Here is a 70,269-nt window from a genome sequence, read left to right on the forward strand (position 1 = left end):
GGTCTCTGGTGTCCCCGGTGTCTTTGCAGCTGCTGCCCCCAGTGTCGGCTCCTGGGCCTGATCTCTTGAGCGTGCGTGGTGTCGTTTTGTGCTGCTACTCAGCAAAAGTCACGCAGGTCTTTCTTCATTCGGTGGAATATTCCGCTTTCCCAGCTTGCCAACCAAGGACATCCCGCTGTGCCTCACGTCCAGTCTCTACAGAGCTGGTGTTTCTCCATTCAGTTCCTGTTATGTCAGTGTGCTGGTTCGGGGCCCACACGCCCCTGGGGGTTCTCTTTGATTGGTTGCCTAAGGTGTCACTCTGCCAGGCACAGTGTCCACCCTTCCCTGAGGTGATGTTTCCTCTGATTGGCTGCCTGGGATTGCCCCCTTGCTCCTCCCATCAAATGATTGGTCAGAAATCCTGTCAATCACTCATGTCCCAATATCTTTCCAGGCATGACTGGTGGAGCCAGCATGGCCCGCCCTTCACGGTGCCCACCTGTTCAACCCTTGCCACCATCCCTGCAGCCCAAAAGCTTTATTGGTTGGATACATATCCATCACGGACCTTCTCCTGCCTCCTCAAATGTGATTGGCCGTCCTGACTCCTCTACCAGCTTCTGGGCGGTTGTTGCCAGGCAACGAGCTCCATTGAAAAATGAAACTGGAGGCTCTAAACAAAGGCCACCGGTAATGAAAGACATGTCGGGACCCTAAACATGAGGATTTGGCCCCAAGAAGGAGGCTCTGGGCACTCAAAAGGATGGGCAGATGCTACAGATGGCGCTTTGGGCCCTGAACACGAGGGGACCCTCTTGGTTCCCACCCGAGCTGGGTTTGGTGCCCATGACCCCACGGAACAGACACCTGTGCTGCCCGGAGTGGCCACGGAACAGGCGGAGCCCAAAGCCACGGACTCCGTGAGCTCAACGGGCTGTTGTGACATTTCACAGACTTAGGAGGAACATGATGGGTGTTAGGCCAAAGCAAGGTCAGGCCTTGCTGATCCCAAACTGCTGTCGGTGTGTAGAAGGAGTTGGGGAGGCTCGGGATGTTTCTGTGGGCAGGACGCAGCAGTGCTGCATGGAGGAACTCCTGGGTCCCTTCCTGTGGCTTTTGTTCCCCTGCTTTCCTCTGGGATTAAAATCCCTGCCTGAAAGGGCGAGTATGTGGGAAGGGGCTAGCAGAAATGCTGGAGGGGAAGGAGTGATTGAGGAGCAGAAGGTGTGCTAAGGAGGAGAGAAACAGTGGGGTGTTTGAATGCAGACACCTCAAGAGCAGAGATGACCATTGCATCCAGTTCTGGTCCTGGGCTGAGCTCTGCTGAGCATGGGACTGTCCTTAAAGCAGGTTTGGGTGAGGGTGCAAGGGACTGTCCCTGATGCAGACTCTCACATGCTGCCTTTTCCTTTGTCCTGGTGCAGTTCTGGAGCAATGGTCGAAAGGTATCACTATCTACTTGTGCCAGCGGGAGCAAGGGCCCTTCCCTCACAAGGGGCCAGCACAGTTCTGTGAAGCCATTTACCCCATCTTCTGCTATGCACTGACAAATTGGCTGGACTGCAAGGAGGAAGAGGTGAGAAGTGCTGCTTTCCACCCTGGGGCTGCAGCGGGAATGTTCACATTGGTGTGTTTGTCTGTTCCCAGGGGGTGCGAGCAGAGGGATGAGGGGAACGGGCTCCCTGGCGAGAAGCAGCTGAGTCCTGTGGCCCTTCTGCAGGGAGGGCTGGGGTGCCAGCGTGGGGAAATGCTCTCTGTTCTGCGGAGTGAAGGCCTCTCCTGTAGGGAAGAAGGGAAAGGGAACCCCCTCCCAGTGGGAAGGCCAGACTGGTGTCCAGGGGATGCTGAGTGCTAGGCAGACCTTCGGCCATCCAAGCAGAGCCTCTCCCTTCCCTCTCCAGGACAACCAGGCTGTGCTCAGGGCAGTGGCTGCCATGATGGGTGTCCTTCTGCATGAGGAGCAGCACCGAGAGCATGTCCAGGAGCAGCTCCTCCGGCCCCTGCACCAAGATCAGGAGGTCCCAGACACGTCCCGGGTCACCAAGGTGAGGTTTTGTGCAGAGCCTGGTGTGGTTTCTGCGCTGGGTCTGTGCCAGTGCCATGAGGTGCTGGGGAGCTGCGGGGTGCCAGGAGGAGCTGGGAAGCCCTTAGAGAAGGAAGAGGAGACCTGAGGAGACCTGAGGTGACCTGGGTTCTTTGGGCAAGAAAAGAGCAACCCAGAGGAGGCCAGGGGGAGGCAACAGCTCCTGTGCATCATCTTCTCAGGAAGGGAGGCGCTGCCACCTCCCCGGCGCTCCGTGTGTGGGAAGAGCTTTGCACTAATGCCCAGGCCCATGTCCAGTGCCGTCCAGTGAGGGACTATGTCTGATGAGTGAGAAGTGCTGGGAAATGGAGTTGTCAACAGCGTGCCCTGTTCAAAGGAAAGAGCCCCTGATGCTGCTCTGAGGAGGAGCAAATGAGGACCCCCATGCAGGAGGGTTTGGGGATTTTCCTGGCAGCCAGTGCTAGGGACTCCCCTTCTCCCAGATTGCTGGGTTTCTCCTTTCCCTCATGCCTTTCAGTGGCTTTAGCCTCCTCTTCCTGCCCCATTCTCTTGCAGATCCTCAACCATGTCCTGGAGATGCTGGAGGGAGTTCAGACACAATTACCACAGGGCATGGACCTGTTTCCTCCGCACAAGATTTGCATGGTCTGGCAGCAAACACGCAGTGTTGGAGGAGGCCTCTACAACCTGGGCAATACCTGCTTCCACAATTCCGTCCTGCAGTGTTTGATGTGCACCCCACTGCTGGCCAACTACTTGCTCTCTTGCCAGCACAGCCAGTCCTGTGAGTCCTTTCTACGCATTCTTTTATACCTCTTGGGCAGCTCTAAATGATGAAAAAAACACTGTGACTCTGGGAAGACAGCTCTGACTTTTCCTCTAGAAGCTGCCTTCAAACATCACCCTCAGAGCGGGCTCGGCACCAAGTAGGGAGCCCGTCGGTTTGATGCCAAACACCGTGCTTGTACTCCCAGGGAAGATCATTGCTCACTTCCTGTGGTTAACAAAGTGCATTCAAAAGGCGTGCCTGTAGAAAGCCTTTGGCATTTGGCGTTCCTGCTGCTGCCCAAAGATACCAAAATGGAGCATGTGGGCACCTGGGATTCTCAGAGTTGCATCACAGCTTGTTTGTGCAGTGCCCTCCTGCTGTGGTAAATGGTACGGTCACTGGTGAAGCATGAGGAGGGAACAACCCCTAGCAAGGCGAATGAGGTGGCGTTGTATGAACATGATCAGAAATGTGTGTGGGATTGTATTAGAAGTGGGAATTTTATGGGGGAGAAAAATCATTCCTTGTTTGTCAAACCCTTTGAGTCTTCTTTCTTTTCCTCCCCGCTTAGGTGTGGAGAAAGGCTTCTGCATGATGTGTACCATGGAGGAGCACAATGAGGAGGTCCTGTCTTGCTCGGGCAGTGCCATCGCACCTGTGGCTGTTGTCAGTGAGCTGCCACGTGAGTCATTTCAGATGGTTTCATTTGGAGGTATTTTACATTTCTGAAGACCCCTGTGTGTAACTGCTTTCTGTGGGTTCATGTTAAGGAGGAGAGCTTTTAGAAGGGTCCGTTTTCTGTCTTTTTTCACTGAGATGAACATAAAAACCTTCTTCTTGCTCAGGAATAGGAGAACAGTTCCAGCTTGGCGCCCAGGAAGACACACATGAAGTCTTTGGCTGTGCCGTGGGTGCCATGCAGAGAGCTTGTTTGAGCAGCAGCAGCAGCGAGTAAGCATGAGCACATGACCATGGAAATGTTCTCTAGCCCTTTTGACTCCTTCCTTTAAATCATCAGTGAAACTCTCTCTCTGGGGGTCTCCTAACAAGGAAATTCTTGGAAGACCAAACTCTCTGCCTTCCACCTTCTGAGCCGTGATTACCATTTCTTTCCAGCCAGGTCACATCTTCTCAATCCAGCACAGTCATTGATCAGGTCTTTGGAGGGTTTCTAAGATCCAGAGGTAATTTTTTTAAAATATCACTGTCCTTAGAACGGTCTGTGGCTCTTTTGCTGTTTGTGTTAAACTGCTTTTGGCACACGGCAGCATCTCCAGAGTGTATTGGTCATTGAAATGGGCAGAGTCTCCTTCCCAACCTGAGAAGCTTTTCTCTTTGCCTTCCAGTAACGTCCTTGAGCTGCAAAGCCGTTTCAGACACCTACGAGGCATTCCTTGATATTCCTTTGGATATCAAGGTAAGATATTTGGAAATGGTGGTGCAAAAGGTTTCAAGGTCCTTGCAGGGGCCTCGTTTATCTCCAGCAAACTCTTTTGAATTCAAACTGTGGGCTGTTACCAGGCAAGAGCGTGGTGGTGGATGGGAAGGGAACTGGACTTGTGTGCTCCTTCCATAAAGGCCCTGTAAATGGGACTGTGTGCTGGGTGCCAGCTGGGCAAAGAGCAAGGACGGTATCGACAGCCATGATGACGCTGTCCTACCACCCCGCTTTGGACTCCTCAGGACGCATGTGATCACTGGACAGGTGGCTTTTGCTATTTTTGACCAGGCAGAGCATGGGACACTCTGGTGCTGCCCAGGGGTAGCTGTTTATTGGGATAACACTGGCACCACACGGGAAGCTGTTTCTTGAGATTTTGGGTTTCCAGGAGCTCAGTGCTCTCCCTTCTTTCTCGTCCAGGCAGCCTCATCTGTCACCAGAGCTCTGGAAGACTTTGTCAGATCTGAGCAGCTGGATGGCCAAAACAACTATCAATATAGCAAGTGAGATCTTTACTAATGGCAACTTCACAGTAGATACCGGCTTATGGTTTTGCATGTCTGGGAGCACTAGTTAGGTTTTGACTTCACTGAGAAACCCAATTGTGACACAGCTTGGGCTTTTGTGTTTTTGTTTTTCTTCCCCGTACAACTAAACCACCTGAATCATCCACAACTTGGAAAATAATTGGGCAAAACAAGCCTTAACACAACCCTACCTGGATGGCGGGTGGAGCGTGGAGATGACAGGTCGCAAGTGTTGGGTCTGTGTTTGTTTTCAAGGTGTGAACATCTGGTCAGTGCATCCAAGAGGCTTACAGTCCATCAGTCCTCCAATGTCCTGACAGTTTGCTTGAAGAGATTTAATCCTTTCTCTGGCAGAAAGATTGGCAAAGTATGTAAACAAGTGCGCGGCCACCTTGTCTGCTTGGAAGAAGTCCTTTCCCGAAGCAGAATGCTTGTTTTGGAAGTTGTTCGTGTCTGCACACGATGGCTCTGGAGTGCAGCTGCCTGAGAAAAAGCAATGCCATAGCTCTGCCTTGCACTTTCCCTTGTGGCAAGGGGAAAGTTCCAGGGTGAAGATAAGCATCTGGGTGCTTATAAAGAGTTGGTTTGGCCAAGAAGAGTTTTCTGACACTTTGGTGATGAAATGGCAACACCTGTTTCTGATGAACTGAGAAGATCTCTTTCTATTCCTCTGGCCATTGTTTGGTGACAAGATTTTCTCAGGCTGCTTCGTAAAGACTCTCAGGATTATTTTGGAATCCTCTTGATTTCTCCTTAAGTTGTGCAGTACCCGGAATATTTGGATCTTGGCACGCACACATCTCAAGCGGCTGGAGGAGCACTCCTCTATTCCTTGTATGCCGTCCTGGTCCATGGTGGTTACAGCAGGTCAGGTCAGGTCAGGCAGGACACTATTACTGCTTCATAAAGGTAAAGGCCAACTGTGTGATTTGTGTTGGTCTATTGTGTCCTTCAGTGACATCCTGCCTGTGTTTTTGTTTTTAAAACCCTGTTGTGCATCTGAAGATAGAATTGCCAAACTTGAAAAGCAAATGCTAGAAAGGGAAGAAGATAAAGAAATCCAAAGAGAACACTGGAGAGGAGGACTACAAAGGAAGCAGCACTTGCAGCCTCCCCTGGAAATGTTGCCGACCTCTCTGCCAGGTGTTCCAGGTGCACGGCTTATGGACAGAAGCCTTGTGACTGAAATTACCATCGCAACCAGCAAGGGGCCAACAAAGGCCACAGACAAACATGCTCAAGAGAATGCTGACCACTGAACTTGACATTTATGACAGAAATAATAAAAATACTGTCATAACCAAACCCAGTCCTCAGTGGTGCATCTAATTTCTGTAGAGACTGACCATGCAGCAAAAAACAGAGCAGCTTTGGGTTTGGCTTGTGTTTGGGGTTGGTTTGTTTGTTTCTTTCTTTAATTTATTTTTAACTTCAGACTTCCTCTATGAAAGCACCCTTGTGATCCATAAGGTGGAAGCTTTCTACAGGTGCTGAGCATCTTAAATTAGCATGTAGAGATCTCAAAGCAAAAATGCCCAGGAACAGAGCATCTCCAGAGTTGCTTGATTAGAGGCTCGGGTTGCATATGTGGGATTCATCGTGTCTTCTCCCATGTGCGACATTTGATACTAGAGAGACACAGCAACTTCAGTTCAACCCATGCTGATACTTTTTCTAATTCCTTAAATCAAACATCAGGTATCTGTGGCCTCAAGGTAAGAAATGCTAAACATCTTCCAGTTTCCAGACTTGAAACATTGCAGCTGCCTTACCTGTAGAAAATTTTACTGTTAGTGTACCAGGGATCTCAGTGCTACTGTCACATGGCATTTTCACTAAGAAATACACTGATTGTCAATTCACAAAACATTGAACAACTCCCTCTCCTAAAGATCCAATTCTAAGTAATTTGCAAAATATTTTAGTTATCGTATTTTTCAATTCCTTATCTGGACACAAAATTACAGCCACAAACTATTCAGTTTTATTTTTTTAACAGCCTTAGGATTTCTCTCGACAGCTGTCAGTGACATGAGAAATCACATTATTGTCAACTTCCATTCAAGCTGTACTGGAACTATTCCTACGGATGTGCTTTGGCCTATGAGAAAGACCTACAGATGTAAACATAATGGAATAAACTAAACAATCCTGCAAAACAAATATTTAATTTCTGAATGTTAATCGTCTGATACTTATGAGCACAAGCTGTTCAAGGCTTCTGTCTTCCCTTCACCATCAGGTGCTCCCTGTGTCAACAGACCAAAGGTTTTGATTGGCACTGACCAACTGAAAGAGCTAGTACAAGGCATGTTTTATCTACCTTGCAAGTGATTGTCACACTTCCACAATTTATTGTTTCTCCTACAATTCTCTCCTATATTTGGCCAGTTTGCAAATTTCACTTTGGAAGGTAAAGTCTTGCTGGATTTTACACCCTTGTTCATCTCCCAGAGCAATATGAATTTGGCAGGCTACAATGTGTACTGCAATGAAAGCCTTCGAAGTCTCTCTGCTGTGATCGGTGAAAACACACTTGAATTTAAGAATATAAAGAATTGCGTTGAAGTCAATAGAATTGTCATGGGTCATGTCAGAGTATGTTGTGCTTGGTGCACACTCCTTTAAGGCAGTATAATATTCAAAATCTGCTCTGCAGATTCTCCTGGAGGGCAGAAGGAGTTGTGAGGATGTAAGAAGCACATTCTGTCCTTACAGTGGAAAGTCATGAATAAGCCTTCATCATGTATGAACAGCAACAACCTTTGAAGACATTGTTTTTGTCCAGAGGAAACAAACTGTGTCGTAAAAAACCCGAAGGTGCTTTTCGTGTATGTGTTCTTAAACTGAGTAAAGAGTCTTGGATGTTCACCTTACCTTCCCAAATGTCCTGTAAATTTTAATATTTAGTTCTGCCTAAGTGCCTTTTTCTTAGGAAATAAAAAGAGGAAAGAAGCAGCAGGACTTTCCTTGTATTTTAAGCATAATAGTTACACTCTCAGGTGCCTCAAATATTACATACCACAGTGGCATTTTTCTGTTCTTCTCACCTCTAAAAATAAAAAATAAAATGTGAAAAGCAAAGGCATTTAAAATTATCTGAAAGGTTTCCAGACTGGAAAGGTTAAAGGAGACTCTCAGTCTGGTAACAACTCTTTTCAAAGACTGTTCCCTGAGAAGAAGCTGTGGTGAGGTCTGCCCAGCTCAGGAGATAACGGAAATGCCTTTTGGAAAACGTAGGATGAGGGAGAATAGGGTTACCTCGTCACTGTGTTTGAAAAGACAAAGAATAGCTATTTAGCGATTTTGAATGTAGGCTGTTGTACCTCTTCCTTGAGTTGGCCATAAGGCAGCATAACAAGCCTACTGGGCTCCTTTCTCTTAATTTAAAGCTGCTACAGAACACTGCAGAGAGGCTTCGGCTCTGGAGAGCTGGAATGGAGTGCACTGTAATGAAGGTTCATTCCAGGGCGTTGTTCATGCCCTTTTCTGCGACTGCACTGACCCCTCGTGACTGCAGAGCCAGATAAATACTTTACAGACTCATTCGAAAACAAAGCAAATATATATATATTTACATAACATGTCAATGCTGGTTTTATCAGCAACTGTCGTAATGAGGAGGAAATTGTAAAAATCCTTTTTTAAGCAATTTCTACAATGCCTAGGGAAGTTACATTCAGTTTTTATTTAGCAACCACCATTTTTTTTTTTTTTAATTTTTTTTTTTTTTTTTTCCAGTGTTGACTACAGATGAACTTTTCTACCATACTTATTAAACAGCTTATTTAAAATATCAGTGCTTCTAAGATTCTGGGAATTAGAGGTTTTAATTTAGCCATATAAGTTTGTTCAGGAATGCAGAATCTCAGGATGGAAGCTTTTCAAACTTATAATAAAACACAGGTGGTATCACTGTTAATCTGTTTACTATCTAATATGATTCACCTACACTAGATGTCTGATGTGCTTTTAGAAGTATTATCTGGAAAAATATTAGCATATTTTAATAGGTATGAGATGAAAGCAAAAAATCATTTCTATCCTCTGGGCCTTTCAATTCAGCTGGAAATTATGTATATGCAGATATAATACCAGGTCAAGTGCAACTCTCTTTCAGTAGTCCTCTGTCTCTGATGTTTGGCTCATTATTTCAGGGTTTATTTTCAAGCACTGTTGACTTAAAGTAGTGTGGGAGCTGTGTGCTGCAGCGAGCATGTGAAAACACAGAAATGTGATCTTCAGAGCCACGCTGCCTGAAATGCTGAATATCTGCAATTTCCTTTGACTCCTCTTTGACTGCCTAAGGACAGAGACAACCAGGCGTAAGGGGGTGAAATAATACAATAGGGGGTGCATCTGTGATCCAGAAGACATGCACACGGTTTTATTCTTTTCATGGATCTTAACGCCCTTGAAGCTGTGAAAGGGAAATCTGAAATAAGGATTTGATCACACAAAGCAGTGATCACTTTCCATTCCTCTTGTTTCAGTCAAAAGTAGATAACACCTCACAGGAACTATTCATAGCTCATTGAGCCATGTATCTGTCGTACCATGATGTGGTATTTGTCAGTATCTGTGGCTTGCTGGGTTGAGCAAGTGATGAGTAAGAGAACAGTAGTTGTCATTTTTCTAGAGGAAGCTCCAGTGAAAAGAGACAATATACCGAGGCCACAGTTCCACAACAATCCAGGATCAGCCAGGCATTGCCCTCATGGCTGTGGCCTTCTCCTCCTCCATTTCTTCTTCTTTCCCTTTAGCTGGGCCCAACACTTAGCCCGATCATCTGCTGGGAATATTGGCACGTTAAGATGCTAGACGACAATTTTGTTTCAGCTTTGGCTTGTTGGGTTGGCTTGTCAGGGTGGGGAGGTGGGAGGTGCTAGTTCTTTATGATTCCAGTCAGAAAAGTGTTCAGATTCTATAAAGCATCTCTTAAGATGCAGTTTTTTTGAGATCACGCTAAAAAGAAAAGGATAATGTAGATAATCATGTGACCCTTCAAATGCTGCGAGTGAGAAGGCCCCCTGGAAGGTATCTGATCCCTTCGAATATTTAAACAGTCACAATGAAGAAAAGGCTCCAAGGCAGCAAAACACTTTTATATTCACAGTTACAGGTGCCTTTGAGATAATTCCTGGATCTGCACATTCAGAAAGAAGTCTGAAGGGCTCCTCCAAACTGCTTAGGTAAGCGACATCTCAGTAAGAGGTTTGTTTCTTCAGATATTAATAGTCAAGTATCCTTCCCATCAGTCTTCCTCTCTGTCTTTACCCAACCTTTTATGCTTTAAAGTGTGTGTAAAGCATATTTCAGTTAATTCTGAAAGTTTTGTTGCACAGTTCATTTTGTTCATCAAATAGTTCTGCTGCCCTGCTAAAGTGGCAAAACTCAGACGGAGCCCTCAAACATCCAGCAAACAGCTGAACCATCGTAGAATCTGGCTTTCACACTGAAACAATGACTTTCTAGAATGCATTAGTGTTGCTGTTGACATTAAAAGTCCTCTGAAAGTCCAAAGTAAAACTGATAGTATCTATTCCTTTTAGTAATTATACATTAAAAAATAGTCTGTAAAAATAATTTCAATTATCAAATTTTCATAACAGATAAAACTTAATGAATATATTGAAGACCTTTATATGTGACCATACAGAGCATACTTTTTAAATTTCCATTTCTATCAGTTTTGAAATGTTACAGTGTACTTCCCGCATCTTGTTTTTTGAATTTGCCACTTTTTCATCTTTAGATTTTCCAGTTGATTTTTCCTGTAAACTAACACACTCATTTCATCTCTTTCTCATGTCTACCTATCATTCTCCTTTGTTATTTGCTTCCAAGTCTTCTTGGCTCCGCTGTCAAAATAGATACACATGACATTTTGTGCATAATTTATTAGAGCAAAACTATATTCTTTTTCAGAAACATTTTAAAAATTAAACTTTCAGCAGTTCTAGAAGCAATAGGGAAAAAAAAAAAAAAAATCATCCTACTATGATTCACCCATGCTTGAAAATGTCCTGCTCAAGTTTTTTTTCTCTAAAACCTTCCCAAGCAGATATGGTACTTGCACAAAGAACCCAAATACAGCAGCAAACCTGGTGGAGGGACTTCACAAGATGGTTTTAGGTTGTTTGTATCTATATGGTGCCTCAACAGAATTTGTATCTCAGACTGGAATCAGAAGGCCTAGTAGAGAATATGGAACTGCCCTGGGTAAACTCATCCTGACAGCTGGGTCACCTGGGCTTTGAAACACAAAGTCACAAAGCTGCACTTTTCTGAGCCACCTGCTTTGGACTGATCTCCTAGAGGAAGCTCATACTCTCCAAAAACTAATGGGACTATCCGAAAAAAAGTGCTACTGACCATCTGCTAGAGACCAGAGTACCAGCAAAACGATGAGCTCAAGAAAGGGCCGTGCTCAACAGTGTTCAAACTTCACCTCTTTTCCCTTGCAGGGGAGAACTTTCAGTGAAAGCTAGAAGGCTGAGCTTGCAAGAACTATAAGGACCTGCTGCTAGTCCACATTTCAAACTGTACAACTGCAGAGCAAAGTCCCTGTAACATCTGTGGGGAACACGACAATGGGAGATAAGAAGGAAAGGTCTCAATGAAGCACAGACTGCAGACCAAGGCTCTGGCCATTCCTACAAGGGACATGAGATAGAGACTCTAATGCTTTGCTTTCATCTCAGTAATACTGTAAAACATCAGACATCACGGGTTAGTTATACGGTCAAAATTACATGTCTGCAAACAAACGGAACTATTCTCTGTTCTTTCAAATTACTCAGCATTGCTTAGAATCTTGTGAATTCTGGCAGCAAAAGCTTTAAGATCAATTTTACATTTTCTAGGTGGGGAGAGATGTTGCTTTTGCAAAAAAAGAATTAATTGTAAAAATATCTATCAAACAGTTACCTGAATGGTTGTTTTAAACTTACAGTATGTATATTCATGTGGATTTCTTTTCCTCCAACGTGGTGCATTGTAAAATCCTGAAGTATATTTGTCTGCCGAATAAACATAAACATTTTTTCTTAATTTCAGCTACAACTTCAGGAAAGACTCTCTACGTCTAATATGTGAATTAAATACTATATCAGTTGAAGTATCAATGAAAGCATCAAGTGAATCATACATCATTTCTGAAATACAAGCCAGTGTTAAATACAGACTGTATTCTGTATTCTGTGAAATTTGGCTAAAAATATTAATTATCTTGTTTTCTATTAATTCCATCTTAATTACATTAATTCAAATCATTAATTACAAAACAATCCTACGATTTTCAGTTTAAACACAACATGTAAGCATTACCATAGTTTTCCGTTTGGGTCGAAAATCTTCTATTTGTGTCAAGCTGATTCTTTGGTTTGGAGTATTTCCGACCATATGGTGCTGCTGAAAAGCAAATTGGCAACAACGGTAATGGTGGTTGTTATGACAAAAATTAAGAATGTTTTCTCTGTAATCTCTATACCAATTTGTCCACATTTAGCCAAAACAAACATTAAAAGAAAACAAACAAACAAAGAGACAAATGAACAAACCCAAACCAAACACACACAATTATTAATGCCAAGATGTGGCAGTGATGTTGAGATTCATTTAACTTAACTGTATTCACATTAACATAGCAGATAACCTCTCATAAGGAGGTTCCTTTTATTGAAAATTCGAGATAGGGAGGCATTTCAAGATGGAGATTCAACTCAAGCGAGATGACTGAAACTGGTAAGATGAAATAACTTTATTCACTTATGATTATTGAAATTATTTACCACTAAATTTCTACATGAACTGACAGATTAGACAGTTAAAAATAAAGTGAAATACGTAAAATTATGGTTACATCTGAAACAGGTTTCCAAAAAGAAAGATAAAGGACTTGGAATCCCACCTGTAGGCTCTTGTCAAATTTATGACATAGTACATCCTATCAAGAGGACAGTAGAAAGACGGAAAAAAGATGAATTAAAATATCACCATAAATGAATGGAAATAGAATTAATTCAGTCCCCTGTCCAACATAAAAAATATAATAATGATAAAAATAACAAAAATTGACACTAAATAGATATCAAGTTTGGATAAGACCAAACTCCATTATTTTCCAAGATAAAAATAATAATAAATGTTCAAAATAATAAATCTGTCACAATCAAACCCACCTGCAGATCCATTGAACTTTGGTTCTTGGGTGACATTCACAGTGCGGTAGAAAACATATGTTGATCTTCGAGGTTCCAAAGAATCAAAATCAGTCTTTCTGCTAGTAGCTTTCACATAAGGAACAGAAGAAGCAGTTTCACCATCCTTATTTTTACGCCTTTGTTGGTAACTTGGTTTTCCGTTGGGATCTGAAGGGTGAATTTCTGAAAGTGAAAAAGCAAACAGAAATACAGAAATGTTGTGCTGTTACTCAGAATTTGACATATTACGAGGTCCTAGAGGCTGAAAACAAGATTGACCAAAAAAAAAATTGTTTTTTTGTGGACAGCCCAATTCAAATCTATTCAGTTATTTTATTACAATACGGTGTTCAGCAATGAGAAGCTGATGCCAAAGTATATTACCTCCATTGTCAAAGGATCGACAATTTCTTCTGGGAATACGCTCCGTTGGAACTCTCCTTCCTGAACTCTCTCCTCCTTTCTTTGTATTGTTAAGTGTTGCAGAAGTATTACCATCCCCTGGAAAGGCAACAGAAAGAATGTGTGCCCTGCTGGTGTGTAAGCACAGGGAATGGCACTGCGTTTCTCTTCCTCCCGCCTCTGTGAGATAGTGATACTAAAATGTCCTTTAACCTCTCGTTTTATGTTCTTCTTTCTCTTTTGTTAGTTGTTTGGGTCCTGTCTAGTGTAACTTGAGCACCTGACGTATAACTCTGATGATCTCTAAGAAAATTAAATAATAGGTTAAGGACGACTATGGCTCCAAAGGAAAGAACCAGCTACAAATTACCTGCTCTAGCTTCTTACTTTTCGTTAATGATATTGGTGAATCCTATCTGATCAAATTGATGGTGTTTTCAAGACGCATGTCATCATAGTACCTAAAACCTCAAAGAACTCAATGGAAGAGTTGCTTTGGGAAAACATCTCTATCCTTTTCTCTGAATGGATCTCTATTTTCAGATTGTCTGGAGTGCAGCTGTGAACACAACCCCCTTATCCACCACTGTCCTCTAAGTGCTGACTACCTGCCCTTTCTCGCAGAGTTTTTGGCTCATTCCTGAGTGAGCAAGGTGCTTGTTACCTGCACCTCGGCAGGTACCAAGAGACACACAGAGATGGTTGAACGTCTAAATGGGTATGTTTGAAAAATCTTCCTCCCCTTTACCCAGGTGTGTTTTCCACCTCATCAGCTGGGGTGGGTGGAGGGTGGACAGGAGAGGAACACGAGGGCAGCCTGAGAGCTCGGTCTGGAGCTGCTGGAAGGCAGCAGCCGCCTTTCAGTCTCTTCATGAACGCAAGGGCTGGGCCCAGAAAGCCTTTGATCTCTGCAGAATGAGGGACAGCTCCATTTTGGATCACATAGAGGGAGTCCCAGGGAGTGACCCAGATACAGCCTGCCATAGTAATTGTGAAGTGTGGCCAAAGCTCTTGTTGCAACTCCTGCTCTTAGTCCGGAGTCAATCTTGCACCCTTTGTCCCTAAGGAAATAATCGCTGCCATGACAAATTCCCCACTGGTGCAGCTGGTGACAACTCCAACAGTGACTCGAGCTGGTGCAGGACCAAGCCAATGCACACACCAGGAATGCCAGGCTCAAGGGCTGCAGTCCCTGGTGCTGCTCTCCAGTCTGCTGCTGATCTGCACGGGTACCGCCAGCTTCACCAGCCTTTTCCTTTATCTGCTCTGCAGGAAGATGAAGACGCTGAAGGCAACGATGCTGGTGCTGCTTCTTGGTCTATTCTCTTTCGGTAAGTCTCTGTAGAGCTCCGACCTGAGGATGGTGCTTTAGGAGGTACTCAGGGCTCCATCCTGCCCTTTTCCACTTCCCCCGCTGTGACCAGAGGAGCTCAGCTAAGAGCAGAAAGTCCCTGACAGAGCTGTGCCAGTCCCTGTTCCAGCGGGATGGGTGGGGGGTGAGGAAGGGCTGAGTTGCCTTCCCCAGGAGGGCTGAGCCAGTTCTCTTCAGCTGAGGGAGAGGCCGTGGCTGAGCTCTCCTGCCCCAGGGAGCTGAGAATCTTCTGCAGGACAAGGAGCACAGTCCAGGGCAGGGAACGTCTGTTGCAGAGCCCGTAGGCCATGATGGCCACTGTCAAAGACAACAAGATGAGAGACAACTGCAGCACCTGGGAGAGACACATAAAGGGGAATGGACAGCCCGAGGCATAACCCAGCCTTAGACCAAGTTCTAATCCCTGGTGTGTGTCTTACAGGTGTTTACCACATGGGAGGACTTGGCACCTTAACCTGGAGCACCACAGGAGAGTTAGGAGAGCTGAGCGAAACCATGTCCCTGCCCGTCCAGCTCCGCAAGCTCCAGGAACAACTTTACCATCTGCGCTGGAGCGCAAAGGATGTTGCTGAGCTGGCTTTGCAGGAAGGAGTGAAGCAGGCAAAGCTCCCAGGCTTTACCGGACAGATAAGGGCACGAGGCAGAAGGATCTACTCAGGGGTTTTATCCTCCCTCCAGCATGTATCCTACTTCATTCCCTGTCATAGCCAACAGGGTGGTGCTGCTGGAACAAGTGCTGTCATGGCCACGCTTCATTTTCCTGTTGCTCCACACTTCCTTATGGGGAAGAGAGAGCGTGATGACAGCTGTCTGAATCATACCTTCCTCTGCGTCCAGATCTCAGGTCCTCCTCAAGCAGGGACTGGAAAGAAAGAATAGTCTCAGAGGTCCAAAGTTAAGCCTGTCCTATCTCATGCCCAGAAAGCTTGTCTGTCTGTGCTGTCTGGCCTGGGGCCTCTCCACAGGAAAAGCCCCTTCCCGCAGCTCCAGCATTCAGAGCAGTGGAGTGAGCAGCCCCCTCTTTCTGATCCCATCAATTACAGCAGAGCAAACTTGGGAGGCTTCCAGGCAATTTGGGTGTTCCTTCCATCTGAGATGGGCCTTGTCCCCATTCAACTTGGCTGGCCTTGCAGAGGAGCTGCTTGCCTCATTCCTTTTCCTTCTAACAGGCTTTCCTTTGTGTTCCTTCCCAGGCTGTTCAGGAGATCATCAATCAAGCCCTGGAGAAGCTGGAAGAAATCCAGGCCCTGATGCCGGATTACGCCCTCAAATCAGCAGGTGCCATGACATTGTGCATACAAACCAGTTCAAAAGCACTTCCTGTCCAGATTGATAAGATGGGCATTGGAACATGCCGAGGGACCGGAGAGAAGGGGAGAGAAGTCAAGGGTCAATTTGTGCCACTGGCAGAGCCTGTAATTGGCCAGACCCCATGGGAAGCACAGAAAGGCTGCTTCACAGTCTTGTCTTTTGCCATGGCCAAATATGACAATTTGATGAGTCCCCGCAACGTGTTCCAGAGGGGTCGAGCCAGTAAGAATAAGGGGAACACACTAGGACATGGATGACAACAAAGAAGCTTTTTTCAAGTCAAGAGTGTAATATTCCTCCTGACACTGGCTGATGACCATGCTCATGTTTTAATTTCCAGGGGCAGCTGCCATTCGTTCCAAGACTTCTCCATCCTTCTGTTAGCAATCAGGACACATAACCATGGGTGTAGTTATATGCGGTGCTTTATTTCAGCACTGGGAAACCAGGGGTTAGCACCCAAAGCTGGCTTCGCTCGTCAGTTTAAGTTGCACAGTATTTATGCAGTCCATTCACATACATATTCATATATTAATTAAGATACATAACGGTTACTCAATATTGATTGCAACATCTATTGCAACATCTTGGAACTATTTTGATCATGTGCAGTGTCCTCTGGTGGACTTTCAGGGGGTCTTCAGGATGAAGTAAGTAGTCATCATCACTTCTGTCCATTTCACCTTTGGGTACTGCACAGGCGTACTACTTCTGTAGCTAGACACTGCTGACTTGCTCAACCTCCGGAGACACTGCATGTACTTCTCCTCACTCTATGCGTATTTAGGCTAAGATAAAAGCTAGGTTGTTAAGATAAGAGTATACTTGAACACGATATGCTTGAACATCCTTTCAGGGACAGTTTACAAAACTGATTAATCCTTTCAGGAACATTTTGTAAAACTGGTTCTGTTACTAACACTTCCGGACTGGCAAAGCAAAGGTGTTCTTGTATTCGCTGCCAGTGATGGATTACATGAGGTCCCCTGAGCTTATTCTGGAGGTTGGAGCACCAAGAAGCAGTAAAACAAGTGTCGGGAGAATGAACCACACACACTGCTCCGAGTGTCCTTCCCCTCTTTGTTCCTCGAAGCTTCTTTTCCTGCCCCCTTCTCACACGGACCTGCTCTCCTCCTGTGTCTCCCTGCTGAGTATTTCTTGTCCTTGCAGCCAGAAAATCATCCTGGAAACTGCTGGCCCTTCCCAGGAAGTAAGGATCACGTCTTCATCAAGTTGCCTGTGCCAGTCAATCCCAGAGCCATCACCATGGACCATGGCTCAGGGACAGCGTTCTATGGAGAAAGTATCTCTGGACCTCCAAAGGACTTTGCTCTCTATGTAAGTGACTTCTCAAGAGTGGTAGGCAGGGGGTTGCACAGCATTTCTAAGCAGGGAGTGAAGATAGGTCAAAGATTCTGGTGGCCTGAAGCTTCCTCCTGTCTCTCAGAAGAAACAGGCTCCTTGGTGTTGCTTCCTTCCCATTGTATTTCACTTTTATTCAATGTATCACTCAAAAACAAAAAAAAAACCTTTTGGAGTAAGATGCTACTCCAGGAGCCACAAGGAAAAGGAGCTGGACAGTGCATGGTCCTAAATCTTCTTGGCTTCAAACCCCAGTGGCATTTGTGATCCTCAGGTTACCTCCCTCTCACTGGGAGTGTCTGCTCCTTTGCTGACTGCCAGCTTGGACTCATTGAGTAGGCAAGTGTGTCATGCTGTCCACCTGCAGCTTCAAGTTTTTTCCTTGTGCTCATCATCCTTGGACTACGTAGCTGAAATAACCCCGTACTGCACCGACTGAAGTTCAGTCTTCCATGGTGCACCAGACGCTCTTGTTTTCTCCACCCCTGTTTTTTTGTAGGGCTTCAAGGAAGAACATGAGGAGCAGGGACAGTTCACTTTCCTGGCGGCGCTGAATCCCAGTCAGACCTTCCAGCTGAAGGTATGGGGACAAAGAGGGAGGAGAACTGTGGGAGAGGAGGAGAAATGCGGTTGGATGGGGAGAGGCTTCCCTGCCAATGGGCTACAGGCAGCCCTGTCCTTGAGTGTGTGCCACACTGGCCTTTCTTCTGCTTTAACTTCCTGGTGGCAGATGCCTGGACTGCCAGTCATCTCTTTCATTTTGGGTTTAAACTTACAAGCGCCACATTTGAAGCTGGAATCAGCTTGACTGTCTAGACCCCAAGTGCACACAAGCGGCCACATCTGGTAGGATGCAGGACTGCTGTTCTGCCAGTTGAAGAGCAGAAATACTCGGTGTCGAGGGTTAAGATTGCGGGGTGACAATAAAACCCTGGCAGATGTATTGTTAACCCCCTCTCCCCCCCTCCCCACACTTCCCCCTCCCTCTCCCCCCTTTTCACTAAGGAGAGGCGATTGGGAGGAAAAGAAGCACAGAGTGAAGAGAGTTGGAAAAAATTAAAGATGTTTTACTAATGCTACTAATAAGAATAGAGAAAATAATACAAAATATACAAAACCAATCTTGAAATTCTCAGCAACTGCAGAGCCGGCAACCGAAGTCCTGGATTAGACTCCGCAGCCAATAGGAGCTGGATTCAGTCTGTCACTGGCCTCAGTTCGCAGGGACGACTAGCAAGGTCCTCTCCTAATGTCAGCCATAAGCAGAAGGGAAAAGGGAAAAGCACACGAGATCCTCGTGATCTCCCACTTTTATATGAAGTATTCACGTGAATGGAATGTTATACACAGTTGGTCAGTTTCTGGCTCACTTGCTTCTCGTCGCCCCTCTCGCGAGATGTCCATCCGTGCTTATCAATAAGTTTGCATTCCATTGCTAGGTTTACCAAAACATGTGTCTGGTGCTCCAGGAAAATGCAGTTAATATGAAGGCTTTAGCTGACAGGCAAAATTCACTGAAAGAGAAACTTGTTTTTAGCAAAACCAGGACACTGGGCTTCCTGAGGATTTTGTTGGTGCTGGCAGTGAGTAGTGACAGGGAGGCCATTCTGTTTCTGTGGCTTCCTAGAGAAGGGAACGAGACATAAAACTGACACCAGTACTGGGTCTTCTGACTGTGGAATCCTGTGCAGGCGAGAACTTTCCAGTGTATTTGCTGAGGCATCTGGTCACTGCTTCTTCCTTTGCTGTTCTCATGGCCCAATGAGGGAACATCTTGACCATGACAGGTCAAAAGTCCCCGCAGGGCAGCAGGAAGGAAGCTGTTGAACGAGGCCATTGCTGTGGCACTTCTGTCAGCGCTCATGTGCCAGAGAGGAAAAAGCAACTAATTTCTTCTTGTCATTGCAGAATGAGCTCCCTGTGGTCGTGAATTACATCAGGCTGCAAGTGCTGAGCAACTGGGGCCACCCGGACTACACCTGCCTGTATCGGTTCAGGGTGCACGGTGATCCGCCCAAAGATGGGGGAGACGTTCTTGCTTCATCTGTCAATTAATTCCATTAATGTTCACCAAGTCGAGTTCCAGTCTGCTTTGCCTGTGATGCTGCCTGGTCCTCCCTGAGCTCACTGGAGCTCCCCGTCCTTCTCTAAACCCACCAGCTTATGGGAGACTCCAGGAGTACACAGCAAGATTTTCCTTATTAAGAGAAACAGGAAAACTCAGCTACAAATCTGCAGAAAGCCTGACATCCACACACTTGCTGCCTACTCAGGAACATCAGCAAGGCCCTGCCTGGACACCAAAGATTAAATTAATCGACACGTTTCCTGTGCAGGAAGCAACCAAGGATCAACTGAGTGTTTTCAGAAGAGGCAGATGCTGCTTCAGCTTACACCTGTCAGTCTGTTGCCAATGAGAAAATGGAAGGCTGTTTGTTTTTTTTTTTTTTTTTGTGAGATGGAAACCTTAACTGGAAAGTTGGTTCATGAACTTATTTGGCTCTCTGGGCACATATCGTGTTTATATCCCAGGAAACATTACAGAGTGATTAGCAAAGCAATCCCAGGACACTTAAGAGATCCCATAACCACACGAGTCTGTCTTTCTTTTTCACCACATGATGCTGAAAGCAGAAGTTGCGTGTGTGTGTGTGTGTGTGTGTGTGTGTCTGGGAAGCCTCGTGCTGTGAAAGCTGTCAGACACCCATGTGTTCTCTTAGGTCGAGGATGGGCAAGGGACTGGAGATACAGCAGAGGAAGGGAGAAAATGACAGACAGACACAGACAGGAGGGCCTGAGCTCCACAGCTTGCCTGGCTGTGCAGAGAGCAGGAGCTCTGGTGAGTCCTGGGCCCTTGGGGTCATGTCACCTCTTCTGTGTCCCCATCCCTCCCTGCCCCCTCCCCTTTCCTCCTGCTCCCTCTCCCTCTTTCTGCCTTTCTTCCTCTTTCCCGGCTGATTCTTCTTCCATCTCTTTCCACATCCCTGTCCCTATTTCCCTCTTGCTGTTCTGTCCTTTTTTTTTATTGTCTGTCTTTCTATCCTATTCTCAGTCCTGTCCTTTCTCACTACCTCCCCCTGTCCAGCTGGCAGCCCCTTCTTCCCTCATTCTCTTACTCTTTTTTCCTCTCACCATCTCTTTGTCCTGCTGCCCACCACAGCTGTTTTATTCCCTTCAGTACTGTCCTGACCCTGTTCCTTTGCATGCCCCCGTTCCTTGTTCTGTCACTCTGTCCCAGTCCCAGTGTATTTTAAATATTTTTTTTCATTTAATTTTCTTCTTCTTCAAACCCTTTTGTCCTGCTCCCTGCCCCCATCTTTCTCTCCTTCTCTTTGTTCTTCTGCCCATCTCATTTTCCCTTCTTCCTCCAGCTCTCTGTCCTGCTCCCTGCCCCTCTCATTCCCTCTCTGTTTCTCTGCCCTTCTCCCTGTCTGTTCCCCACTCTGGTTTTCTGTCCTGCTCCCTCTGTAGTTTTTCCACTCTCTCTGTCACTCTCTCCTGCTCCCTGTCACTTTCATTTCTCACTCCATCTCTGTCCTGCAGCCCAGCCCAGACTTTTTAACTTCTACCTGTGCCCTGCTGCCTGTCTCTCACTTTTACCTCTCTTTCCCTATGTGCTGCCTCCCTGACCATTTTTCTCTGTCTGTTTGTGTTTCTCTGACAATTCATGTTCTGCTCCCTTTCCTTCTCTCTTAGTCTCTCCCAAGTCCTTCATCCAATCAATTTTCTTTCACAGTCACAGAAGTCACAGAGTCACAGTCATAGCCACAGAGTCAGAGTCACAGAGTCACAATCACAATCACAGAGACACATAGTCACAGTCACAGAGTCACAGTCACAGAGTCACAGTCACAGTGTCACAAAGTCACAGTCACACAGTCTGATTCACAGGCACAGAGTCACAGAGTCACAATCACAGAGTAACAGTCACAGAGACACAAACACACAAAGTCACAGAGTCACAGTCACATAGTCATAGGGTCACAGTCAGAATCACAGAGTCACAGAATCACAGTCACAGCCACAGAGTCACAGTCACATAGTCAAAGAGTCACAATCACAGAGTCACAGTCACATACTCTCAGAGTCATAGAGTCAGGGTCACAGTCACATAGTCACAGAGTCAAAGATGTCACAGAGTCACAGTCATAGTCACATAGTCACAGCCACAGAGTCACAGTCAGAGAATCACATAGTCAGAGTCGCATAGTCACAGAGTCACAGTCACTTAGTTACAGAGTCACAAAGTCTCAGGTGTCACAGAGTCACGTCACAGCCACAGAGTCATAGAGTCACAGACACTGAATCACAGTCACAGCCACATAATCACAGAGTCATAGAGTCACAGTCATAGTCACAGAGTCACAGTCACAGTCACAGAGTCACAGTCACATAGACACAGAGTCACAGTAACACAGTCATAGTCACAGAGTGACAGATGTCACAGAATCACAGAAGCAAAGACACGGAGTCACAGAGTCACAGTCACATAGTCAAAGAGTCACCATCACAGAATCAAAGTCACAGAGTCCCAGTCACAGATTAACGGTCACATAGTCTCAGAGTCACACAGTCAGGGTCACAGTTACAGAGTCACAGTGTCACAGAGTCAGAGTCACATACTCACAGAGTCACAGTCACAGAGTCACATGGTCACACAGTCACGGTCACAGAGTCATAGTCACAATCAAAGAGTCACAGTCACTTAGTTACAAAGAGTCTCAGATGTCACAGAGTCACGTCACAGACACAGAGTCATAGAGTCACAGACACTGAATCACAGTCACAGCCACATAATCACAGAGTCACAGAGTCACAGTCACAGTCACAGAATCACAGTCACAATCACAGAGTCACAGTCATATAGACACAGAGTCACAGTAACACAGTCATAGTCACAGAGTGACAGATGTCACAGAATTGCAGAAGCAAAGACAAGGAGTCACAGAGTCACAGTCACATAGTCAAAGAGTCACCATCACAAAGTCAGAGTCACAGAGTCCCAGTCACAGAGTAACGGTCACATAATCTCAGAGTCACACAGTCAGGGTCACAGAATCACAGTCAAAGAGTCACAGTCACAGAGTCACAGCTGACACAGAGTTACAAAGTCACGGAGTCACAGAGTCACAGAGTCACAGTCACAGAGTTACAAAATCAGAGTCACACAGTCACACAGTCACACAGTCACACAGTCAGAGTCACAAAGATATGGAGTCACAGATGTCACAGAGGCAGAGTCACAGTCAAAGAGTCACAGTGTCACAGTAACACAGTCATAGTCACAGAGTTACAGATGTCACAGAATCACAGAAGCAAAGACACAGAGTCACAGAGTCACAAAGTCACAGAATCACAGTCACAGAGACACAGTCATAATCACAGAGTCACACAGTCACATAGTCAGAGAGCCACAGTCACACAGTCTCATTCACACAATCACAGTCACACAGTCACAGAGTCACAGGCACAGAGTCACAGAGTCAGGGTCACAGTCAGGGTCACAGAGTCACAGTTACAGTCACAGAGTCACAGTGTCACAGTCACAGAGTCACAGTCACACAGTCATAGTCAAAGAGTCATAGATGTGACAGAGTCACAGTCATAACAACAGAGTTACAAACACGGAGTCACAGTCACAGCCACAGAGTCACAGAGTCCAAGTCACAGAGTCACAATCAGAGAGCCACATTGTCACATAATCACAGAGTCACAGACACACAGTCACAGAGTTACAATCAGATAGCCATAGATTCACAGTCACAATCACAGAGTCGTAGAGTCACAGAGTCGTAGAGTCACAGAGTCACAGTCACAGAGTCACAGTGTCAAAGTCACAGTGTCACAGAGTCACAGTCATAACCACAGAGTCACAGAGTCACAGAGTCACAGAGTCACGGAGTCACAGAGTCACAGAGTCACAGTCATGGAGTCACAGATGTCATGGAGTCACAGATGTCACAGAGTCACAGTCACATTCACAGAGTAATGATCACAGAGTCACAGAGTCACAACCATATAGTCACAGAGTCACAGTCACAGTCACAGAGTCACAGAGTCACAATCACAGATTCACAGAGTCAGAGTCACAGAGGCAGAGTCACAGTGTCACAGTCACAGAGTCCAGAGTCACAGAGTAACAGGCATAGCCACAGAATCACATAGTCACAAAATCAGAGTCACATAGGCACAGTCACAGAGTCACAGAGTCACAGAGTCACCAAGTCACAGAGTCACAGAGTCATAGTCACAATCACATAGTCATACAGTCACAGTCACAGAGTCACACACACAGTCACAGACTGACAGTCACATAGTCGTGGAGTCACAGTCACAGTCACAGAGTCACACATTCACAGAATCAGTCACAGAGTCACAGTAACAATCACAGAGTCAGAGTCACAGAGTCAGATTCACAGAGTCAAAGCGTCACAGAGACTGTGTCATAGTCACAGAGTCACAGTCACACAATCACAGTCACATACAGAGTCACAGTCACAGAGTCACAGATTCACTGTCACAGAGTCACAGAGTCACTGTCATAGCCACAGAGTCACAGACAGAGTAACAATGTCACTGTCACAGTCACAGTGTCACAGTCACAGAGTTACAGTAATAGCTACAGAGTCACAGAGTCACAGAGTCACAGTGTCACAGTCACAGTGTCACAGAGTCACAGTCATAGCCACAGAGTCACAGTCACAGCCACAGAGTCAGTGTCACAATCACAGTCACAGAGTCACAGAGTCACAATCACAATCACATGTTCGCAGAGTCAGACTCACAGAGTCACAGTGTCACAGTCACAGAGTTACAGTCATAGTCACAGAGTCACATTCACAGAGTCACTGAGTCACAGTGACAGAGGCACAGTATCGCAGTCACAGAATCACAGAGTCACAGTCACAGAGTCACAGAGTCACAGAGTCACGGAGTCACAAAGTCACAGCTACAGACTCTCAGTGTCATACAGTCAAAGTCTCACAGTCACAGAGTTAGATTCAGAGAATCTCATTCTCTGAGTTACAGGGTCTAAGTCACAGAGTCACTGTCACAGTCATATTCACAATGTCACAGATTCACAGTGTCAGAGTCACAGAGTCTCTGTCACTGTCACAGTCACAATGTCACAGATTCACAGAGTCAGAGTCACAGTTACAGAGTCACAGAATCACAATTACAGTCACAGAGTTAGTGTCATAGTCACAGAGTCACGGTCGGAGATATAGAGTCAGAGTCACAGTCACAAAGTCACAGTCACAGAATCACAGAGTCACAGATTCACAGAGAGTCTCAGTCACAAAGTCACAGAGTCACAGTCACAGAGTCAGAGAATCACAATGTCACAGAATCACAATGTCCCAGTCATAGAGTCTCAGTCAGAGATTCATAGAGTCACAGGGTAACATAGTCACAGTCACAGAATCACATTCACAAAGTCACACAGTCACAGAGTCAGGGTCACAGAATCACAATCATCATTTTGTAGACTCACAGAGTCAGAGTAACAGTCAGAGTGTCACAGTCTCAGAGTCACAGAGTCACAGCACCGAGGTGCTCCCTTCTGCAGGACTGGCTGTTCCGTGTGACTGGAGTTACACGAGGGTTTACACTGAGTATATATTCTTAATTTAATTTACTTTGATTTTTTATATTTCATTTTAGTTTTTTAATTTCGTTTCATTTTATTATATACAAAGTAGTAGTAGCATGTTAGTAGTAGTAGTATATTATACTATACTATTTTTATTGTCTTATTAAAATGCTTTTTCTGAACCCACAGGTTTCTCCCTTCCCATCGGTTATCCCACTTCATAGGTTGAGGGAGTACGTGAGCAACTATTGTGATCTTAGTTGCTGGCTGGGGTAAAACATTGACAGGGAAGAATAGCAGTGGCTCAAGAATTCTTGAAAATCGCTTTCCAAGACGATGGCACTTTTTTTTTTTTGGTAGAGGGAAACAGCATGAGAAAGGAAAACCATGAGAAACTGCAGCTCTGGAGTTCCAGAGTGCAGCTCAGGATCAATAAATGTCATTCTGAGCACAGTGCTGTGGTCATTCAGAAGGACTATGGATCAGCCATGACTTTGTGTTTCAAGGAACAGCAGATGAGGATGGAGAGACAGCAGCACAGGTGGGGACACACTGGGGTGAGAACAAGGTGGGGAAGTGCATGGGGTGTCTGCAGCCTGTAGGGAAACAGCCGCAGGCCTGGGACAGTTTAGGACAGCCTGTGGTGGAGATGGCCAAGGTGTTGGGAAGGGCAAACGTCCAGACAGTCTGCTGGAAGTTGTCCTTTGACATGGACATATAATCAGGAGAGGTGGAAACTCCTGAATTACAAGAGAGATGAAATAATAAAGTGTTGGTAATAGAAGTACAGGGGAAGACCAATATTTCTTCTCCTATCCTTAGTAAACTTCCCAGTAATTCACTTTTTGGCTTTTTTTTTATTTAATTTTAATATGTTAAAAAAACAACCAAACAAAATTCTCCAATCAAACAAACAAACCAAACAAACAAAAGAAACAAAAAAACACACAAAACCAAAGCAAAAAACAAACAAACAAACCCGGACCAACCAAACAACAACCAAAACCAAACACAAACAAACAAAACCCCAAACAAAACAAAACAAAAACAAAACAAAACAAAACAAAACCCAAAAACAAACAAACAAAACAAAACAAAAAAAAACAACAACAACAAAAGAAAACAAAACCCACACAACAAAAAGTGCACCTTTCCCGGCAGACATCAGTTGTGTCACCATAAACAGCCAGTGCCATTTTAAGGGACCCAGTGTACCTGAGGTGCTGGCCTGGGATTGGCATCTGTTACACAGGACCTGGGGGAGACCAGAGCACCTTGCAGTGCAGATGGAGACTGGGCAGGGGTTCCCAGGGCATCTACACTGGCACCAGGTGTTTGTATCCCTGGAGCTGAAGACATTTGTGTCCTAAATCCATGCCCAGTTCTGGAAAACTCCTTCGTTTTCAAAGAAAACAACCCTCCCCAAAGAAAAATAAAGAAAAGTACGTTGACACCTTCCTTTGCTTTGGATCTTTGTCTTCAGTTCTTCTTATTTTAATTTTCATTGACATTAACTGACATCTGATGGGCCTACAGGCATTAAGCCACGATCATTTTGTGTCTTGCATAGCGCCCCATGCCCTCTAAACCTTCCCTGCCCAGGACTCCTCGCACTTTGCCCAGAGCGAGTCACACTGAGGTGTTGGCTGACTCACTGAAATGTTGGTTTAGGTGGTCACCTACAGCACAGGTGGATTCATGTCCCATAATCGTCTGCTCTGCTCCAGTTAGAAACAGAGCCCAACATCACAATGGGATCATAAGAGAACTGAGGTTAAAGGGAGCTCAGGAGTCTGCAGTCCAACCTGTCACAAACTGGATCACACCAAGGTGTTCAAGCTTTGATTCAATCAGAGACTGACAACCTGCAAAGACAGAGACTGTGCAGCCTCTCTGGGTGACCTGAGACAGCACTTGGCTGAGCTCCTGGGGAAAAAGCTTTTCCTTGTGTCCTGGCTGAACCTTTCCTTTTTCACCTTCCACCCATTCTCTTTTGCTCTTCTACCACACATCATGGTGAAGAGCCTGGCTGTGTGTTCTCCATGACCTCCTCGCTGGTACTGACAGGCTGTGATGAGGTCCCTGTCAGCCTTCCCTTCTTTGGGCTGGACAAGCCCAGCTCCCTCAGCCTCTCCCCACAGGCAAAGTGCTTCAGTCCCTGGCTGCCCTGAGGCCTTTTGCTCAACCCACTCCAGCTTGCCAATATCTTTCCTGAATTGGGATCTGAGATCTCAATGGAGTATTCCAGAGAATCCCTTCCCTCCATCTCCTGGCCGTGCTCCTGATGGCACAGCCCAGGGTACTCCTGGCCTCCCTTGCACCAGGGCACACACTGCCTCCTGTCCAGCTCCCTGCCCACCCAGACCTTTCCCACAGCAGCTCCCAGCCAGGCAGCCCCAGCCTGTGCCATTGCCAGGGTGAGGCCCCTGCAGGGACAGACACTGGTGTTTGTCCTGCTGGGGTTTCCTGAGGGTCCTGCCAAGATGTGCTCTCCTCCTTGAACCCCTTCATTAAGCACAGAGGCCTGGGAGGGTGTTTCAGTAAAGACCGAGGCACAGAAGGCATTGAGTTGCTCAACACTAGCATCACTGCTGTTATTAAATTCCCCTCAGCAGCACCCCCACATTTCCCTTGTACAGTCGTGGTCTCTGACGAAGTTGTTGAAGCTCTTGGTTTTGCTCTTGACTTTTCTCACAGCCACCAACTCCATGTGAGCTTTGCCTTTCCTGAAGTCACCCCTGCACAGCAAAGGTGATGCACATGGACTCCTTGTCTGCACCTGTCCTTGCTGTCACCCCTGACAGCTGCTTTGTGGCCCCTGTCTGCACTTTGCGCTGTGACAGCCCAGCCCTGCTGCCCCTCAGATGATCCCACAGCCCCACGGTGCAGGCTCAGCACAGGACAGGGTGCATTCAGGGTGGCGAATGGTCTCCCGACATGATGCCCACATCAGTCCTTGGTGCTTTGTCACCCCATGGCCTTCCTGTTAGGCAGCCTCTCCAAGCTCCTGGAGAGGCTGTGTCAGCTGTGGGGTCACAGACAGCCCTGCTCCAGGCTCTGCCAGGATCTCGGCCAGGAGAGAGGCTGGGCAGGGCTGGCCATTCCCTGAGACAGGCCCTGAGCCCAGCAGGAGGTTGGACATGGCCTCACAGGGAACCTCACCCATAAACCTGGGCTGAGCGGCCAGTGCTGGAAATGGCCCATGAGAGATGGTGAGTGGTTGGATGGTGACAAAGGCCCTGGGCCACCTTCCCAGTCTTCCCATGTCACCAAGGGCACAGAGCAGCCTCCTCTCTCCTGCACCTGCATGTCTTTGATCTGTTCCACAAGCCCTGGCTCTGCACCACAAACCCCTGGTGTGAGTCTTCACCCTGCATGGCCATGCAGCATGAAATACACACTGATGTTTTTCTCTCCCAGGTCCTTTCCAGCCCAGCCCAAGTCGTCGAGTCTCTCCCACCTCCACTGCCCTCTCTCCACCCCCAATGCCCCCTCTCCAGCAAAGCCCAGTTGGGGCTGGTCCCACAGCAGTGCCCATTGCAGGTGCTCTGGGCAGTCACCCCACAGCCTCTGCTCCTCTAAAGGGCACAGCAGCTCCTGGGGCTCAGAAAGGAGTCACCCCAGAGGTGGGTGAACATGCATAGTGAAAGGAAAGAAGGTGCTCTGTGTGTCCTTTGCTCTCCTCTCCAGGTGATCCTGAGAGGTCCTCAGCCGCTCCATGCCATCCTGTGTCCCCAGGCCAGCACAAAAACCCTGGCCCTTGAGGTCCTCAAGAACTCTTACTGCTCCCACCACAGAGCAGCCTTCCCAGAGCTGGTGCAGGCAAGAAAGTGTTTTCATTTCCCATTCATTCTAACTGTGCTGAGGATGGATCTCAGACTGAAAAAGAAAAGCTATTCTAGATTCATTTATTTCACTTAAATACGAGAAACTGCTCATTTACACGGAGTGTCTTGGTTACACAAGATGTGAGGATACTTAATGGGATGAATAGTGACATTACTTTGAAGACGTCATCACATGGAGAAAAGAAAAAAAAAATGCAGAGAAGGAAAGACAAACTTGGCATGTCATGATGTACATTGGAGCCCTTTGCAGAGGAAAGCAGGCCTATGACTGTTGAAAACACCCAGTCATCAGCTTCCTCAGAGCATCCTTGATCTCTTGGTTCCTCATGCTGTAAATGAGAGGGTTCAATGTTGGAGGTACCACTGAGTACAGAACAGACATCACCAGATCCAGGGATGGCGAAGAGATGGAAGGGGGCTTTAGGTAGGCAAATGCACCAGTGCTAATAAACAGGGAGACCACGGCCAGGTGTGGGAGGCACGTGGAAAAGGCTTTGTGCCGTCCCTGTTGAGAGGGGATCCTCAGCACAGCCCTGAAGATCTGCACATAGGACAGCACAATGAACACAAAACATCCCAAAACAAGAAGACCACTGAAAGCAAGAAGCCAAATTTCCCAGAGGTAGGAGTGTGAGCAGGAGAGCTTGAGGATCTGGGGGATTTCACAGAAGAACTGGTCCACAACATTGCCCTTGCAGAGTGGCAGTGAAAAGGTATTGCATGTGTGCATCCCAGCATAGAGAAACCCAGTGGCCCAGGCAGCTGCTGCCATGTGGACACAAGCTCTGCTGCCCATGAGGGTCCCATAGTGCAGGGGTTTGCAGATGGCAACATAGCGGTCATAGGACATGACTGTGAGAAGGGCACACTCTGCTGATATTGCAAATAAAAGGAGAAAGACCTGAGAAACACAACCTTGGTAAGAGATGTTCCTGGTGTTCCAGAGGTAATTGGCCATGGCTTTGGGGACAGTGGTGGAGATAGATCCTAGGTCGAAGAGGGAGAGGTTGAGGAGGAAAAAGTACATGGGGGTGTGGAGGTGCTGCTCACAGGCTATGGTGGTGATGATGAGGCCGTTGCCCGGGAGGGCAGCCAGGTAGATGCCCAGGAAGAGCCAGAAGTGCAAGAGCTGCAGCTCCCGTGTGTCTGTGAATGCCAGGAGGAGGAACTGGGTGATGGAGCTGCTGTTGGACATTTGCTGCCTGTGGGCATGAGGAACCTGTGCAAGGAGGAAAAGACAGTGACAAGTTAGGGGAGACTTCTCTGAGGAAAATCAAAGCCATTTCCCACATACTCTTCCCTGTCCACACCCCCTTATCCTTTCCCCGACCTTCCTTCAGCTCCGTGTCTGAGCCCTGGGTGGCACTGGCTGGAGGTGCAGTGAGGAGCAGGGCCTGTGCCTGCTGGCTGCTGAGGAGTCAGCCCTGCTCTGCAGCATGGGGTCATGGGAACGGGGAGCAGGGGCCAGACCTGGGGTTCAAAGTTGTCATCTGAAACTGCTGCTAGTGAAGAATGGTCTGTCAGCACCCAAAATATCACAGAAAATGAAACAGGATGGTAAAATAAAGTTTGAGAGGATTGAGTTTTTTACAGCTTCCTGCATATTCCCAGGAGAGTGTTGCTGGGTGTCAGAAACCCTCAGCATTTCTGCTGCACTCAGGGAGAACAGAGCGAGTCCTGTGAGACCAGAGGATGCCTGTGGGTCAGTGCAGAGTGAGGCAGCTGGTCTGTCCCTCTGTCTTGCTCCAGCTGCCCTGGGCTGGCACCTCTCTGAGATGGAGGCTGATCACACTCCCATGTTACCCTGAAAAGCCCCCAGGTGCTGCTGAGAGTAGAGGCATCCAGCTCAGACCATGACATGTGTAACCCTTTCCCAAGGTCTCAACACCCCACGTTTAGCCCAGGACACACACGGCTCATTTCACAAACCCAACAGCATTTCCTCTATCATAGCACCTCAGGACTTCTCCATGGGGAATTCAGATAATGCTAAAGTGCTATAGAATAGTTTTGCATCCTGGAGGGAAGCTCACGGCTTGGAAGGAAACCTCAAGGACATAGTAAAGTGTTCTAATGATGGCATTTGATTAAGGGAGACTCAGCTCATTCCCCAGCCCCACAGACTGCATTGCCCACAGCCCCACAGGTCAGAGCAAAGCTGGGACACATGTTCCCATGGACACACCTGCAGGAAAGGACCCACAAGATCAGGCTGTGACTCTGCAGCTGAAACTCCCATCCCCAGAGAGCCTGACAGCAAGAGCAAGATCACAACAGCAGTGACCCAGAGCAGTGGAGCAAGAAGGAAAATGCAGTGAGGATGGGTGTGAGAGAGGCCAGGGCAGAGGCAGCCGGGCACTCAGACAGCGTCACCCTTCCCCAGCTGTGCAGCCACCTCCCAGACACCAACACTGCCGGGCAGCTGCTCTCAACCCCTGTGCTCTGCAGAGGAACTGGAGCTCTGGCTGCACAGGAGCTGCTTCATGCCTTGGAGCCCCCAGCCCTGAGGGCAGAGGCTTTGCTGGGTGGGAGAGGAGGCCAGGGGGCTGCTCACAGGAGGGATCTGCACTGCAGGGGATCATACAGCGTTTTCTCTGTCCTCTCTCCCATAGCAATTCAGGGTTTAATTTCATCTCATTTCTGATAATTTCCCAGCTGCCTGGAGATTCTCCTCCTGGAAGGTGTTTCCCTGTCCATGCCTCTTCCCTGTCAGCACACACAGACCATCCCACCCTCTGTGCCCTCCCCCTGGCCCTACAGATCCTGCCTGTTCACAGGGCACTGCCTGGGGGCATCTTCCTGTTTGCACGTTGGAAAACAGGACAGGTCAGAGTAAGGCTGACGGGTCCAGCCAAGGTGATGCAGGTGCTGTCCACAGGCAGAGGGGTGGTGAAGGGATGTTCTGAGCCTTCTGGCAGATGTACTGATCACTCAAAGTTGCAGTTCAGGAGTGTCAGTGACTTGTTTAAGCATGAGAGCTCATTTTCATTTTATCCTTTCCTGCATCCCCCACCCCTTGAGAAAGAAAACGGAATAGACAGACTCAGGAAAGCTCCTTATCTGTCTGCTAATCCTTGCATTGATCTTGTCCTTGCGGCATCCCCTTGGAAAAATTGTGGGGGTGATCTGGAACTGTGAGCACCACTGAGCCACACAGCATCCACTGCACCGCACAAGCACCTTTCCTGCCCTGACTGGGGTCACTCCTTCCCCCCACAGCTTCTCCCCACAGCACCGTGGGGATCTCCCTGGGCAAGCTGAGCACTGACCCTGGCAGGCGGCAGAGTCCCTGCCCCAGCACAGCCCTGGGGTGCAGGAACCCTGCTCTGCAGGACAGCCCTGGGCAACCCTGGCTGCAGAAACAGCTTCACACACCTGGAGTCATCCTCAGCAGGAGGCACCTACCATGTGTTATCCCTCTGATGCTTTGAGAAGGAAATCCCTGCGCTGCTGCATGTCCTCCTTATCTAGACAAGAAGGTCTCTGATAGTTTTACTTACGTGTCTTGTTTATTGTCCAAGTGCTAGGAAATCCCACCACGATTTGTAGATGCAATGATGTGCAGCCAGAGACAGACTGTCTTTGAAGATTTCTCTCCTTGTGAACTCACAGCAAATCTCCCACCTTACATTGCCTTTCCCCTCTCTCTGCCTGGCTCCTCTGCCCTCAGCCCTGCTGCGCTTTGCAGAGGAGCTGCTCCTGGGCAGAGCTGTCTCTCTGCAGCGCTGCCGCTTGCCATGAGCTCCCTCTGTCCCAGGAGCCCAGCCCAGCTCAACAGCACAGGAGCAGCCCATGAGGTCCCTTTCTCTGTCCCCTCTGGGCTCCCTTGTGTTCTTCCTGGATCTCCAGGGGAATGGCCCATGAAAAAGTCTGAAATAATCAGTGATGTTTCTTCTCTCACCACTACAGAGACAATTCTTTCCTGCAGTAGTTTTTTTCATATTAAGAAATAATTTTGGCATGAGAAACATATTTTCTTGCCCCATCATTAGACAGGACACCAGGAAGGTTACAGCAAAGGATCTAATTCCTCCAAGCTGGGGGAGGAGTATCTTCAGTTGAATGAATTTAGGCATTTTATTCTGGTTTTATACTCCTAGGTGTAGAGAGACATTCAACAATCTGTGCTCTGTGGCAAAATCATGTCTGTGCTCTGAGCAAAGCCTACGCACACATGGGGTCTTGGACACTTGGTACCAGGTTTCCTGTGGCAGGTCAGAGCCGGGCTGGTGCCACAGCTGGGGTGGTTCAGCCCAGATGTGAGGCAATGTCCTCAGCCAGGGACCTGACGGGGTGGGCTGGAGCTGTCAGTGCTGCAGACAGAGCTGTGACACGGATGGAATAAACTGCCAGGCAGGGTGGCAGGAGTGAGTTCATCTGGTGCTCAAGGACAACAGCCTCCAAGCACAGCAGCAGTCCAGATCAGAACTCAGTCTAGACCTGTAAGGCAATTGAAGGTCCCCATAATGAGCTGTTACTACTGCAGGAACAGTTAAAGGAGAAACAAAGACACTGTGTGGTGACTGATGACTTTCATAAGAGAAAGAGGTGAGAATTTCTGTGTCCTCTTGTTCTCCATCTTGACCAGCAAGTTCTCCCAAGCATCTGTGACTTGAGACAGGAATCTGGAGAACAAGCAGCAGTGAATGGGGATCAAGTCAGGGATCACTGGAACTAACACAATCCTTTCCAGTCTATGGGACAGGAGGGGCAGCACCCCAGGAGCTGAGACAGCAGGACGATGTCACAGTGAGGCCACTCTCCACCATCTTGGAAAGTTCATGGACCAGTGGCAGCTCTCACACAGTGTGTGCACTTCTCAAAAATGGCCAATGGGTGAGCAGGGGAACCAAGGGCTGTGCCCCAGAACGTGTCCACTGGAACCCCATTTCTGGGTGTCTGAAAGAGCAAGTGACAGGGTTTACCCAGAGGTGGTTGTGCCTGTCCGTCGTCTTTGCTTTCTGTGAGGAAAGGACAGGGTTGCTGTGCATGGGGAGAACATTGATGGTCTGTTACCTGAAAGTCGTCAAGACATTAGGTGTCACCCTCTGTAATGTTCTTGTGTTCAAGGTGGGATATTATGGTCTGTGTCAGTGTGTAAGTAGATGAGTAAAAAACAATCTCAATGATTGGGCTTGGAAAGGTTCTATAGAAGGGGAGAAACTTTCCCATCATGAGGACAGTCAAGCACTGGAAGCTGTTTCCCAGGAGTGTGCACCCACTCTGGCCCAGAAAGTGACCAAGATGTGTTTGGATAAAGTCCTGAGTAATCTGGTCTGACCCTGATTTGAGCAGGATGTTGGTCAAGACACCTCCCAAGCTCCCTTTGAGCCTGAATGACACTGTCCTTTTATCCTCCTCATGTTTTCAATTTAGAGAAAGCTCTCAAGTTCTCTCTGACCACGGGAATAATTAACATGAGGTGCAGGGCTGCTTTACAAGTACCTCTAAACAGCTCTGACGGCAACTTTTGCATCCCTTTTCTTTTGCCCCAACCCAGGGTCTTCTTTTTTTGCTATGCTAATACCCTTTCAGAAAGAACTGCTCATCTTGTTAGCCCTTTCAGAGCAGGTTGTTCAACAAGTGTGAGTATCCATGTACAGAGTCTGCACATCAGTCAGGCATCAAAGCCACCATTACAGAAATGGAGACAAGGCTCTTGACCAGCTCTTTGAAGCCAGGAATCAGCATGCCATGTCTGCTGAGATGCTCCTGAACACCTGAACTTGAAGAGCAGAGCATGTGAGTCCTCATTGAATGTCCTGGCTTGTCTCCTGACCCATGTGGTGCTTCAGGCTTTGAAGAGAATCAAAACCAACCATTTGTCTGGGGTGGTTCCATTTTACATGCTGTCATGCTGGGCAGATGAAGGGAGCTCAGAACTCCAGACTCTGCTGCACAGTTGAATCTTCAGAGACTGGAAATGCAGGTAACAGTGTGTGTCAGTGCACACCTCATAAAGATTCCGGCTTCCTTTGTGCCTTTGTACTGACCTGGGATCTGGACCCTTTTTGTGCCTTTGTACTGACCTGGGATCTGGACCCTTTTTGTCCCCAGGTGCACGGACACTGCTCATGTGCCTCTGCAGAGAGTGGCAGATGCTGGATCCCCTTCTTGGGACAGACTCCTTCCTGAAGAGACACAGACACAGGGATAACTCGTCAGGTCTTTACGGCATTTCACTCAGCATCAGTTTTGACATATTGGGTGCTTTCCTGTGACTACCCTTTCTGCACAAACGATCATAAAAAGACAACCATTTAGTAAGACATGGTCATAAAGGGGCTGTTATGGACAAGAAAGCTCACCATGAACTCTGGAGAGGGTGAGGAAGTTTGTGATAAGCACCAGGAAGAACCAAGAACATCAAGGCCTCTTCTGAAGAGCAGAAGGCCCTGAGCAGCTGTGATTGCCATGTGTAGGTGTGCGAGAGGATCAGGGCATGTCAGGGAGAAGCAATGAGATGGCTGATGGCTTCAGTGAACTGTTACAGCCATGTCTGAGCCCAGAAGTGGAAAGCAGTTGATGTCTGCAGGTTGAGGAGGAATAGGAGGAAGATTTTTCCTTGGAATATGGAAGGAAGAAAGGCCTCTATTGGGCTAATCATATATGGCAGTGACATTTCCATGTTGTGGGCACGGCTGTGCCTGGGAGATGGGAAATGGCTGCTGCTGGGGGTGGCTGTGCTCAGTCATGGCCCATGAGCTGACCCTGCTCTGCTCTTCTCTTACACTGCCCACACTTGGATGGACCTCAGGAAATATCCATAAACCTGGTGGATGCACGAACCTCCTGGAGTGATGTTGTATGGATCCAAACAGGATTTATGCAAGTTTGGGACTGGGACATTGAGGTGACTGGTGACCATTACCAGAGGTATGAAAGAAGCTGGATGAGTTGTGAGGAAACTCACAGGCATTTCCAGCTCCACAGAAAACCAGAGCCTTGCAGTTACAGCACTTGACATAAAACCCACCCCCAAAACACAAAAGATTCACACAGTCCGCGGGCAAATCCTTGAAAAATATTTGAGAAAAATCTACCAGGTCCCAGAGGTTAGGGCTCAGCCATTCTGGGAATAAACAAGCATCAAGGGCTGACATGGCATCAAAGCCACCACCACATTGCCCTCACCACCTGTAACCAGTGTCTCCAAGTCTTTCCTTCACCAGCCTCCAGGGACAGGGACCTGGACTAGTTGACTCCTTCACAGCTTTGTCAGCTATGGCCCTTCATGGGGTCCCAAACTCCCTTAGGAATTTGGGTTTTGCTTATGCCTTTCACTTCATTAGAGGTTTGTTCATTCTTTCAGTAGCTGCAGTTCAGGATCATGGCAGCAGAGGGCTCATTAACATCTAAAATGCTCTTACAAGACAAGGCTTTGTGCATCATTTTTCTGGAGTCTTCAAGTCTGCTGTGGATGATTAGGGGGATTTCAGGAACAGCCAAACAGAGAGCATTTCCATACTAAAGATCAATAAAGCCAAATTTCTTCTATTTCCTTCCCCCCATCCCTCCTCCACATTTCCAGAAGAGGTGGTATCAGCAATCTCCAATTTTGATTTATTGGAGTATTTACTGATGAAGGTGAAACAATATTTCAGAAAAGTGGGTACCTGACGCACCACTTGATACAGGAGATAGGCCAGGACACCTCAAGAGGAATCACACTCCTCTGGACCAAGAAGTAGGTGTTCCTGGGAATCTCAGGTGTCACAGCACAGTGATACTTGTGTTTGAGGAGCTGGTCAAATGACCCATCTCCTTTTCTGTAATGGTGTCTGAGTTTGCTCAAATCACCCCTGACATCAGCCCCATCCACTCCTGGGTGTTCTCCAGATTCCTGACTTCAGGAACAAAGTCCTGGGAGACATTGATGGTGAAGATGGAGGCAAAAAAGTCATGAAGTATCTCAGTCCTGTCTGATTCTAGTCTTATGAAGTTCAGCAGCAGGCCCACGATTGCCCTGTGTATTCGTTTTCTGTAAGGAAGCTATATCAGCTCATCTTGCTGCCCTTACCCTCCCCCTCAGGTATCAAGTCCAGGGCAGCTTTGGCATCATCTCTACATTCATGGCCAAGGTTTCTAAATTCCTCCTTTGCAGCTTCCCCTGCTTCCACCTCCTGTGTGCTGCCTTTTTGCCCTGGAGCTCCATCAGTTCAGACGAGCAGCCTCACAAGACAAATGCTTCTTTTCATGGGTACTTGGAGAGATCATTCTTGTGCTTGGAGCAGGCTGTCCTGTAAGGCTTCTCAGATTCCCTGAGCTCCTTCACCCCTCAGACCTACTTCCATGTCACTACCTTGCCTGTCATCCCCCAGTATGTCAAAGTCTTCTCCTCTGGAGCCCACCAGCCTGTACTATGCTGCTGGCCTTCCTCCCTCCCCTCTTGTGCCTGGAACCACACTGTGTCCTGGTCACAACAGACAAGGTGGACACTGATGTTCACATCACTCACCAGCTCTTCCTTGTTTCCCAGTTCCAGAACCAGGTGAACATCACCCTTGTTGTCCCACCAGACAGCCACATTAAGAAGTTGTCCCAAGATCCTCTAGACTGTTGGCACCTGATAGTTTGTCTGGCCAGTGAGTGTCAGGGCAATTACAGTTCCCTATAAGAAGCTGCTCATTGACTGGAGTCTTCCTCAGGTTGCTGACAGAAGATTTTCTTCATTTCTTCTCCATGATCAAGTAGAACATATCACCCAAAATGTTGTCACCCTGTATTGGGTTTACATGGCAAATTCTTGGAACTTGGGGTGAAGGTGGGTGTAATACAGCTGTTGACTCTCAGAGAAGACAACAGGAGTTTGACTGACATCAGAATGGAATTCATATGACTCCAAGATGGACGCACTCCTTGCCAAATCTGACACACTCAGTGATGCTGGCAGCACCTCTGTGATATTGTATTTGAGAAAGGGTAAAAAATGCTGCACAACAGCAGGTGGGAGAGAGGAGGGAGGAAATGCGAGAGAAAAACCGCTGCAGACACCAAGGTGATATCCCATAGGACCCAAGTAGGTCCCTCAGCAGGCCAAAGCTTGCTCTCCTGAAATCCTGCTCTTTGCCTTGTTACTATCTTTCAGGAGCCTCAACTGTACTTTCCCATCCCTGACTGTTCCTTCCCTGACCAACTCTTTCTGGTTTGTAAGTGTGAAGTCCCACAGGGTACCACACCTCACTGACTCCTCAGTCACCCATGTCAGGAAGATATTGTCAATTGGCTCCAAACCCTCCTGGATGGCTGGTACCTTGCAGATATTGGGATATCTTAGGTCTCCCACGAGGACACTGCCCTGGAAACATAAGGCTTCTTTCATATGTCTAAAGGAGGCCTCATCTAATTCCTTTTCCTCATCAGTGAGTCTGTATCTGATGTCCAGTCACCACAATATTGCCCATGTTGTTCTGCCCTCTCATGCTGACTCCTCAGCCTTCAGCTGACATTGTCTGTCCCCAGGCAGAGCTCCACACATTCCTGCTGCTCTCCCACATGAAGGGAAACGTCCCCTCTGAGTCCAGATCTCTGGCGTTATGAATAACAGACCCCCAAGACCTCACAGGTTCTCCAGGAGATGGTATGTGAAGTGCCCTGCAACTCCTTATGCTGTTATCTTGGGAGAGACACTCTGATCAGGATAAGCCACCTGCATGCAAACATTAACAGTTGAACAAACTGAGCTTCAGTCCAGGGAGAGTCACAACTTTGAGGAAATCTGGGATTCACCCATCAGAAAACATTGAAAAGTGGGAATTGACCAGTTCTGTGTTAGGGCAGAAGAATAACTCCATACATGAGGACAGACCAGGACCTGATGCGCTGAGCAGTGACCCTGAGGAGAAGGGCCTGGGCACTACAAGGGCCGCCACACAAGCCCATGGTGCACACTCACCATGAGCAAGGCAGCTGCACACGGGGCTGCATGAGGAGGAATGTGGGAACCCAGACACCTGGAGTTCTCATCCCATTCGGTTCAGCACTGGTGTGACCCCACACACACGGGTGTGTGCCAGTGTGTGACTTCCCAGTTTGGAGAAGCAGGGAGGAACTGGAGAGTGCAGGGCTCTGCCGAGGCAGGTTCAGCACCTTGTGCACATGGTGTGGGGTGCTGAGGGACCTGGGCTGCTTTGGCCCAGCAGTGCTGGGGAGGCTGCAGCAGTGCAGGAGTAGCCTGAGTGCTTGAAGGGTGCTTTCAGAGATGGTGGATGTTTTCTCCATAGTGGGAAACAGCATGAGAAAGAAACAACGGCCCAAAGTGCAGCTGGGGAGGTCCAGGCTGGACATAAGCAGAACGGATTGTGAGTAGAAGGGCAGTGCTGTGGTGGAGCAGGTCAGCAGAGGGAGTCTGCATCAGCCCAAGGCTTTGTGCTTCAAGTAACAGCTGGGGAGGATGGACAGATATCAGCAAAGGAAGGAAGATGCTCAGACAAGAGCAAGGTGGGGCAGCAGGGGGGATGTCTCCAGCCTGCAGGGAAAGAGGTGCAGGGGATGCCACAGCAGAGGACAGGCTGTCGTGGAGATGATCAAGGAATGTAAAGAGGCTGAAAGCCCCCAACAAACATGAGCTCCTTCTCCCCTTAGATATGGCTGTAGTATCCACCTCTGATGCCTGTGAGGAGACACCTTGTCCTTACAGCACAAGGGCCTCATGGCCTCCTTGTCCCCACCCAGGAATCTGGGAGGTGTTGAACCACAGTCCTTCCCTTGCACAGGCCCACATCACACTGTCCCAGGAAGAGACCTGGAAAATGTGGGAGGGACAGGATCTGCCTTCCCAGGGTTGGGGGTCAGGGATTGGCCCTTTGGTTAATGAAACACATCCAGCATCAGAGACACCTTTATTGTGCTTATTCTTTCATCACATTCTCAATTTTTCTTCTGAAACTGACTCTAGGGATGGTTCCTCAGCAGTTTTCACCAGTGGGACCCATTAACATTACAAGAAACTTTTGAGTTTAAATCTGACTTTGACTTCTTGAGAGGTTTCTTCAACTGCCTCCAGGGTCTGAGGTCCATGGACTCAGCACCAAAGCCACCAGAGGGGTGGACCAGGCTGAGCCTCTTCCTTCAGATCCCAAGTCTCAGGGCCCAAACAAGGGGGTTATTTACCCCTGGGGGGCTCAGCAGCACCTCCTGACGCAGAGCAAGAGGTGGTGGGTGAACCATCCCTGGAGACATCCCAGGCCAGGCTGGAGGGGGCTCTGAGGAACCTGAGCTGGTGAAGATGTCCCTGTCATGGCAGGGGTGGCACTATGGAGCTGGGGAGGTCTCAACCCAAATCATTCTATGATTTTATGCTTCACAGCAGCAGTTCACTGCTCTGCCAGGTACCACTGCCATGTCAGGTGCCAGTAGCTCTGTCTCCGCCCCTCCACCTGCTCTGGGTCACCACAGGCGGGCCTGACTGCTCTTGGGCTCAGATGGGGCTGTTTAAGCCCTGACAGGTCTCACCTGGAGCCTGGTGGGTCCATAAGCACCCACCTGGGCTCTTTATGGGCAGCTCCCGTTAGAAACCAGCAGCCTGCTTGTCCTGAGGGCTTTTTCTTTCTTCCTTTGTTTCTTTCTTCCTTTGTTTCTTTCTTCCTTTGTTTCTTTCTTTCTTTCTTTCCTTCTTTCTTTCTTTCTTTCTTCTTTCTTTCTTTCTATTTTTCTTTCTATTCTCTTTCTTTCTTTCTTTCTTTCTTTCTCTCTTTCTTTCTTTCTTTCTCTCTTTCTTTCTTTCTTTCTTTCTTTCTTTCTTTCTTTCTTTCTTTCTTTCTTTCTTTCTTTCTTTCTTTCTTTCTTTCTTTCTTTCTTTCTTTCTTTCTTTCTTTCTTTCTTTTTCTTTCTTTCTTCTTTTCTTCTTCTTTCTTCTTTTTTCTTTCTTTCTTTTTTCTTTCTTTCTTTTTTCTTTCTTTTTTTTTTTCTTTCTTTCTTTTTTAATCTCTTTCTTTCTTCTTTCTCTCTTTATTTCTTCCTCTCTTTCTTTCTCTCTTTATTTCTTTCTTTCTTCCTTCTTTCTTTTTTCATTCTATCTTTATTCTTTATTTCTCTCTTTCTTTCTCTCTTTCTTTCTTTTTTAATCTCTTTCTTTCTTTTTTCTTTCTTTCTTCTTTCTTTCTTTCTCTCTTTTTCCTTTCTTCTTTCTTTCCTTCTTTCTTTCTTTCCTTCTTTCTTTCTTTCCTTCTTTCTTTCTTTCCTTCTTTCTTTCTTTCTTTTTTCTTTCTTTCTTTTTTCTTTCTTTCTTACTTTCTTTCTTTCTTACTTTCTTTCTTTATTTCTTTCTTTTTTTCTTTATTCTTTCTTTGTTTCTATTTTTCTTTGTTTCTATTTTTCATTGTTTTTTCTTTCTTTGTCTTTTCTTTCTTTGTTTTTTCTTTGTTTTTTCTTTCTTTCTTTCTTTCTATTTTCTTTCTTTCTTTTTTCTTTCTTTTTGAGTTTCTTTCTTTCTTTCTTTTTTAATTTCTTTCTTTCTTTCTTTCTTTCTTTTTTCTTTCTTCCTCTTTTCTTCCTCTTTTCTTCCTTTCTTTCTTTCTTCCTTTCTTTCTTCCTTTCTTTCTTCCTTTCTTTCTTCCTTTCTTTCTTCCTTTCTTTCTTCCTTTCTTTCTTCCTTTCTTTCTTTCTTTTTCTTTCTTTATTTCCTTCTTTTTTCTTTCGTTCCTACTTTCTTTCTTTTTTCTTTCTTTCTTTTTTCTTTCCTACTTTCTCTTTCTTTCTTTCTTTCTCTCTTTTTCCTTTTTTCTTTCTTTCTTTCTTTCTCTCTTTTTCCTTTTTCCTTTCTTTCTTTCTTTCTCTCTTTTTCCTTTTTCCTTTCTTTTTTCTTTCTTTCTTTTTTCTTTCTTTCTTCTTTCCCTTTTCTTTCTTTCTTTACTCTTTTATTCTTTCTTTCTTTGTTTCTATTTTTTTTCTTTCTTTCTTTCTTTCTTTCTTTCTTTCTTTCTTTCTTTCTTTCTTTCTTTCTTTCTTTCTTTCTTTCTTTCTTTCCTACTTTCTTTCTTTCCTACTTTCTTTCTTTCCTTCTTTCTTTCTTACTTTGTCTCTTTCTTTCTTTCTTTTTTCTTTCTTTCTTTTTTCTTTCTTTCTTTTTTCTTTCTTTCTTTCTTCTTTCTTTCTTTTTTCTTTCTTTCTTTCTTCTTTCTTTCTTTCTTCTTTCTTCCTTTTTCTTTCTTTCTTTCTTCCTTTTTTTTAATTTCTTTCTTTCTTTCTTTTTTCTTTCTTTCCTTCTTTCTTTAATTCTTTCTTTCTTACTTTCTTTCTTTCATTCTTTCTATCTTTTTTCTTTCTTTCTTTCCTACTTTCTTTCTTTCTTTCTATTTTCTTTCTATTTTCTTTCTATTTTCTTTCTATTTTCTTTCTATTTTCTTTCTATTTTCTTTCTATTTTCTTTCTATTTTCTTTCTATTTTCTTTTTTCTTTCTTTATTCTTTTTTTTTCTTTCTTTTTTCCTTCTTTTTTTCTTTTTTCTTTCTTTTCTTTCTTTATTTCTTTTTTTTTCTTTCTTTTTTCTTTCTTTTTTCATTCTCTTTTCTTTCGTTCTCTTTTCTTTCGTTCTCTTTTCTTTCGTTCTCTTTTCTTTCGTTCTCTTTTCTTTCGTTCTTTTTTCTTTCGATCTTTTTTCTTCCGTTCTTTTTTCTTTCGTTCTTTTTCCTTACTTTCTTCTTTCTTTTTTCTTTCATTCTTCTTTCTTTTTTTCTTTCTTTCTTTCTTTCTTTTTTTTTTTCTTTCTTTTTTCTTTCTTTCTTTCTTTCCTACTTTCTTTCTTCTTTCTTTCTTTCTTCGTTCTTTTTTCTTTTTTTTTCTTTATTCTTTGTTTTTTCTTTGTTATTCTTTCTTTTTTCTTTCTTTTTTTCTTTCTCTCTTTCTTTCTTTTAAAATTTTTTCTTTTTCCTTTTCTTTCTTTTATCTTTCTTTTTCTTTAATGTCTTTCTTTCTTTTTTCTTTCTTTCTTTATTTTTCTTTCTTCTTTCTTTCTTTCGTTTTTAGTTTCTTTCTTTCTTTCTTTTTTCTTTGTTTCTTTCTTTTTCTTTCTTTCTTTCTTTCTTTCCTTCTTTCCTTCTTTCCTTCTTTCCTTCTTTCCTTCTTTCCTTCTTTCCTTCTTTCCTTCTTTCCTTCTTTCCTTCTTTCTTTCCTTCTTTCTTCCTTTTTCTTTCTTTCTTTCTTTCTTTTTTTTAATTTCTTTCTTTCTTTCTTTCTTTTTTTTCTTTCTTTCCTTCTTTCTTTAATTCTTTCTTTCTTACTTTCTTTCTTTCTTTCATTCTTTCTATCTTTTTTCTTTCTTTCTTTCCTACTTTCTTTCTTTCTATTTTCTTTCTATTTTCTTTCTATTTTCTTTCTATTTTCTTTCTTTCTATTTTCTTTCTATTTTCTTTCTATTTTCTTTCTATTTTCTTTCTATTTTCTTTCTATTTTCTTTCTATTTTCTTTCTATTTTCTTTCTATTTTCTTTCTTTTTTCTTTCTTTTTTTCTTTTTTCTTTCTTTTTTTCTTTCTTTATTTCTTTCTTTTTCTTTCTTCTTTCTTTCTTTTTTCTTTCTCTTTTCTTCCGTTCTATTTTCTTCCGTTCTATTTTCTTCCGTTCTTTTTTCTTCTGTTCTTTTTTCTTCCGTTCTTTTTTCTTCCGTTCTTTTTTCTATCTTCTTTTTTTCTTTCTTTCTTTTTTTTCGTTCTTTTTTCTTTTGTCCTTTTCCCTTTCATTCTTCTTTCTTTGTTTTTCTTTCTTCTTTCTTTTTTTCTTTCTTTCTTTTTTCTTTCTTTCTTTATTTTTTCTTTCTTTCTTTCTCTTTTCTTTCTTTTTTTCTTTCTTTCCTACTTTCTTCTTTCTTTCTTTCTTATTTCTTTCTTTCTTTCTGTATTTTTTCTTTCTTTCTTTCTTCTTTCTTTTTTTTAATTTTCTTTCTTTCCTTCTTTCTTTCATTCTTTCTTTCTTTCTCTCTATTTCTTTCTTTCTCTCTCTTTCTTTCTTTCTTTCTTTCTTTCTTTCTTTCTTTCTTTCTTTCTTTCTTTCTTTCTTTCTTTCTTTCTTTCTTTCTTTCTTTCTTTCTTCTTTCGTTTTTCTTCCTTTTTTTCTTTTTATTTTTTTTTTAATTTCTTTCTTTCTTTTTTTCTTTTTTTTCTTCTTTTTTCTTTCTTTCTTGCTTTTCAAATATTCTTTCTTTCTTTCTATTTTCATTCTTTCTATTTTCATTCTTTCCATTTTCTTTCTTTCTGTTTTCTTTATTTCTATTTCCTTTCTATTTTCTTTCTTTCTATTTTCTTTCTTTCTATTTTCTTTCATTCTTTTTTATTTCTCTTTTCGTTCTTTTTTCGTTCCTTTTTCATTCTTTTTTAATTTCTTTCTTTCATTCTTCTTTCTTTCTTTTTTCTTTCTTTCTTTCTTTCTTTTTTTTTCTTTTTTCTTTCTTTCCTAATTTTCTCTTTTTTTTTCTTTCTTTCTTTTTTTAAATTCTTTCGTTTTTCTTTCTTTCTTTTTTCATTCTTTCTTTTTTCTTTCTTTCTTTTTTCTTTCTTTTTTTGTTTCTTTTTTCTTTCTTTCTTTTTTTCTTTCTCTCTTTCTTTTTTCTTTCTCTCTTTTCTTTATTTCTTTCTTTTTTTTTTCTTTTTTTCTTTCTTTCCTTCTTTCATTTTTAATTTCTTTCTTTCTTTATTTTTTGTTTCTTCTTTTTTTCTTTCTTCTTTTTTTCTTTCTTCCTTTTTTCTTTCTTCCTTTCTTTTTCTTCATTTTTCTTTCTTCCTTTCTTTTTCTTCATTTTTCTTTCTTTCTTTCTTTTCCTTCATTTTTCTTTCTTTCTTTCTTTCCTTCTTTCTTTCTTTCTTTATTTCTTTCTTGCTTTTTGTTTCTTTCTTTCTCCTTTCTTCCTTTTTCTTTCTTTCTTTCTTTCTTTTTTTGAATTTCTTTCTTTCTTTCTTTCTTTTTTCGTTCTTTCCTTTTTTCTTTAATTCTTTCTTACTTTTGTTCTTTCTTTCATTCTTTCTATCTTTTTTCTTTCTTTCTTTCCTACTTTCTTTCTTTCTTTCTTTTTTCTTTCTATTTTCTTTCTATTTTCTTTCTATTTTCTTTCTATTTTCTTTCTATTTTCTTTCTATTTTCTTTCTATTTTCTTTCTATTTTCTTTCTATTTTCTTTCTATTTTCTTTCTTTCTTTTTTCTTTCTTTTTTTTTCTTTTTTTTTCTTTTTTCCTTCTTTTTTTTTTTCTTTTTTCTTTCTTTTTTCTTTATTTCTTTTTTCTCTCTTTTTTCTCTCTTTTTTATTTCTTTTTTTCTTTCGTTCTTTTTTCTTTCGTTCTTTTTTCTTTCGTTCTTTTTTCTTCCGTTCTTTTTTCTTCCGTTCTTTTTTCTTCCGTTCTTTTTTCTTCCGTTCTTTTTTCTTCCATTCTTTTTTCTATCGTTCTTTTTTCTTTATTTCTTCTTTCTTTTTTCTTTCTTTTTTCTTTCTTTCATTCTTTCTTTCTTACTTTCTCTCTATTTCTTTCTTTCTTTCATTCTTTGTTTTTCTTTCTTCCTTTTTTTCTTTCTTTCTTTTATCTTTCTTTCTTTCTTTTTTTTTCTTTTTCTTTCTTTCTTTATTTTTTAATTTCTTTCTTTCTTTCTTTTTTCTTTCTTTCTTTCTTTGTTCTTTCTTACTTTTTTCTATCTTTCTTTCTTTTTTTTCTTTCTTTATTTTTTCTTTCCTTCTTTTTCCTTTCTTTCTTTTTCCTTTCTTTCTTTTTCCTTTCTTTCTTTTTCCTTTCTTTCTTTTTCCTTTCTTTCTTTTTTATTTCATTCTTTTTTCTTTCTTTCTTTCTTTCTTTCTTTTTTGTTTCTTTCTTTTTTTCTTTCTTTTTTCTTTCTTTCTTTCTTTCTTTTTTTCCTTTTTTCTTTTTTCATTTTTTTTTTTTAATTTCTTTCTTTTTTCTTTCTTTTTTCTTTCTTTTTTCTTTCTTTTTTCTTTCTTTATTCTTTCTTTTTTCTTTCTTTTTCTTTCTTTTTTCTTTCTTTCTTTCTTTCTTTCTTTCTTCTTTCTTCTTTCTTTCATTCTTCTTTCTTTCTTTCTTTCTTTCTTTCTTTCTTTCTTTCTTTCTTTCTTTCTTTCTTTCTTTCTTTTTTCTTTCTTTTTTCTTTTTTTCCTTCTTTCTTCTTTCTTTCTTTCTTTTTTCTTTCTGTCTTTGTTTTTCTTTCTTTCTTTCTTATTCTTTCTTCCTTTTTTCTTTCTGTCTTTGTTTTTCTTTCTTTCTTTCTTTCTTTTTTCTTTCTTTCTTTTTTCTTTCTTTCTTTTTTCTTTCTTTCTTTTTTCTTTCTTTCTTTTTTCTTTCTTTCTTTTTTTTTCTTTCTTTCTTTTGTCTTTCTGTCTTTGTTTTTCTTTCTTTGTTCTATTTTCTTTCTTTCTTTTTTCTTTCTTTTTTTCTTTTTTTTCTTTCTTTCTCTTTTCTTTCTTTATTTCTTTTTTTTCTTTCTTTCTCTTTTCTTTCTTTATTTCTTTTTTCTTTATTTCTTTATTAATTTCTTTCTTGCTTGCTTTTTTTCTTTCTTTTTTCTTTCTTTTTTTTTCTTTCACTCTTACTTTTTTCTTTCTTTCTTTCATTTTTCTTTCTTTCTTTCGTTTTCCTTTCTTTCTTTCTATTTTTAATTTCTTTCTTTCTTTTTTTCTTTTTTCTTTCTTTCTGTCTTTGTTCTTTCTTTCTTTTTTCTCTCTTTCTTTCTTTTTCCTTTCTTTCTTACTTTTTTAATTTTCTTCTTTCTTTCTTTCTTTCCTCCTTTCATTTTTTCTTTCTTTCTATTTTTTTTCATTCTTTTTTCTTTCTTTCTTTCTAAATTTCTTTCTTTCTTGCTTTCTTTCTTTTTTTTTTCTTTCTTTCATTTTTCTTTCTTTCTTTTTTCACTCTTTCTTTTTTAGTTTCTTTCTTTCTTTTGTTTTCCTTTCTTTCTTTCTTTTTTCTATCTTTCTTTCTTTTTTCTTTCTTTTATCTTTCTTTCTTTATTTTTACTTTATTTATTTCTTTCTTTCTTTTTTCTTTCTTTCTGTCTTTGCTCTTTCTTTCTTTTTTCTCTCTTTCTTTCTTTTTTCTCTCTTTCTTTCTTTTTTCTTTCTTTCTTTATTTTTTCTTTCTTTCTTTCTTTTTTCTTTCTTTCTTTCTTTTTTCTTTCTTTCTTACTTTTTAATTTCTTCTTTCTTTCTTTCTTTCCTCCTTTCTTTTTTTCTTTCTTTCTTTTCTCTTTCTTTCTTTTTTCTTTCTTTCTTTCTTAATTTCTTTCTTTCTTTCTTTCTTTCTTTCATTTTTCTTTCATCTTTCTTCTTTCTTTCTTTCTTTCTTTCTTTCTTTCTTTCTTTCTTTCTTTCTTTCTTTCTTTCTTTCTTTCTTTCTTTCTTTCTTTCTTTCTTTCTTTTTGCTTTCTTTCTTTTTTCGTTCTTTCTTCTTTCTTTCTTTCATTTTTCTTTCATCTTTCTTCTTTCTTTCTTTCTTTCTTTCTTTCTTTCTTTCTTTCTTTCTTTCTTTCTTTCTTTCTTTCTTTCTTTCTTTCTTTCTTTCTTTCTTTCTTTCTTTCTTTTTGCTTTCTTTCTTTTTTCGTTCTTTCTTCTTTCTTTCTTTCTTTTTTCTTTCTTTTTTTTTTAAATTTCTTTCTTTCTTTCTTTATTCTTTCTTTATTCTTTCTTTTTTCTTTCTTTTTTCTTTCTTTTTTCTTTTTTTCCTTCTTTCTTTATTTTTCTTTCTTTTTTAATTTCTTTCTTTCTTTGTTTTTTCTTTCTTTCCTTATTTCTTTCTTTCTTTTTTCTTTCTTTCTTCCTTTTTTCTTTCTTCCTTTTTTCTTTCTTCCTTTTTTCTTTCTTCCTTTTTTCTTTCTTCCTTTTTTCTTTCTTCCTTTTTTCTTTCTTCCTTTTTTCTTTCTTCCTTTTTTCTTTCTTCCTTTTTTCTTTCTTCCTTTTTTTCTTTCTTCCTTTTTTCTTTCTTCCTTTTTTCTTTCTTCCTTTTTTCTTTCTTCCTTTTTTCTTTCTTCCTTTTTTCTTTCTTCCTTTTTTCTGTCATCCTTTCTTTTTTCTTTTTTAATTTCTTTCTTTCTTTTTTCTTTCTTTCTTTTTTCTTTCTTTCTTTTTTCTTTCTTTCTTTTTTCTTTCTTTCCTTTTTCTTTCTTTCCTTTTTCTTTCTTTCCTTTTTCTTTCTTTCCTTTTTCTTTCTTTCTTTTTTCTTTATTACTTCTTTCTTTCTCACTTCTTTCTTTCTCACTTCTTTCTTTCTCACTTCTTTCTTTCTCACTTCTTTCTTTCTCACTTCTTTCTTTCTCACTTCTTTCTTTCTTACTTCTTTCTTTCTCACTTCTTTCTTTCTCACTTCTTTCTTTCTTACTTCTTTCTTTCTTACTTCTTTCTTTCTTACTTCTTTCTTTCTTATTTTCTTTCTTTCTTACTTCTTTCTTTCTTATTTTCTTTCTTTCTTTTTTCTTTCTCTCTTTTTTTCTTTCTTTTTTCTTTCTTTCTCTTTTCTTTCTTTTTTTGATTCTGCTTTCTTTCTCTCTTTCTTTTTTAGTTTCTTTCTTTCTTTCTTTTTTCTTTCTTTCTTTTTTCTTTCTTTCTTTCTTTCTTTTTTATTTATCTTTCAATTTCTTTCTTTCTTTTATTCTTTCGTTCTTTCTCTCTTTTTTCTTTCTCTCTTTTTTCTTTCTCTCTTTTTTCTTTCTCTCTTTTTTCTTTCTCTCTTTTTTCTTTTTCTTTTTTCTTTCTTTCTTTTTTCTTTCTTTCTTTCTTTCTTTTTCTTTCTATTTTCTTTCTTTCTTTATTCTTTCTTGCTTTCTTTTTGCTTTCTTTCTTTTTTCTTTCTTTCTTTTTTCTTTCTTCCATTTTTCTTTCTTTCTTCTTTCTTCCTTTCTTTCTTTTTTTTTTTGATTTCTTTCTTTCTTTCTTTCTTTTTTCTTTCTTTCTTTATTTTTTCTTTCTTTATTTCTTTTTTCTTTCTTTCTTTCTTTTTTCTTTCTTTCTTTCTTTTTTCTTTTTTTTTCTTTCTTTCTCTCTTTCTTTTTTCTTTCTTTCTTTTTTTTTCTTTCTTTCTTTTTTCTTTCTTTCTTTTTTCTTTCTTTCTTTCTTTTTTTTCTTTCTTTCTTTTTTCTTTCTTTCTTTTTTTCTTTCTTTCTTTTTTTCTTTCTTTCTTTTTTTCTTTCTTTTTTTTTGCTTTCTTTCTTTTTGCTTTCTTTCTTACTTGCTTTCTTTCTTTCTTTCTTTTTTCTTTCTTTTCGTTTTTTCTTTCTTTTCTTTTTTTTTCTTTTTTCTTTTTTTCTTTCTTTTTTTCTTTCTTTTCTTTTTTCTTTCTGGCCAGTGCTGACATCCCAAAGGCCACGAGCACACTCCTGTGTCCCTGCTGCTCTGCCAGGAGCTTCTGCAACATGAGCGATGCGTTGGGGACTGATCTCTTGGACTGCTGCTACTCCATCCCTGACCCACAGCTGGTCTGGAGGATCATGTCCCAGTTGGAGTTCTACCTTTCCAGTGAGAACCTGGCCAAGGACGCTTTCCTGCTGAAACACGTCCAGAAGAACAAGGTGGGCTTTCTCAGCATCAAACTGCTGACCTCTTTCAAGAAGGTAGGTGGCTCCCGGTGCCGGCCAGCGGGGCTGGGAAGTGGTCTTCATGTGGAGGGTGTCCATGTGTCTGGGTGTCCTCTGGCTGTTTCTGCTGGGGTCTATGGGGAGGTCCAGATTGCCATTTCCAGAGGCCATTGGGAACGTTCTTATGCAAACCCCAAAGATGCTCATGTGGCATTGAGACGTTGCTTTGCTGTGGTTTCAGGTTGATGGTGCCGCAGCCTGCCTGGACAGCAGGCTTAGGCTGGTCCATGCCGAGACGCTCATGGGGACGTGGTGACCCCCGTCTCTTCCACAGGTGAAAATACCTGACGAGCGACTGGCAGCTCACGCTCTATGCCCTGCGGTTCTTGGAGCTGCTGGAGGTGAACAAGGAGGAGACCATAGTACTGCGGCGTGTCCCCATCCCCGAGTCCCGGCTCAGCATCCCCCCCAGCAAACTGCTGCTGGCCTGGGAGCTGCTGCCCCTTGAGCAGGATGCGCTGTCGCCACTGCAGGAGGACTTCCTGGAGACCATCACGAGGATGTTCAGCCCCTTCTGCGCCATCGCCTCCATCCGCATCCTGCGCCCGGGCCGCAAGCTGCCCTCGGATGCGCGCAAATATGCGTCGCACTTCCCCGAGCTGCTGAGCCAGTGCTGCGTGCCGGTAGAGTACGAGAGCCTGGGGAGCGCCCGCAGAGCACTGGAGGAGCTCGGCCACCCGGGCGGCCGGAGCATTCAGGGTGGTCCCACTCAGCGGAAGGGCTCCAAGAAGAAACCAGGGACGGTAGAGGAGCTGGTGGATCAGCTGGGTTGGAAAGCGCAGGCGACGGCCGCGACATTCCCCTACGGCCTCGGGGGCTCCCTGCTCAGCAGCGCTTGGGAGCTGAACGGTGCCTCGGCATTGCCATAGCTCCTCCTGAACAAGGAGCCCTCGGAACCCACCTGGCCCAGCAGCGACTTCAGTCTCAGCGACTGGAGAGACACCTTCACCGGATCGCTCCTCTCCAGCGACCTCTTCCCTCCCTTTGACGCCAGCATGGGCACCGGCAGCTGCTCCGGCCCCGAGAGCCCCTGTGGTGCCTGGGGCAGCAGGGCGCCCGCCTGGGCCCCCTGGGCCGGCAGCTCCTCTCGGGATCCCAAACCCCGCCCCGGGATCTTCCCAGCAACAACCAGGGTTTCCGAGCTCCTCGGGCTCTGTGACGGGGTCCTGCGCCTGCCCCGCAGCCACAATGGCACCGGCAGCTTCTCCAGCAGCATCGGGAGGGGAGAGCTCGTCCTGCAGCGCTGAGGCTTCTCTACATTTGGGTTTGGGGATTCTTTTTTTCTTCTTTTCTCTGTGCCCCCCCAGAGCTGTGGTGGGTTCTGCAGCTGCTCCATGGACACGAGTTTTGGGCCAGGATGAAGCTCGGGGTGCTGAGCAGCAGGAGGGGCTGCACCGTCATCATCGTCCGGGATGGGGACTCAATGCACCTGCTGCCACCCAGACCCACGAAGCTGGGGTCGCCGGGTGCTCCATGTGGAGCTGGGGTGGGAAATGAGCAATAAAGGGAGATGAGATTTCCAGGCAATTTCTGGCCAGTGTCGTGATTGTTTAGTTGGTTGCAGGACCAGGGAGTGGAAAAACAGCTGCCCAAGGTGCAGACAGACAAGGGCAGGAGGGTCCCTGCCCTGCAGTGCCTCCCTTGCCATTCTGGGGGTGATTTGGGTTTATTTTGCTGCAGCAGGGAGGCGACGCCGGGTCTGTGGTTCCCAGTGCCCCTTTACCCCACCCCACACAGGCATAGAGCAGATCCAGAAAAACAGCATTTAATGGAAAACTAAAAAGAAAAAAGGTCCCATGAAAGCCACTCCAGCCCCCCTCCCCCCTAATGCAGCATCCCATCCTCCAAATCACCTCCAGCCCCCTCCCTAATGCAGCATCCCATCCTCCCAAACTTCTCCAGATCAGACCCCAATGCAGAATCGCGTTCCCATAACTCCTCCACCCCCCTCCTTAACGGAGAATCACGTCCTCCCTAACTCCTCCACCCCCCTCCCTAACGTAGCATCGCGTTCTCCCAAACCCCTCCACCCCCCACCCCGCCCAGAACCCCATCCCTTGCTCTTGGTCTAATCCCCCCCTCCCACCCCCACCCTGCGCTTGCTGGGGGGCTCAGACTCGGGGCTTTGCCCCCATTCGTGCCTCCGTTTGCGGCCCCGCTGCTCTGCTGGGGCAGCCTGGGACTGCGGCAGCTCCATCTCTGCACTGCGCTTGCTGGGGGGCTCAGACTCGGGGCTGTGCCCCAGTTCGTGCCTCTGTTTGCGACCCCGCTGCTCTGCCGGGGCAGCCTGGGACTGCGGCAGCTCCGTCTCTGTGCTGCGCTTGCTGGGGGGCTCAGGGCTGTGCCCCTCTTCGTGCCTGCGTTTGCGCCCCCGCTCTTCAGGCTTGGGGACACTGCTGACATCTTTCTAGCCCCGGGCATCTTGTGGAATGGTCTTCTTGGGGACCGCAAGGTGGCTTGTGGGGTCCACAGCAGCTTTGTTGGGGGCAGCCGAGCAGCTGGGGCGGACATGGCTGCCTGGAGGTGTCCCTGCAGCGGTGGCCTTGCTGGAGATGCTCAGTAGTGCGAATTTTTCCTCCAGGCTCTGGTAGCCAGAGGGGATGTGAGTTGGCAGCACTGGAGTGGCTGCGGCCACCGCTGTGCCTTAGTGGTTATAGGGCACAGTCCATTGAATGCGGAACACCCTGGGGTCAAAGCAGCACCCACATGGTGCCCTCAGAAGCCCTGTGAGGGGGAGAGGGAGTTGTCATCACCAGTGTCCCCTGGGTCTGCTGGTGGCCGGGACATCCCCATGGGGTGAGCTTCTGTGCGGGGAACGGGGCTGCAAAGTGGGAGGAGGCTCGGTTCTGGGAGGGGAAACGGGAGAGATGGCCCCGGGTACTGGGGAAATGCTCAGAAAACGGGATTTTCTGGGCACATATGACCCAGGGCAGGGCCGCTTGGCCGTGTTGGCTGAATCCCTGTGCCGGGGACAGGGATGGTGGGTGCTGGAAGTGCCCAGGGTCGGGGATAGCAAAGGGGCCGAAGGTGCCGGGGTGTCCAAGCAGACGGGGTGCAAGGGCTGCCGTACCTGCTGGTGGGGCCTGAGGGGGCGCCCAGGCTGCAGGGAAGGGCTGCTGCTGCATGTGCGGTGGGCGCAGCGGGGCTGAGCCTGCAAGAGAGACAGGAGCAATGACCAGCGCTCGCCTCCGCTCTTGCCCCCATGAGCGTCCCAGGCTGCAGGGGTCGGGGTGGGTTCCTACCTGGGGGAAAGAAGTTTTGGGGGAGCACGAATGGCTGTAGCAGCCGCAGGACCGGGGGAACCCGGGAGCCGTGTGCTGGGAACATCGTGGTCGCTCTGACCGTTGGTAACTAAGGACTCTTTGGGGTGTCCCAGCAAGGAATGTTGGGGCTCCTAGTGTTCCGCCCCAGCCCGAGAGCCTCCCCAGCTCCTCCTGGGCAGGGAAAGGGTTCAGGGGGTTCGGTGGGTGGTGGGTACAAATGCTTTTTGCTTTAAATATTATTTTTCTAGGGGAAAAGGAACAAGTCGATGCAGCCATGCTGTGTGTGGAGACCAAGCTGCACCTTGTGCCACACAGTGAACATGTTGGTGACCATTGCCTGTGTTTCTGTGTGCTGGAGTGATGCAGAGACAGGAAAAAGGGACGTGACGGGGTGTCACACAGCACGTGTTGCCCAGACTTCACTCCACCAGTCCCCTGATCAGGAAATCCGAGCAGCCCTGTCTCCCCCTCGGAGGGGCTGATCTTTCCCAGGCAGGTGACACTTGGGAGGAGACAGAACCCACCACTGTGTGCTCCCCAAAAAAAGGGCTGGATGCTGCACATCTGCCCCCAGGTTGAAGTTGGATCTGGGGAACCATTTCTTCCCCAAAGGGCTGTAGGGCATTGGAACAGGCTGCCCAGGGCAGTGCTGGAGTCACCATCCCTTGAGTGTTGGACAGACGGACATGAGGTTCTCAGGACTTGGGGCAGTGCGAGGGCTGGGTTATGGTTGGACTTGATGATCTTGAGTGTCTCTTCCAACCAAAATGATTCTGTGATTCTGTTCGCCAGAGCTGTGCCTTCATCCTCCTTCAGCAGCACTCAAGCAGTTTTGAGGAAGCCAATCCTCAAGAACTCGCTGGGAAAGGCCAAGCCAGGAAAAAGGAAAGGTTGACTGCAGGAAAGTATGAAATATATATGCAGGGTGCACTAAGTCAGAAAAGGCTTCCCATGGATGCGCGAGTGAGACGCCCTGGAGCTGTGCAGCACTGTGCGAGGAGGACACCCCATCCGATGCACCCAATTCCCGGCTAAACCTGAATAGCAATAAACATGTATCAAATGCTCAGGCCTGTACAAGGATTGTTGTGGTCCCATTTCTTCTTTAATCACTAAAAGGTGTCGGGCGGATGCTGCAGCACTGGGGGGAGATGCAGGGTCTGGTCTGATTGAAGTGATTTTGGCCGGGGATCCGGGGCGTGCAGGGAGGTGGATTCACTGCAAAACGGCGGCTGTTTTGGGGGGTGAGACCAGAATCCACGGAGTGGGAGATGGGGCTGCAAGAAGCACCTTGTAATGATGCTTCCAGACTGATTGTGGAGGATGGGAGCAGGACACAGGGATGTGACCAGAGACGGGTCCTTCCTGCTGGGAGCCCTCCGGAGGGGGAAGGTGTAGCCTCAGCTTCTCCCTCTGCATCCTTTTTCGCTCTCCCTCTGCATTGTGCCCAGTCGTGCAGGGGTGGCTGGACCTTGTGCTGCTCCTGTGCTGCTGTAGAAAAGACGCTGATACTCCTGAACTGCAACTTTGAGTGATCAATACATCTCTCAGAATGCTTAAAATATCCCTTCACCACCACTCTTTCTGTGGACAGCACCAGCATCACCTTTGCTGAACCCGTCAACTTTAATATGAGCTGACCTCTTTTCCAACCTGGCCTCTCTCACACCCACCCTCACCGCATTTTCCTTCTTGCTCCACTGCTCTGGGTCACTGTTGTTGTGATCTTGTTCTTGCTGTCAGGCTCTCTGGGGATGGGAGTTTCAGCTACAGAGTCACAGCCTGATCTTGTGGGTCCTTTCCTGCAGGTGTGTCCATGGGAACACGTGTCCCAGCTTTGCTCTGACCTGTGGGGCTGTGGGCAATGCAGTCTGTGCGGCTGGGGAATGAGCTGAGTCTCCCTGAATCAAACGCCATCTTTGGGACACTTGGATATCTTTTTGGGTTTTCATTAGAAGCTCTGTACTACCCTCCAGGATGCAAACCTGTCCTCCAGCATCTGTGTGTTATCTGAAAGCCTCATGGAGAAAGAAGCACAGAGATACTGCAACAGAGAAAATGCTGTTTGGTTTGTGAGAGGAGCGGTTTCCGGGATAAATGTGGGGTGCTGAGACCTTAGGAAAGACCATGTCATGGTCTCAGGTGGGTCCCACTTCTTTCAGCAGTACCTGGTGGCTTTTCAGTGTAACGTGGGAGCATGATCAGCCTCCATCTCAGAAAGGTGCCAGCCCATGGCAGCTGGAGCAAGACAGAGGGACAGACCAGCTGCCCTCACTCTGCACTGACCCACAGGCATCCTCTGGTCTCACAGGACTCTTTCTCTGTTCTCTCTGAGTGCAGCAGAAATGCTGAGGGTTTCTGACATCCAAGAACACTCCCCAGGGTGGGAAGGGGGAAGGAGCTGTAGAAACACCAAACCTCTCAAACTCAGTATCTCAGGCCTGGGGGTGCAGGTGCTGACAGTCCCTTCTGCACCAGGAGCGGTTCCATCTGACAAAGCTGAACCCCAGGACTCGCCCCTGCCCCACCCAATCACACAGGGTCACGGTGACTCCTCAAGAGCCCCTGGGCACAGACCCTGCTCTTCTTGCACACTCATCAAACACCGACGAGGCTCCAGCCAGGACGTTCTACTGGAAATATAAAAATGTCTGTTTGTGGAAGGGTCTGTGGGAAATGGCTTTGGTTTTTCCCAGAGAAGTCACATCTAAACTGTCACTGTCTATTCCTCCATGCACAGGTCCATGGCCAGTTCCCTCTAGGACATTTGGGACATCTCATATGTAGGATGTGCTGCACAAATCTTTTTGTTTCTCTTTTTCATTTCAGCAGAGTATTGTCTCTTCACAGTCATGTCCTATGGCTGCTACGTTGCCATCTGCAAACCCCTGAACTATGGGACCCTCCTGGGCAGCAGAGCTTGTGTCCACATGGCAGCAGCTGCCTGGGCCACTGGGTTTCTCATTGCTCTGCTGCACACGGCCAATACATTTTCACTGCTGCTGTGCAAGGGCAATGCCCTGGACCAGTTCTTCTGTGAAATCCCCCAGATCCTCAAGCTCTCCTGTTCAAACTGCTACCTCAGGGAACTTGAGCTTATGGTGGTCAGTGCCTGTTTATCTTTTATGTGTTTTGTGTTCATTGTGCTGTCCTATGTGCAGATCTTCAGGGCGGTGCTGAGGATCCCCTCTGAGCAGGGACGGCACAAAGCCTTTTCCACGTGCCTCCCTCACCTGGCCGTGGTCTCCATGTTTGTCATCACTGGCACATCGGCCTCCCTGAAACCCCCCTCCATCTCCTCCCCATGGCTGGACCTGGTCATGGCTGTTCTGTACTCAGTGTTGCCTCCAGCAGTGTATCCCCTCATCTACAGCATGAGGAACCAGGAGCTCAAGCATTCAGTGTGGAAACTGATAACTGGACATTTTAAATAACAAACAGCAATAAACTGTCATCCTCTGCAGAGCAGCTATAGTGTAATGCATTGCAGGCTCATCCATTCCTGTTTTGTTGTTGTTGTGTTGGTGTTTTGTGATAATGTTGTCATCCCTTTCCTAATTCAATATCTGCCTTTTTTTCTGACCAAGTGTCTATGGAAATGAGGAGCCATTTCCTCTGTGTTTTGTTTTGTTTTGTTTTTAATAAAGGGCTCTGCACTGTTTTGTTTTGTTTTTCCCCTGAGATATTTTTAAGGCCTTTTTGGAGCTGCAGTGACAGTTTCTGTCTGCATTGGTGGAGGGGAACAAAGTCCCAGCCTGGCAGCTGTGACAGGAAGCACCAGCGCTTGGTCTTCCAGAGCTGTTCTCATTCCACTCCCACACTCTCCTTCTCATCCCTTGTGTTGGTGCAAGGCCTGAGTGCTCTGGCAGCTTGGTCACCGTCCTGCTGTGTGTCAGTCCTGTGAGCGCAGGCAGGTGTGGATGTGTTTCTATTAGATGGAGATTTGTTACTGAACTGGCCAGGCCCAAAGGAATTTCAAGGCCACCTCAGAAAGCTGAAAATAGGACCTGCTGTGGCAGTGAGGCAGTTCTGCAATAACAGGGCCTCAACATGATGTAAAACAATGGACCTATCTGCAGTGAGATTCCAGCACGTGGACAGCTCGTGAGCATAGATGATATCCAATTAGTGAATGCGTGATTGGAGCATGGACACGTGATCAGAGAATATTGCATATATAAGGAGGCTTGTTTCTGTAATAAATGGCTTTGCATGATTCACATTGAATTGGAATGCTGAGTCCTTTATTCGCTCCAACAGGCAGGGACAGGCAATGGGCATTTCTGTGACAGAGTCGAACTCAGAACAGCCTTTCCACAGAGAAAGGTGATCTCCTCAGGGCAGTGCATGGTGGTTTATATCTTCTTGCAAAGTTTCTCTCAAGCATATTCCTACAAAAGTTGCCCACAGATGCAAGCCCCAGGGTACAGCTGAACAGTGTGTGTGTGCAGGGCTGGGACACAGCAGTGTCCTCTCACAGCCAGGCTCCTGCCAGAGACCTGCAGGACCAGCAGAGCAGGGGCTGGGCTGTGCCCGTGTGCACCGGACACCCCTTCAGAAGGAACCTCAGGTCAGTCATCATGTACTGGCCCCTCACAACCACCATTTCCAGCACTGACCTCTCGCCCCAGCTCAGAGTTCTTTTTCCCTCCATGGGATTACACTGAATGAGTAGGTCAGAAATCCATGTTTGCTTTGTACAGATGAGATGTGAGCATGCACATCATGTATGTGAGGTGACACGAACCTGAGTCAGCACAAACAACATGAGCTATTTCTTGGGGTTCCATGAAGGCCTGTGAGAAAAAGGGTTTATTGAGGTCACATCATGTTGGGACTAATATCACTTAGGAAAGCACCAGAATGCAGCACTGAGATGTGCTTCCTTGAACCAATGTCCACTCCTAATGATGACGGACATCAAAGATGAATGCAGAACATGGGGACACACCATGCAGCTGAGGTGCCTCCCAACCTTTGGGTATAGGAACAGGAGCGCAGAGAGATACTGTGACTGCTGCCTCTGTGCGTAAAAGGGAATGCGTCTGACCCTGATTATCTCAATGTGTTTTAAGAGTCCACAAGGCAAGCTCAGATGTGGACACCCGACTGAAACCTGATATTTCTGTGTGTTACTCCAAGGACAAACCCCAGTGGCCCATTGAGATTCATCTCATCTCCCTTGGACAGGCTCCTTGCAAGTGTCCCTGTTTGCTACATCACCTTTGCCACCTCCATCACATGCAGTTCTACACAGTCCTACACCTGCCCCTCTTTCCCTGTGGGAAATTCTGGATTGTGGTCTCAAAAGTGCCAGAGTAATCAGAGAGGTTCAGAGGCTCCTCAGAAAGGCAGATGTCAAACCCATCTTCAAGAATGACAGGAAGGAGAACTGGGAGAGTGACAGGCTGGTCAGTCTGCATCTGTCCCTGGGAAGGGAATGGGCCACTTTATCCTGCAGCCATCTCCAGGCGGTCGAAGATCAAGGAAGGGATTGCTGAACCCAATGGGCAGGGGAAAGAAAGGCATGTTGTGTACATGGAGTTTTGCAAGGCCCCAGACATGGTCTCCTGTGATGGCCTTAGAGCAGATTGGTGAGATCTGGGATGAAGATGTGGATGTTATGATGGGTGGGAAGTTGGCTGGATGACCAAGCCCAAGTATCATCAGTGGTACAGATTCTTACATTTAGCCAGTTTCTAGCAGCAACCCTCAGTGAAGAGTACTGGGGCCAACACTGTTGAACGTCTTTATTCTCCCCCTGCATCACGTCATGGAGCACATTTTCAGCTCCTTTGTGGATGATGCAAAGCTGGGCAGAGGCCTAGAACAACCTCACCTGGTGGACCTTGCCTTGAGCAGGAGAGTGAGATAAGATGATGTTCAGGGCTCTCTTCAAACCTGAGTTATTCTATGATTCAATTCATCTTTACCTTGGAGAGATGGTTGAAGACAGAATATGTGGTCCTTACCAGTTAAAAGAGTGAAACCTGCCTGAAATTGCTAGCCTAAAATATGTAAATCCTCTCAGTTTTGGTCAGTCTGCTCCTCTAACAAAGATAAAAGTGACTTTTAAAACACCCAATGAGAACTTGCAAAGAATACTGTCCTTGCAGTGCAGACACTCTAGAACCTGCACAATTAGTTGAGTCTTGTTTTAACATCCGTCTCAAGACTGTTACGTAAAGTGTCCTTTAGCTGAACTTTTCTCCTTATACACTCATTATAATACTAAAATGCAGATCCCGAGGATGGGAGACCCAGGCTCAGCCTGGGATCCTTCCTCAAGAACCATGCATGGTGATAAAATAATTATCCAACCAAGATGCTGAGATGTAAACACTTGGCTCTTTAGGACTGTAGTGAGGGTCTGAATGTAGGGTTAAGATTTTTGTATATATTAGCTGTTTCTTTTCTGTCTGATGTACTGGCTTTGTTCCAGCATCCAGACTTGCACAACTCTGTAATAAACAGTATCTTATTTCTGGGTGTGGGATTGGCTTTGCACTTCAAGTAGTGAATTCACAATTAGCGACCAGGAAGAAGGAAAACAATAAAAAAATAAAAGAAGCAGAGGAGGACACAGAAAAGGTGTCAACATTTCACATTCCTGCAAAGAATGCTTCTCCAGTCAGGTCCTTGATAGGAAATAGATTTGATCAATTTGATAAAACAAGCATAATGTTACCTAGTCAGGTCCTGGTCCATAAGGAGGGGGATGTATGGGTATGGGATTATGAGGTCAATTGTGTCTCAAAAATTCATAATTGAGTTGGAGGACTTTGGCTGTGAAATGGACTGTGACATCAGTCCTGTCTCTGAAGCTGAGAGGCCAGCAGCAGGAATACAGCTGGGAAGGTATCTCTGCCTAAGTACCCAGAGGTCCTACCCAGGAAGAGGCCTTGGAGACACGTTGTCATGTCCATCCCACCTGAGCACATGACGGGACAGCAATACGGACATGGTCATGTCTGTCAGAGAAGCTGAAAGGCCAGCAGCAGTCCTGGGATTTAGACTATCATGGTGAGGTTACTTCTCTCTGGTCAGATAAAAAACCACAAGAAGCCTAACGGGTTGGGTTCCCTGCATGAAGAGCAGTTTTCGAGACAGTTGAGTTTTCCTTAGTACTGGGAAGAGTCAGGAAAGAGAAAAAAAAAAGATTGCAAAGTGCAGCTGGGAAGGTGGAGAATGGATATCAGGAGGAAGAAAAGTCACTGGAAGGGCAGTGTTGTGGTGCAAGAGGTCACCCAGAGGGAGCCGGATTAGCCCATGATTTGTGTTCCAAAGAACAGCCAGTGAGGGTGCAGACACATCAGTGAAGGTGCAGAAATGGTGGTGTGAGAGCAGGTGGGGAAGCGAGATGGGTGTCTGCAGCCTGCAGAGAAAGAGGGGCAGGGGTAGGACTGTGTAGAACAGCCTGTGATGGAGATGGCAAAGGGCGCTATAAGGTTGGAAGGGACCAACAGAACCCAGGTCTCTGTCCCCTTGGTCATGGCAGCTGTCTCTGCCACTGAGGCATATGGGAAGACATGTTGTCCTCATGGCACTGGGGCCTCGTTGCCTCCTTGCAGCTCCATGGGGAAGTTGGAAGTTGTTGTACCAGTGTTGTCCTTCCCTCGGCCTTGCACACCCACATCCCACAGTCCCAGGAAGAGTCCTGAGCCGTGTGTGAGGGACAGGATCCCCCTTCCCATTGCCTGGAGGACACGGCTTCTCCTTTCTGCTTCAGAAAGCAAACCAAGGGGTTTCTAACAATCAGAAGAAAAGACTCAAAGGAGACCTTATGGTGGCTACAGCTTCCTGACAAGGGGAGAGGGAAGGGTAGGAACTGATCTATTCTCTCTGGTGACCAATGACAGAACCCAAGGAAATGGAAGAAAATGTGCCAGGAGAGGTTTAGGTTGGACATGAGGAAAAGGTTCTTCAGCCAGAGACTATTAGACACTGGAACAGGCTCCCCAGGGAGGTGTCAGGGCCTCAAGCCTGACAGTGTTCAAGAAGAAACTGAACAATGTCCTCAGACAAACGGTGTGAACTGTGGGGTGTCCTGTGCAGGGACAGGAGTTGGACTCCGTGATCCTTGTGTGCCCTTCCCAACCCAAGAAATTCTATGATTCTATGAAATACTAGGTCAAAAGTCCATGTTTTCACTGTACGGATGAGTTGCAAATATACACATCATGTGCATGTCCATTTTGTGCATGTGGTAAGATGAACCCACGGGAGCACAAATGCCATCAGCTATTCCTTGGGGTGCCATAAAAATCAGTGAGACAGAGATGGTGTTCAGGGGTCTCTTCCAACCTCCGTTATTGTAGGATTCCATGAATCTTTTCCTTGGAGAGCTCTTTCATGTCAGAAAAGACAGAGGAAGAAGGAAAAAAAAAAAAAAAAGAGGCAGAAGCAGAGATATAAAATGCCCCAGTGTAAATACAGCAGCTCCTTTGAGGAACGTTTCTCCGCTCAAACCCTTGATAGGAAATCTGTTAGATAAATTTGATGAAACCAGCTTAGTTTTATCTGCTCACACACTGGACCATAAGGAGGGTGATGGTTGGGTACGATGTCATGTGGTCACTCGTGTCTCAGGAACTCATAGTCCAGTAGGAAGCCAAAGGTTGTGGAGGGGACTGTGAGGTCACTTCTGCCTCTGCAGAGGATAGGCCAACAGCAGGAACATGAGTGGGAAAGGACTGTGAGGTCACACATACGAGACAAGCGATCAGGCCCAATCAGCATGGCTTTATGAAAGGCAGGTCCTGCTTGACCAACCTGACCTCCTTCTATGACAAATTGAGTGGCTTAGCAGATGAGGGAAAGTCTCTGTCATGAGGAGTGAATCCACCACACAGGATGTGAATGTTGTGCACTTAGACTTCAGTAAATCCTTTGACACCGTATCCCACAGCATCTCCTGGAGAAGCTGCAGTTCATGGCCTGGATGATGTATATGCGATGGGTAAACAACTGGCTGGAGGGCTGGGCTCAAAGAGTTGTGAACGGAGCCAAATCCAGTTGATGGCCGGTCATGAGTGATATTCCCCAGGACTCAGTATTGGAGCCAGTTCTGTTTAATGATCTGGACGAGGGGATTGAGTGCACCCTCAGTAACTTTGCAGATGACACCAAGTTGGGTGGGAGTGTTGATCTGCTGGAGTGTAGGAAGGCCCTACAGAGGGATCTGGAGCTACTGGTTCATTAGGCTGAGGCCAGTTGTCCGAGGTTTAACAAGGCCAGGTGCCGGGTCCTGTGCTTGGGTCGTAACAACCCCGTGCAACACTACAGGCTTGGAGAAGAGTGGCTGGAAGTCTGCTTGGCAGAAAAAGACCATCCCTTTGTAGTTGGTGCTGGTGAGGTCACAACTCGAATCCTCAGTACAGTTTTGGGCCCCTCACTATAGGAAAAACCTTGAGGTGCTAGAGTGAGTGCAGAAAAGGGGGACAAGGCTGTTGAGGGTCTGGAGCACAAGTCTTCTGAGGAGCAGCTGAGGGACCCAGAGGTGTTTAGCCTGGAGAAAAGGAGACTGAGGGGAGACCTTTTTGCCCTCTACAACTATCTGAAAAGAGGTTGTAGCATGGAGGGTGTTGGTCTTCTCCTGAGTTGCAAGTGATAGGATGAGAGGAAATGGCCTCAGCTTGTTGCAGAGAAAGTTCAGAATTGATATTAGGAAACATTTCTTCATGGAAAAGGTTGGGAAGCAGTGGAACAGGCTGTCCAGGGAAGTGGTTGAGTCACCATTTTTGGAATTGTCTAAAAGATGTATAGATGAGGTTCTTAGAGACATGCTTTAGTGCTAGAGTTAGGTTATGGTTGGAGTCAATGATCTTAATGGTCTCTTCCAACTCAATTATTCTATGATTCTGTGATTCTATGATTCTATGCTTGAAGGGTTATTTCCCAGATGGTGGAGCTTTCCTTGGAGGTAGGAATCATAGAATCAAAGAGAGTGTTGGAAAGGGGCTTCAAAGGTCATCTAGTCCAACTTGTCTGCCTTGAGCAGGGCCATCTTTAAGCAGATCAGGCTGCTCAGAGTCCCATCCACCCTGGCCTGGGATGTCTTCAGGGATGGGGCATCCACCACCTCTCTGGGCAAACAGTGGTTGTGTTTCATCACCCGCATTGTAAAAAATATCTTCCACGTGTCTGGTCTCAATCTCCCCTCTTCTAGTTCAAAACCATCACCCCTTGTCCTATCACAACAAGCCCTGCTAAAAAGTCTGTCTCCATCATTCTTATCGGTCTCTTTTAAGTACAGAAACATGGCAATAAAGTCTCCCTGGAGCCTTCTCTTCTCCAGGCTGAACTACACCAACTCTCCCAGCCTGTCCTCCCAGCAGAGCTCTTCCATCCCTCTGATCATCTTGGTGGCCCTGCTCTGGACCCTCTCCAACAGGTCCACATCTTTCCTATGCTGAGGGCTCCAGAGCTGGGTGTGAGACTCCAGGCGGGGTCTCACCAGAGAATTCCCTCCCTTGACCTGCTGGTCATGCTCCTTTGGATGCAGCCCAAGATATCTTTGACCTTCTGGGCTGCAAGTGCACATTGCCGGCTCCTGTCCAGTCTTTCACCCACCAAGTCCCCCCAAGTCCTTTTCGTCAGGGCTGCTCTCAATCCCTTCATCCCCCAGTCTGTACTGATAGCGCAGGTTGCCCCAACTCAGGTGCAAGACCTTGTGTTTGGCCTTGTTAAACCTCAGGAAATTCACGTAGGTCCACGTCTTGAGCTTATCCATGTCCCTCTGGATGGCCTTCTGTCCCTCAGGTGTGTCAGCAACACCACTCAGTTTGGTGTCATCTGCAAACTTGCTGAGGGTGCACTTAATCCCGCTATGTCATTGATGAAGATATTAAACAGTACTGATCCTAGTATGTGGCCATCCAGATACTGTGCCACTGACCACCACTCTCCGGGTGTGAACATTGAGCCAGCTCCTCACATACCAAACAGTCCAGCCATCAAATCCATATCTCTCCAATTCAGAGAGAAGGATGTTGTGAGGAACCACGTCAAAGGCTTTACAGAAGTCCAGACAGATGACATCCATAGCCCTTACTTTGTCCACTGAGGTAGTTACTCCATCATAGTAGGCCACTAGGTTAGTCAGGCAGGACTTGCCCTTGATGAAGCTGTGCTGGCTGTCTCAAATCACCTCCCTGTCCTCCTTGTACCTTAGCACAGCTTCTAGAAAGTTCTGTTCCATGATCTTCCCAGGCAAGAGGCTGATAGGTCAGTAGTTTTCAGGATTCTCCTTTCTACAGCAGAGTGAAACACTGCCACACAGAGCAGCTTGGAATGTGGAGACTGGACATGAGGAGGAAGAAATATCACTCAAAGGGCAGTGCTGTGGTACAAGAAATCATCCAGAAGGAGCATGAGATTCGTCCATGTCCTTGTGTTTCAAGGAACAGAGCATGAGAGTGGAGACACATCAGTCAATGTATGGAAATACCAGGGTGAGAGCAAGGGGAGGAAGTGAGATGGGTGTCTACAGCCTACAGGGAAACAGAAGCAGCTGTGGGACAGTGTAGGACAACCTGTGGTGGAGATGGCAAAGGGCACTGGTGAGACTGGATGTCATGAAGAGAAACCAAATCTTTCTCCCCTTGGCTATGGTGATTGTCTCTGCCATCAAGGCCTACAAGGAGACATGTTGTCCTCAGGCACTGGGGCACCTCATGGCCTCCTTGCACACACCCAGTAAGGCTGAGAGCTGTCACACCATTGTCCTTCACTCAACATCACACAGCCCACATCCCCCTGCCCCAGGAAGAGCCCTGAGCAATGTGTGAGGGACAGGATCTGCCTTCCCAGGGGCTGAGGGTCAGGCCTTGGCCTGTCTGCTTCATCCAACAAAACCAGGGTTTTCTCAGCACCTCAGCTGCCTGCACATTTCCCTTTGTTTATCTGCTATCATGGCTTCCAATTATCTGCTTTAACGAGTCTCTGGGGAGGCTTTGCTGGTACTTGCCCTCAATGGAACTCATTAATACTTAAAGGAACTTAGTACTTTTTTCTTCTGACTTTGACTTCTGGAAAGGTTTGTGCAATCTCCTCTCAGCACCTGAGGTTCAAGGACTTAGGACCAAATGCACCATGGGGCTCATTACACTGAAGAAGGCTCTAAGAAACCATGTCTCTTCTTGTAATTTCCTTCTAGTCTTGTACAGTTAATTAGAGAGGTTTCATACTGTAGTTACAGAGAGTGATTTCAAAAACCTTTTAATAAAAATTACTCTTTTTTTTTTTTTTTTTTTTTTGGTAAAGGGTATAGGTTTGTTGTTTTTTTTTTCAGTGTGGAGAAGAAGTGATTGCAGCATTATCTGATGTTGATCCAGGGTCTCTCCTAAGGAGGTCTAGACTGGTTGGAGAAGCTGTCCCTTGAGGTCTGACACCATGTGGACAACCTTGATCCTCACCTCCCCAACCCCGTCGTTTCTCTCATTGGCCACCTGGGACCTGCATCCCTTTTCCTTACACCAGACTTCTCCACTGCAGACTGCAGCTGGATGTTCCAGCTCCTTTGCACCACCTCCCACCTGCTCTCATTGGAGCTTTGGCTGCACACAGGAAAGAGGGACTTCTCTTTACTTTTAAGTAAACAAAATAAAACTGATAAGATTCATTATTAAAAGAAAAGACACTCCTCAACTGTATGCCAAGGACAAACTGCCACCAGTGAGGTTCACCTCCAAGGCATAACCATTCAAGAAATGTTTTAGAGAGAAAGGAAATTATAAAAACAAACAAACAAACAAAAAACAACAACAACAACAACAAAACCCCACACAGTGAAAGAGCTGCCTAAAGACAGAATTAGACAGACTACTGAAAGACAAGGAAGCTTTTAACTCCTTGAAGCTGAAAGCAGCAACTGGATTGTTGACAAGTGTGTGAGTGATCAAACAGTAAGAGGAAGGGAAATCCAGAGAGCAATCACAAGTGCTTGTGTGCGGATCAGCTGCTGGAAATGGTACGTCAGACATGGTCAGTTTAGTTAGGGCAGGAGGAAATACATGGAGGATGAGGGAGATCAGATGCACAGCCTAACAGAGAGAGTGCTGAGAAGGCAAATCTTGTGGAAGATCAGAAGTTCTCCTCTTGCTCTTAATGCACATCCTGAAAAGTCTCAATTTGATCTCATGGGAAAACACTGATATTTAAAGTATTCAAAACAAAAAAAGAGAATTACAACACCAAGAATGTTCGATGCTTAAAGTTGCAATAAGACATTTCCTTCATTCAACATCTTTCATTTGGTTTCTTTTCCCCCCATTTTTAAAAAATGTTCTCTAGATTTGTCTCCTACCAAAGCCTACAGCATTAAGAAAGGTAATCCTTGTGTCTTTCACAGAGTTGAAGACACCAAAAAATGCACTGCCATGGACTGTCAATGCCACTTTTTACTCTTGGCACAGAGTAAGTCATGCTCGAAGCTCTTGGCCACTCTTGCCTGATGGAGGAAAGAAGGATAAAAACGTTAATTGAACTGTGCTCTTTTTAGATGGCCATGTTGACATTGTTCTTACCAGATCTGTGTTATCTGTCTTTCTATGCGATCACAAGGAAAAAAAAAAAAAATCATGTGTTGCAAAATACATAGGAAATTATACAATTGTGTCCAGTTACTCAGCAAAATACATTTTCTACCAACACTCTCAGAGGAAGAACCTTTCATCTGAGAAACTGCTGCCTCCCAAGCATCTGTGACTTGAGACAGGAATCTGGAGAACAAGCAGCAGTGAATGGGGATCAAGTCAGGGATCACTGGAACTAACACAATCCTTTCCAGTCTATGGGACAGGAGGGGCAGCACCCCAGGAGATGAGACAGCAGGACGATGTCACAGTGAGGCCACTCTCCACCATCTTGGAAAGCTCATGGAGACTGGGGGGACTCCCTGACCACTGGCAGCTCTCACACAGTGTGTGCACTTCTCAAAAATGGCCAATGGGTGAGCAGGGGAACCAAGGGCTGTGCCCCAGAACATGTCCACTGGAACCCCATTTCCGGGTGTCTGAAAGAGAAGGTGATGGGTTTTACCCAGGGCAGGTTGTGTCTGTCCATCCTCTTTGTTCTCTGTGAGGAAAGGACAGGGTTGCTGGACGTGGGCAGAGCAGTGGTGGTCTGTTACCTGGAAGTCAGCAAGGCGTTCAGCATCATATCCCACAATATTCTTGTGTCCAAGGGAGGACATTATGGTCTGTGTCAGTGTGCAAGTAGATGGGTAGAAAACAGCCTGGATGGTTGGGCTTGGAAAGGTGCTATAGAAAGGGAGAAACTTTCCAGTCATGAGGACAGTCAAGCACTGGAAGCTGTTTCCCAGGAGTGTGCACCCACTCTGGCCCAGAAAGGGACCAAGATGTGTTTGGATAAAGCCCTGAGTAATCTGGTCTGACCCTGATTTGAGCAGGAAGTTTGGTCAAGACACCTCCCAAGGTCTCATCCAGCCTTTCATCCCCTTCATGTTTTCAATTTAGAGAAAGCTCTCAAGTTCTCCCTGACCACAGGAATAATTCACAGAGGGTGCAGGGCTGCTTTACAAGTGCCCCCAAGCAGCCCTGAGCACATCTTGTGCATTCCTTTTCATTTGCTCCCACACAGGTTCTTCTGTTTTGCTACATCCTCATGCCCACCTTGTTAATCCTATCAGAGCAGGTTGCTCAACAGGTGTCAGCATTCATGTACAGAGTCTGCACATTAGCCAGGCAGCAAAGCCACCGTTACAGAAATGGAGATGAGGCTCTTGACCGGGTCCTTGCACCCAGCAATCAGCACGCCTTGTCACCTGAGACTCCCGGGAACACCTGAAATTGAAGTGCAGGGCATGTGAGTCCTCGTTGGGTATCCTGGCTTGTCTCCTGACCCACGTGGTGCTTCAGGCTGTGAAAAGAATCAAAACCAACTTTTTGACTGGGTTAGTTTTATTTTACATGTGTCACACAGGACAGATGAAGGCAGCTCAGAACTCCAGACTCTGCTGCACAGTTGGGACTGCAGAGACTAGAAAAGCACGTGAAGGTGTGTGCAAGTGGACACCACGTAAAAATTATGGCTTCCTTTATTCCTTTGAAGTGCTGGAGCGGGTCCAGAGAAGAGCAACACGACTGGTGAAGGGACTTGAACATAAGACCTATGAGGAGAGGCTGAGGAAGCTGGGGTTGTTTAGTCTAGAGAAGAGGAGGCTTAGAGGTGACCTCATCACTCTCTATAACTACCTGAAGGGAAGTTATAGCCAGGTGGGGATTGGTCTCTTCTCCCAGGCAGTTAGCAATAGGACAAGGGGGCATGGGCTTAAACTCTACCAGGGGAAATTTAGGCTGGATATTAGAAAGAAATTCTTTACAGAGAGAGTGATCAGGCATTGGAATGGCCTGCCCAGGGAGGTAGTGGACTCGCCGTCCCTGGAGGTTTTTAAACTGAGATTGGACATGGCACTTAGTGCCATGATCTAGTAAACGGACTAGAGTTGGACCAAGGGTTGGACTTGATGATCTCTGAGGTCTCTTCCAACCCAGTCGATTCTGTGATTCTGTGATTTGCACCAACCTGGCATGTGTTCGATGGCTTTCTTTGGCTAAAAAGAAACAACTCCCCTTTTGAGAAGCTAGAATAACTGTTGACAATGAAATTAAAAAGCTGTAGTTCACCACTGTCATTGGGAATAAAGAGTTTCCTGCGACTGTTATTAGTCATAGTACCACTACTCAAAAACATCCTTGAGAGCATCTCTGTTGTCCCTCAGCTCCAAAGCTCAGTCTACGACACAAGGAGCTAGGGAAAGAGATGAGTAAAAACACAAAGGAAAAGTTGAAAAAGTGTTGACTTTTTCCATTGTTGGCAAGGGTCCTTCCCTGGGACGTGGAGAGGGGTTTCACAGTTGGCTGTGGCTCTGAGATCAGCCCAGAGTGATGCTGGAAGTGGGGACATCTGAGGCACTGTCCCTGGGGACCTTTTCTAACCGAGGGACCTTTTCCACAGTCACTATAGACAGGAACCTGTTTTCTGGGGCATCAAGGGCCAGTGGGCACTCAGAGAAATGAGGTCAAGATCTGAATGTCCCTGTGAGAGAAAGGAGAGGATGAGAGTGCAGCCAGGGCCGGGACGGATCAGGGAAGCTCTGCTGGGCTGGACTTTTGACTTCCACATGGGGGAGAGCCAGGGAGTATTTATCTACCACATTAGCCAATTTCTATCCCATTTCTAGCTTTGCTTATGCAAACCTCCAGGAAGCTCTGCCATTTGGCCACCCCACGTGCCCCCTGTACTGACTGAAGGCCCGTCTCCAGTCCCAGCACTACGGCACTCGTGTCCCCTGCTGCTACCCAGCATTTTCCTCCTTGCCCAAATCCATTCTATTCCACCCAGGAACCAAACTGGCCTTGATGGGAAGCTTCTGCTTAGGACCCCTTTCAGCATGTGGGCAGAGGGACCACTCTGAGGCCACCCTAAAAATTCCAGCCCTGACCTTGAGCAAAGCTTGTTCCTGAGGACGCTGCTGCGAGTGTTGGGGGGTTACAAAGCTGAATTTCATGTTGCAGGGGAAGGTCTTTCTGCACTATTTTCAGGAGATCTCAGGCTGCCAGGCTGGGAACTTCACATCTTGTTGAAGTGCTGGGAGTTGCAGTCCTGGGGCTGCCAGGCCACCATGTTTCAGGCCCGGTTTCTGCTTCAGTGGGTCCTTCCCCCTGCTCAGAGTCATTTTGAATCTTCAGACCATGCCCAGAAATACTGAAATTTGTCCCCAGCTGGTGAGGGTTTTGCCCCTTTGAAGCCCTGTTGAGATGTTTCACTCAGGTTTGAGCTTGGACTGTTCCTTGCGATGGACAGAGACACTGCAGGAAGGTGAGGAAAGGAAGAAACAAGAGACACAAGTAGGGACAGGATTCCTTCATGGATGAATTGCACCAAACCTTCACCCTGCTGAATGGCTTCTGAACAGACAGAAAAGGGTGCACTGAGCCAAAATGGTGACTTTCCAGAAAACCTTTGCCTTGCCTCGCCTCGCCTCGCCTTGCCTTGCCTTGCCAGCCAGGCCCGGGGCTGACAGGCTCCCCCTCCCCTAGGGGGCGCTCGGCTGGCACACCCAGCTGACATTGAACCTTTGTCACAATGCCCGCTACCGTGGCGAGGATGCGGTGACTCTGCAGGTGACAGGGACACTGCAGGACTTGGTGTCAGCTCAGCAGTTTCTCATTTCCCTGATGTCATGGAGGCACCCCAAGGTCAGTTTAAGGGACAAGAGGGTAAACCGGTGAGAAACGGGGTTTTAGCACTCCAGAAGTGACTTAAATATAGGTTCGGATAACAGTTGAGGAAAATTATTAGGGGGCAGCAACTAATACAACAAGAGGTCCACAGTGTCCATACACATGGCATCACCAAAAATAATGCCGGAGCTGCCCCTGAGTCTGGGAAGAGTACACACTTGCCTGATACCGTGTGGGCTTATTTTTAAAGGGATACATGTACTCACATTGAGTACGGGAAGTGTACATTCACGATTCTGCGAGGGTAAATTTATAGTACACTTGCAATCCTGCGAGGAGAAATACACGTGCAAATGTGCACGGAAAGTATAAATACACATGCAAATATGCAC

At 45.7% G+C, this 70,269-nt stretch overlaps 2 protein-coding genes and 1 pseudogene across 2 annotated transcripts; 1 reads left to right on the forward strand and 2 right to left on the reverse strand.

The window, feature by feature from the left end:
• Positions 1 to 10,582: 10,582 nt before the first annotated feature.
• On the reverse strand, positions 10,583 to 13,876 carry LOC110364683 (uncharacterized protein C12orf50-like). Its single transcript, XM_065038225.1, has 5 exons — positions 13,831 to 13,876; positions 13,352 to 13,468; positions 12,947 to 13,150; positions 11,694 to 11,785; positions 10,583 to 10,624 (listed from the first exon to the last, which is right to left on the reverse strand). The coding sequence occupies exons 1-5, from the start codon at positions 13,874 to 13,876 to the stop codon at positions 10,583 to 10,585; spliced, it is 501 nt and encodes a 166-aa protein (XP_064894297.1).
• Positions 13,877 to 29,118: 15,242 nt separating this feature from the next.
• LOC135575991 (olfactory receptor 14A16-like) lies at positions 29,119 to 30,051 on the reverse strand. Its single transcript, XM_065038226.1, has one exon. The coding sequence runs from the start codon at positions 30,049 to 30,051 to the stop codon at positions 29,119 to 29,121; it is 933 nt and encodes a 310-aa protein (XP_064894298.1).
• A 3,630-nt stretch (positions 30,052 to 33,681) lies between these two features.
• On the forward strand, positions 33,682 to 50,276 carry LOC135575992 (la-related protein 6-like; annotated as a pseudogene).
• The last annotated feature ends 19,993 nt before the right edge of the window (positions 50,277 to 70,269 follow it).

Source organism: Columba livia, chromosome 21, assembly GCF_036013475.1.
Source record: "Columba livia isolate bColLiv1 breed racing homer chromosome 21, bColLiv1.pat.W.v2, whole genome shotgun sequence".
Taxonomy (NCBI): Eukaryota; Metazoa; Chordata; class Aves; order Columbiformes; family Columbidae; genus Columba; species Columba livia.

What these genes read in the sequence shown, in the direction of transcription:
- LOC110364683 (XM_065038225.1), bottom strand. Translation starts at nt 13,876, where the DNA reads ATGTTTTCCCAAAGCAACTCTTCCATTGAGTTCTTTGAGGTTTTAG. An exon ending in AAAGTTCAATGGATCTGCAG is followed by an intron (nt 11,786 to 12,946) that starts GTGGGTTTGATT and finishes TTTATTCGGCAG; the next exon opens with ACAAATATACTTCAGGATTT. An exon ending in AGTTTAAAACAACCATTCAG is followed by an intron (nt 10,625 to 11,693) that starts GTAACTGTTTGA and finishes CTATTTTGACAG; the next exon opens with CGGAGCCAAGAAGACTTGGA.
- LOC135575991 (XM_065038226.1), bottom strand. Translation starts at nt 30,051, where the DNA reads ATGTCCAACAGCAGCTCCATCACCCAGTTCCTCCTCCTGGCATTCACA.